General features: G+C 55.1%; 1 protein-coding gene across 5 annotated transcripts; it reads left to right on the forward strand.

The window, feature by feature from the left end:
• Positions 1-4816: 4816 nt before the first annotated feature.
• DUSP8 (dual specificity phosphatase 8) lies at positions 4817-47355 on the forward strand. 5 transcript variants are annotated; one of them, XM_076344206.1, is made up of 7 exons: positions 4817-4835; positions 19858-20264; positions 26725-26863; positions 42912-43078; positions 45344-45503; positions 45712-45835; positions 46223-47355. In XM_076344206.1, exons 2-7 carry the CDS (start codon positions 20034-20036, stop codon positions 47313-47315), a joined length of 1914 nt encoding a protein of 637 aa, XP_076200321.1. In that variant the 5' UTR covers positions 4817-4835; positions 19858-20033; the 3' UTR covers positions 47316-47355. The 5 variants fall into 5 exon arrangements, with proteins under 5 accessions (XP_076200321.1, XP_076200319.1, XP_076200322.1 ...); XM_076344204.1 differs by lacking the exon at positions 4817-4835 and adding an exon at positions 5243-5299; XM_076344207.1 differs by lacking the exon at positions 4817-4835 and adding an exon at positions 5443-5462.
• The last annotated feature ends 19447 nt before the right edge of the window (positions 47356-66802 follow it).

Raw genomic sequence — 66802 nt, forward strand, 5'->3', positions numbered from 1 at the left:
GGAGCCCTCAGCCTGGATACCCAAATTAACAGTCAGAGAGATGCAAATGGCACCCTCTATCCTGCGCAGTGTGGAAGCCACCAGCAAAACCCGACACTGAGCTGTAGCATCACAACCTTGCTTCCAGGCGCTCCGTGGGCCAGGAGGCAGAGTCACGGTGCCAGCAAGTAGTAGCTCTGGCCTCTCTTCCCAGCCATGTGCTGATGTCCTGAGTGACCTTAGCAAGTCCCTTCACCTCTATGTTTTCCCCTCCAACACTGTCTCATTGGTTGTTGGCTTCTCAGAGGAGGAACTGCAGCCTTGCTTAGTGCCACCAGGTCCTGGGCTTGCTTGGGACCTTGGCACTGTGGGAGTCCTGTGACTGGTGCAATTGCTGAAATGTATTGACAGATACAGGGGAAGAGCAGCGTGCTGATGGAGCTGCCTCTTCCCTCCTCTCCGTCCCTGGACACTGGCAGGCCTGCGCAGGATATGTGCGGCAGGTTGGACAGTGAAGAGCACTCGGCTCTGCAGGCAGACCGCGGTGGTGTGCAGCCCTGCCGGGGGGAGGAGGGGGAGGCACAGATGGCAGCAGATGCTCTCATCAGTGAAAATGATTGAAGCAAAACACAAAACAAAAAAACCCCTAGCAACTGGTGAGCAGCCTAGCAAAAAACAGCACAGGGGTAGAGAAAAAAGGCCTAGACCTGACGGACCCTTGCACAGAGCCTAACTCCATGCTGCCTTCTGGCCCAGGGTAATGTTTCTCCCATCCCCAATTCATATACACACACACACACACACTCAGAGGTGTGAATATGTCCCCAGACGGCTTCTAGGCATACCAAAGCCTACCCTCACTGCCCAGTGCAAACCCATGTGCATGCCAACATGGCATGGCGGTTCAGCACTGAGGGCGAAGGAGCAGGCATGCTTCCTGCACCTGAGGGATGTTACTGCAAAGCCTCCACACAGCTTAGCTGCTGCCACCAGCCTCAGCTCCTCCGGCGTGATCGCTTTTGTGCCAGTGCAAAGGTCCTGCTCCTCTGCCCCTCCCATCCCCTGACTTTGACCCATCATGCCAGTACTCAGCAACCATGCCCCACGTTTGGCACATCTCTACACTCCTGCCCAGCTTTTCTCAGACACGTCCAGGGCGGAGGGAATCAGAGGGAATTTATTCAACGTATGATTTTTTTTTCCTTTTTCCCTTTGGCAGGAGCACCTCGCAGCACAGTCGGAGCTGCAGAATGAATTCTTCTGCAGCATGCGCTGAGCTGAATGGCACAGCACACAGCCCTCCAGCCTGCTACTTCTGCAATTAATTGCATGGTAGCTGCTTTTGCAACGTGCACGCGCAGCTCCATGCCCTGCAAGTGCTGAGCCACACTGCGCACGGGCAGATATTTCTATCGGGTAAATGGAGACAGATCCGGGACAACCCCCTGTGTGAGATACAAGGCTGCCTGGTGATGCTGCAAGTGCCTTTTGCCTGCTCAAGCATGGCAGCTCTCTTCCCTAATGGAGTGACACCATTTTGGGCTTTGCAGGAGGAAGGCTGCATGCTGGGATCCACTGGGAATCTGCTGGGCTCCATCCCAGCCATGGAGTGGGAGAGCTGGAGACCCGGCTCCCCGGGAGCACGTGGGCAGGAGCCAAAGAGGGGAGTGATGCCCTTCCCATTGTGGGATGCACAGTTCACTGCAGTCAGTATATTTCTTTATGAAACTGGGTGGTACGGAGCCTGGCGCACTCCTTCATCCGGCACCTTGCTGGGACGCCGCGGCAAGGGTGACAGGCATGCGTGCAGTGGAAACCACCGCGCTTGGTAGAAGCAGAGGCATGTCAGCCCAAGGGTCGACTCTGGCTTGAGCCATCAGCACAGTTTCGAGATGCCGATACCCCTGCGGTGGGAATACAGCACCCCACACCACAGCCAGCGCTGCCAGCTCAAGGGCGACGGGAAGCTGGCTCGGCCAGTGGCGCAAGGAACTGCATGTGAACACCAGGCAAGGTTAAAAAAAAATCATTCAGCCATTTAAAGTAATTACAGTTTGAGAAAAAGTCTCTCCTTTTTGATGGATAAGAAAGTTGGTTTGGCAGCAATTTCTTTTTCCTAGTTTTAGTTTCCTTCATGGTCAGGTTCCGATTTTAATCCCTATAGGATGCAGGAGGCTCTGCTGCGCTCTTCTGCACTTGGCCTGCCATGACAATTAGGGAGCCTGGAAAACATTTTAGCAAGAACTATTACGTGTACAAGCATAACTCGAATTCGAAACATGTAGCTGGGATGCAATCCATCTTTGGATGCGCTTGAAATCTGGGGAAGAGGAAAAAACAGAGTGAGGCAAATTATTTTAAGTGCTTTACCTGAAATAAAGCACTTCCCTTTAGCAATAAGCAACTTGCTGCATAATTTTGCTCGGCTCATGATGGTTGTGATGGGGGGGGGATGCCGGCCCTGGGGCTGAGACAATAGATCCACATCTGGTAGATGGGAGCTTAGAGCGTGAGGCTGCTTTGTTCTGCCTGCCTGATCATAACAGCATTGCCCCCGCTGTCCCCACTTAATTTCCCCTGAGGAAAATAGGGATGCTGTTTGCCCAGTCAGTGTGCCCGAGCCACCCAGAGCTGACCAGGCGCGCTTGCAGTGCTGCCCTCACTCAGGCTGGCTGCCCTCTTCCATGTAGCCACGGGTCCGCACCCGAATGCCAGAATTTCAGGTTGAACGGGATTGGGATCTAAATGGGGTTAACTCCCGGCTTTGGGAGGCAGGTGAGGTTTTGCAAGCCTCCGTCGCCACCTGCTCCTGGTCCCTGTGATCCCAGGAGCAGTTTAACAGCAGTGAATCATTTGTTTTGGTTTCTCCCCACCAGGCGCTTGGCTGCAGCGCTTTGCGCAGAAGCAGTGGGCGTGGGAGAGGTGCACGGCTTGTGGGCTGGAGCCTCTCCCACCGGCTGTGAGAACCAGCGTCCCACTGGTCCTCGGCCCTGCCGGAGCATCTCCTCCTGCTTACTGCCATTAGGGATTTTGTATAGCTCAAAACTCCTGTGTCCCCATCACCCAGGGATGCACCAGGGGGTCCATGGGGTGGCTGAGGAGAGGTTGCCGGAGATGAAGGTTCAAGAGGGAGCTCAGCTCGGCCTCTTGCTGGAATGAACAGTCCAAGGCAGGTGTCTGGCAGTCCCTCGGGACACCCCATCCTCTGCCTCTTCTTCACCACCTCCCCATCTCCTGCTTACCACCAGCCCAGCATCCTTCTCCCATCTCCTTCCTCGCACTCCTCCCTTGCACCGTGCCACCGGCCGGCTGGGGAGTGATCTTCCTGACAGCCGATCTGGGATGCTCATCTGGCAGCGGCGTGCCAGGCCCACGGTTGGAAACATTGATTTTAACCGGGGTTTGGAAAGAAACTGTTGATATCCTCTTCCTTCAGCAGGCTTTGCAAGCTCATGGCTCTCTGCCTAGATAATAGCTTTTACGAGGAAGCTTTGGGATTTTCAAACTCATTCCTTTCCCCTTCTTTTTTTCTGTTTTGCCCCTGAAAAGGGGTGTTGGGCAGGGGAGGAAACAATCCTAAGCTGAAGCAAGAGAAGTCTTTCTCAGTTTTTCCCCGTCCGGGGCGCTCTGCACGGCTGCGAGGAGGGAGCTGGGCAGGAAAACCAGCAAGAAAGGCAGAATGGAAGAAAGACCCCAGCTTTGTTCCAGCCATGCCGGGCACACTTCTGCTCCTGCTCCCACCAGGACCAAGTGCTCCAGAGCCGCTAGAGGACTGAGTGCCTGTGCTACCCCAGCATCTTGCCACCAACTATGGTAAATGTGCCGAAATCCGTGCCGTTTAGGTAGAGTAGTCCTGGTTTTGCAAAAGTTTCCCTGCTGACAGCTTTGGGTGAGCTGATTTTCTGTGGTAGGAGAAGGGTATGAACTCAGCACTGCTTATGCAATGGGAGAGTGAGATTTTTTAGCATCTCAGGGTATTATACCTCTGATGCTCTATGAGAAATGACCTTTCTGGGAAAGATTTTGCTGCCAGTAACTGTGGGAGCTCGACACCCTTCTTGAGCAAGCTGCCGGCTGCGTGTCCGGAGAGATGAGAGTTAATTTTAAAACATCCGGCATCCGTATCGGCAGGGAGGAAGGTTCCCTTGATTTCCTAAGCGCCAGCAAAACCTAAGCTTCTAAACCCTAATCCTTCTCTAAGCTGGAGCTGCCAGGCCAGGGCCAAGGACAGAGAAAAACCCCTGCTGCGTTAGACAAACCAGCCGTGCAGCTCTCCAGTGCCACCACAGTGGGATGGAGGTGAGCCCACCCCGTCCAGCCAGGAGCTGACCCGTGGGCCAGGCTCCCCCTGAAACCCCCCCAACTTCTGGGCCACTCTTTGCCACGCCGTCCTCCGAGACCGCGCTGCCTTTACATCTGTCCTTCCCCAGCTTGGGCACTTCAGAGCGAGCGAGTCCTGCGGGGCCGTCCCGGCAGCCACCCGGCTGCTCCAACTTCAGCAACAGGGTGTTTGAGGTGGGCAGAGCCAGCACGTGAACTGCAGGCAGGGTGCACTGACAGGCAGGAGGGGTGGCCCTGCCTGCGGGAGAGCTCCAGGCTCAGCGTCGCCTGCATCAGGCCAGGAGGGTAGGGCGGGAACCATCTATTAATCAAAAATACATGAAAGCGCATTTTTTTGCCAGGAGCAGCGCGGCACTGGAGGTGTCCCCCGGGAACCTCAGCAGCCAGGAGGGTCACCCCCCAGAAAGCCCTTTGCTGCTCAGGCCACTCTCTCTGCGGGGTAACCCATCTCCATGCGAGAGGGCATCACCCAAAACCACCAGGCGTGGGAGACCCCCACGCAGCCCAGCAGCCGGGTAGGGCCGGGGCTGCCCGGGATGCGCGCAGGCAGCGCGGGCCCCGGGGGGGCGGCCAGCGACGCGGCGCCGGGGCCGCGCAAGTCCCGCGGAGCTCCGCACGGCCGGGCCGGGAGGGGAGGGGGGAGCAGCGCCCGCTCCCTCCGCGCCGCTCCGCGCCCGCGGGGCTGACGTCACCCTGGCTCTGCGCCGCCCGCGCTGATTGGCTGAGGGTGACGTCAACGCTGTCTTTTTTTTTCCCCCTTCTTTTTTTTTTTTTCCTCTCCCCCCCCCCCGTTCCCGAGGCATGACCTCATCGCCGGCGCATTCCCGGCGGCGCGCGGAGCGGCGCGGAGGAGCGCGGAGCAGCGCGGAGCGGGCCCTCCCCCCCGCCCGCCGCGGCATGCGGGCCCTGCGGCGCCGGCAACGGCCGCGCCAGCGGACAGCCCGCGGAGCGGCGCGGCCGTCTGCGCCCGCCGCGCCGGGTCAGTGCATCCCCCTATAGATGTCTATAAGTGTCGGGTCTGTGCGCCCCGCGGGGGGGGGGGCGGGCGGGGGTAGACGGCGGCGCGGCGCAGTGCGCCCGCATGTGCGGAGCGGGGCCGGCATCGCGCCTAGCGCCGGCGGACAGCGCGAAAGCATATATGTGTACGTGTATATACGTATATGTAGATATAGGGCTTTGGGTTTTTACGGGGGTGGTGGAATTATTCTGGTGCAAGGAAAAAAATGGGGGGGGGGGGACGCTGGGGCTGGGGAGGGAGCAGCCCTGCAGCGGGCTACGCCGCGGGGACGGGAGGGGGGGCTGGCGCTCCGCGGCCGCGCATGTCGGGGGCGCTGCGCTTGTTTTCGGGGGGGTGGGGGGGTGGTGTGAAAATCCCACCCTGCCTTCGCGGTGTGCGTTTCCCGGGCGGTGGTGGTGCAGGTGAGGAGGGGGTTTGGGAAGCTCGGGGGAATACCCTCTGCCCTGCCGGGCCGGGGGTCGCGTATGGAGGGGTTTTTCTCTTGGGGGCTGAGAGCTGGTGTTTGAGGAACCGGTGTTAACAGCGCGGTGGTTTTTCTGATGATGAAAGAGGTTGGAGTGTCGCCCTGTGTCCTTGGCGTTTAAACGAAGCCGGCATGTGTTCAGCAGCGGGGGTTTTCATGCAACACTTCACTGCTGCGGCTCCAAAGGCGCTGCTAGCGATTAACGAGTTAAGCTGCCCGTTTAAAATAATCCCCTCCACCTCCCCTAATGTGCATGGACCGATTAACACCCCCCCAATTATTATTTAGTGATAAGTGTTGCTTTCTGTGCTGAGTGTTGGTTGTTTTTAAAGATTCCTGGTTATTTCCCTTATTGATAAATAAGTTCCTTCTCCTTCCTGCCCCCCCCCCCCCCTTTCTCCTCCCCCAGAATTAAATTCCTGAGCAACAGCAAAAGCTGATGTCAGTGCTTCAGCTTGCATTGGGGGAGCTCTGTGCACAGGTCAGTAATTTGCGGTTTTGTTAGAAGGCAGGACGCGGTGCAGTGCTGTTCTGTTAAGGATATTTGGATTTTTCTGGGCACAGATGCGTTTATCCTTCGTATTGCGGTAGTTATCAACAGCTCCCTGGAGGGAGCTGGGCGCTGCATAAGCATGTGTGGAAGAGACCGTCCCCGTCCCAAGCAGCTAGCGATGACAAATGCATTGGGAATAGTTGCCGGAGGTTTCAGTCTCCCTCTAATTTGGCGTATAAAGACAGACACCCCCCCCTCAGAGGTGGTCAGGATGCCCAAGAAGCCCTGAACAGGTAGCACTGAGGATTGTGCCTGACAGTCCAGGGACCATGTTAACCTTGAAAGCAGCTTGCCCATGGAGCGGTGTTTAACGTTCGCGTGCATTGTCTCATCCTCCTCAGCTAAGGCGAAAGGCTCGGGGCACTGCTGCCTACGCGCCCAAATGCGGCTGCAGAGAGCTTTGTTTTCGGAAGGACTCAATGCATGGGAATTGGCGCTTATGGGTTTGGCCTTGCCTCTATCAGACGGGGTTTGCTCGCGCTGTCGGAGGGCATCCGTGCCGGGAGAACTCACTCTGCAGAAGAGGTTTGTTGGGGTTTTGGGTCTGGCTGGGGGTTTCTGCACTTGCTTTGGTTTTGCTTGTAACGGTTCCCAAAACAAAATAAGCTGCAGCACCGAGAAAACCCTCCTGGCCGTAGCTGGAGGTATTTGGGATTTTAAAATGCTTGCAAAGGCTTTGCAAGTGCCTTGTCCCCAGTTTTGCCTGGCACAGCCATGCTGGCAGAGCCTGGATGTGTAGGACTGTCCGAATGGCTGGGACCAGAGAGGACAGTTTGGCGCATGAGCAGCAGATGGACGCCCAAACACCTCTTTGCAATGGCAGTAGGCAGAAATTCCTGCCCTCAGCCCATCGGCAACACGCTTGAGCAGCACAAACGCGGGGCTGGAGGGTCTCTGAGCTGAGATGGCAGCATCTCGCACCAAAAGGCTTTTAACGCAACAGATTTGGCCCCCATGGCTTGCACTTGTCCCTGCCTTGACGCAAGGTAGGGAGCAGGGAAGGAAACCCTGGATCTAGCATTGCTGTTTAAAATCTAGCCTCAGCTATACTTGGGAGAGCTGAGCAAAGTGGCCAGAGTCCTTAGGAGCATTCACTGGGGGCTCTGCCTGGAGATTATTCTTGCAAATACTGCACCATGTTTGTCTGCGGAGCATATTTTTGCTGGGTGCCAGGCACCTTGCTGACAAAGCCACTGAGGTGCCTGCCTTTGGAGAGCTTAAATTCACCTAAAATTAAATGCAAGGCCACTATTACTACCGAAACAACCCCGAGGGCTGGGAAGGACTTCTCAGTAGTGTCTGTCCCATGGATCAAATTGGATCTTGGGAGGTGGGAGAAAACTAGCTTCTCCCCCTGCAGCCACGTCACCCCAAAAAGACCTCCCCAAAGACTGGAAACCTGTTGTGGCTCTGGATTTCTGAAATTACTTCTCTTGGCATGAATATGAGCGAGTACCCACTCCATCCCTACCCCTTACCTCTGCACCAGCTGCTTTAATCTATGTAAGAGATAGGGAGTGTGTTATAGGTGCTTTTCCTCTTTGGATTTGCTTCGTTGCCTTTAAGCGAGGCTGTTCTTAGGGATCAGAGGTTAGTTTCTCTGGTGTGCAGCTCGGCTCCCAAAGCCCTGGGCGCAGGCAGCTGCAGAGCATGTTAACACTGTCAGGGATGGAAGGCGGAAAAGGAGGTCCTCCAGTGCTTGGCAGCCTTGACTTATGGTGCAGGCGCACAGGACACTGCCATCATACTGAAACAGCTCCAGCAAACTGAGTCTTGTAGGGAAGGAGGTGATAAAGAGAAGGAGCTTGCGGATTTACTCCTCTCTGCCTGGTAGGACAGCTTGGAGGTTGAAGTAGGAGAGTTTGTAGACCTTTTTGCCCTCCGCCATGGGTTTAATGGCAGTGTTAAGGGGGAGATAGCTGCAGAAACACCCGGGTGCTCCCGGTCCTCCAAAGCGCAGCCACTGGGTCTCACCCCACTCTTTTTCTTGCTGCTATGCAGAGAAACTCCTGCAGCCAGAGCAGCAATGCCGTCATCCTGTGGGGAAAGCTTCAACGTGCTCCTCTGCATCCCCATGCCCTCTGGGTTTTAAAACCTGTTTTTCAAGCTTTACATTTCTTCTCTGAAGATACACCTGTCCCGCCTGATGCCGAGTGGGAAGGAGGCACCTGACATAATTATGGGCAGGCTTGGGGAAGGGAGGTGAGTGGCCTGGGAGCATTCATCAGATAAGAAGCTAAATGAGCTCTCTGCTCAAGATTTTCTCAGGCTTGCTCAGGAGATTTGGGTGTACTTAGTGTGCAGGGTTATAACACAGCCAGGGGAACATGAGGGGGGTAAAAACTGATCATGCCAAGATGCTCTGCACTAATGGTGTCAGGGACTGCCCTCAAAGCCAGGCAGAGCTTGCAGTGTCATTAGTGGCAGTGCAGGTTCCCGCAGGGACAGCTGGTGGTTTATTGCACCCTGGTGATGGCCTGATGGCTTTGCCTGCTCCTCTGATGGAGGGGGACACCATGGCATGTGGATGTGTCACATCCCCATGGGAGAGATGGTCTGCCAGAAGCAGGCCAGCAGCTGAGATCATGGTGCGACATACCAAGCTCTGGCCACAGCGGGCGCCTTGGTCGCCCCTTCTCTTTAGCGTGAGTTCATAGAAAGGAAAATAAGGTCTTATCTCTTCCTCTTCCAAGAACTGTTTGTAGACTTTCTACCCCAAGCCTTTGGGTCAATGATGTCCAAGAGGCTCCTTTGGCTCTCAACCATCTCCGCTTCGAGCAAGGAGAGTAAGATTAAGGGATGGCCATGTTGGGGGGCCATGCCCGGCACAGAGCCCTGCCCAGCATGTGCTGCAGACTGTCATGGCTCCTGTAGGGTGGCTTGCTCCATCTCTCTGCTATTTGGTTCTTCCTCTGAGGTTTTCTAGACCCAGCTGGACAAGGTAATCTAGGCTGGTGTACAGGGGGCTTCATCCTGTGCTTTGCCCAGAGCTTCTGTGAGTTTTTTGCTTCTCTGGACCTTTAGTTTCCAAAAGTGACAGGTAATGCTTGTTTGCATGTTGCCTTGAAAGGATCGGTATTTCAGAAGACAGGTGCAGTGGTAGCCCAGGCTGGCATCAGAGGAGAACCTGGAGATGCTCACTGGAAACTGGTCCAGCGCATGGAGAGTCTCCTAGTGCAAACAGGGAGCAATAACAGCACAGAAGTGCAGGCACTGCATTGCTTGAAAGTGAAATAAGTGATGCATTTTGCACTGACTTAACTTAGCATCCCAGCAACCTATCTGGGGCTGAAAATCCTCCCTTGATTCCCTCTTTTCTTCCCACTCCTCTTATGCCTTTTCCATGTTGTTTGCCTCATGGTTACTGTTTGCCCACCTCGATGTGTGCGTGCCTGACTTGTCTGCCTTCGTTGTGCCTTTTTTAAATCAAGTCTTCAGGTCTCTTGGGGCAGAGACCTCATGTTCTTCAAGAATTTCTCCAGAGCCCTTCAGGGTGCTCTTGCAATTTGCAAAAGAGGCTCTCCGTGTAGCATTTCTGCATGCTGAGTTATAGGGAGCATAATTTCTGAGCCTACTGATGACTGGGAGCAAGTCATTTGGTGACCAGAGGGACAAGACAACTTGTTCTGATGTTGACGTTAGCTCTCCTTTAAGGGACAGAGGGGTTGGACCAGATGAGCTCCTGAGGTCCCTTCCAACCTAAATTATTCCATGACTATTCCATAAATACCCACCATCCTGCTTCTCCCAGGCTTTGGTAAAATACCTGTTATTAGGCAGTGATGGTGAGGGGGCATGAGACAAGGTGGACCACTGCTTTGATTCTGTATGGAGATTCCAATGACAGCATGACCCTGGCATCCTCCCCTCCACAGCATGCGTCCTCCAGCCCTGCTAATGATGCAGTGCGTCTTTCCGGTTCATCTCTGCCTACCCGCATTACTCATCTGGCATGTAGGTGCGTGGTGTGCCCACATCCATGGCTTTTCATCTTGCCTTTTTTCTTCTTTTTAATAGGGGATTTAGTTCTTTGAGGAGCGCTGCTGTCTAAAGCTAGCACATGATAATTCAGCTGATGCAGCAGAAGCTCTGGTAGAAATTTCAGTCCATTTATTAAGTGATTGCAGGGTTTTTTCGTCAAGCAAGTCAAGCCCTTCCCACACATTAAACCTGCGTCTGCTTAAATCACACATCTCCCATTGAAATCCAGCCCCCCCTGGGTAATGCCAGGCAATCTTTGCTCCAGACAAAGAGGGTCCCTCAGTCTCTGGGGTGTGCTGTTGAAAAGAAGCAACCGAGAAGCATCTACGGCATCCAATTGTTTTTGTGTTGCCTCTAACGACCCTCATTTCCAAGCTTGCGATGGCAGCCTGGTCCTTCTTGAGCCGTAGCTTGAGTGGAGTTATTCATGCCATCTTCATCTGCCTTGGCCGGCAGCCCTGCGTGGGGAGCGGATGGTCGCAGCCTGAGCCTCGCTTGGCACTTGAGACTGTTGAGTAGAGGGCTGGTGCGGAGAGGGTGCCAGCACCGCTGACTTGTGAGCTAGCCTGTGAAAAAACACGTTAACCGCTTTGCTGCTGTCGGTGGACCTTGCAGAGATGTCTCCGGCAGCTTTGCTAGTTCAGCGGGGCTAAGACCCAGAAGCCAAGCGAACCTGGAATTCTCCTTTACACCTTATGTGCTGCTCACTGCAGGTTTGGCTCTTCTGGTGGAAAGTCAGAAGGACACAGGCAGGGCAGGAAGGTGACCGAGAGGGACGAGCCTCCAGCTGAAACTGAGCTGCGGCTCTCTGATTTATTCTGTGGGGTGGTGAAGGGACAAAACGCCTCCCATGCATCGAGCGAAGTTGACTGCTGCAAAAAACCCGAATGCAAATCTCTGACTGGGCAGAATCTCCCCAGACACATCCTTTTGTAAAGCACTTGCATTGTACCATTAAAAATAGATCGGCGCGTTCTCTGCTTGCTTGCTGAATGCTGATGCCTGTAATTCTGTGTCATCCTTGCAATCCCTTCTGCTTTGAGCTTGGCTGCCTCTTTGTCTGGCACCTGAGCAAGGTTCATTCAGCAGTAACTGATATAAAGATAAGTGTGAGCTCTGTTGGAGTCTAGCAGGGCGGGCAGGAAGGTGAGAAGGACCGAACTGATCTTACTTAGCTGGGGGTTCAACCATCAGCCTTAAAGGGGCAAGGCTTGGTGTGATCACCTATGCTTTCTGTTGCGTGATGCAGAAGCAGGGATGAGTGAGACCTGCTGGCGTGGAAACGATTTGGAGGATGTTGAAGCTCTGGGTGGATGTCATGATGTACCTCTGGGGTTTTTTTTGAAACTGGGGTTAAAAAAAGATACTTCAGTGTCTGCCTGGAGTTGGTGAGGGGAATATTGCTGCTTGTTTCCCCCAGTGAATGAGTTCATCTAGTTTGCCACCCACAATAGCAATGATAATACGGGTTAAGAGAGAAGGCCTATGTTACAAAACAATGCAATACCCAGCTCTCAGTGAGGAGGCTAGGCTGTAGGATTTCGTACACGAAGAGCTATGGCATCTGACCAGCAAGCCGTGGCTTGGTGTGGTCAGTGGGCATGTGCTTGTCCGGGATGGTGGGGATGGAGGAAGACGTGTAAAACACTTTATTTGATCCCTGTATCACCTCAGATTAACTGAACAAAACCACCTGGTAATGAATCACAGCCCCAAAGGGAAAAGGAGAGAGTGGGGCAGGAACATCACCTTGGACTTTGCCTGTCTTGTGTGTTTTTTCTAGATAAAGGTAACCCCTCGAAACCCGGAGTTGGTGCCTCCTCACGGCTGTGATCAGAGGTAGAGCCTGAGCTGACAAGTGCTAATTCATCCCAAACCTGTGAGCAATTTAGCTATTGTGTGCATATAGGAAACTTAGCAAGCCTTGACCCAGGTCAGAAAAGCCTTGCAAAGCCTATGTTACTGCCCTGGGGGATGTCTCATCCTGTGGAAAACCAGCATAGCCCCTCGCATTTGAGTTGAATTCTGGGTCTCCTAAGGAGAGCCAGAGTTTCAGCAGGCGTAGGGTGGCGTAACTGTGGACAGTGGCCTCTGCTGGCTGGAGACCTGTGCTGGGATCTGCACCTGCACCTCAGGTTGCACTGGTTATTGTCAGAAACTGCGTAAAACCTGCCAGGAGGCAGCGACATCGTTGTTCTTCAGTGAGGTCAGGGGTCCTGTTTGTCATTTAAGTATGGGGGACTAATGACACTGCAGTGGGCAGGTGCCAGCGGACTGCCCCTGTGTTTGCTAGGTGCTTGCTTCACCAGTCTTGGCCTCACCTGTGACTGTCCCTGGCGCTCTGCTGAGATGGACAAACTCATGTCGCTTGGGATTGTCCTTAAGTAAAATGCTGGTGTATTTATGTGCAGCCTTGAAGGACCACAGCTTAATCCTGTGCTTTCTTCCACTTAGCATGTAGGCATTGTGGGAAAATAGTAGGCAGGTCCTGGAGACCCTTTCTCCGGAAGACTGCAAATGCACCCAGCAGGTATGTATGGTGTCTGGTGTCCTAGGACGAGAGAGCCTAACCAGTCCTGCAGAAGTATCTAACTGCATACCTTTCTGGGCTGCCTCTGTCTGTTCTTGTTGCAAAAAGGCAAACAAGCTACTGGAGATCCCCAAGATAAGCCTGCTGGGCTCATGGGGTCATGCAGCAGATGATGGGGATATGAGGCAGTGGGCAGCAAGGGCCCTTGAAGCATTAGTAGGACTAGATTTCCCTTCTCCAGTGTGACATGTCCTCTGTGATGTGTGCCAAGCTGCTCAAAGCAAAAGGTGCTTTCAGCTCTGAGATGAGAGCCTGGCCAGCTCTTGGCTTGGCAGGGTGAGGATGGAAATGGGATAGCTTTGGTATTAGAAAGCAGCGTGCTTGGGAGCTCCACCCTCAGCGTGGGCAAAGGCAGTGATTAAATGGCTGGCTGGTTATGGATAACCTTTGGTCTTGGCTTTTGTAGGCTTTAAAATGAAAGCTTGTGTTTATACTAGAGAGGAAAACCATATAAATCGTGTTAAAAGCACAAGTCTAAGAGGAGGAGATACTGGCCTTGTCATCTAGACTCCAGCTAAATTCCCTTCCCTGCTGTCCCCGTTGGCTTTTCTTGACCAGATCTCCAGACTGACCACCATGGCTGCAGTCAGAAATTTTTCTGGGAATGGCCAGTCTGCAAATCCTTAAATGCACCTGGGTTGCTTTGGTGGGAGCAAGCTAGGAGGCAATTGCATTTGCAGTCATAGCCCATCCAAAGCTGCTGGCACAACATCAAGTGGTGGGAGGGGATGAGGGACCCCTTCGCTTGGCTCAACTGTGACCAGAAGAGCTGGTCTGCCTTGCGGGGTGAGGGGTGCATGGGAAAGACTCCCTTGCAGCTGGGTACAGCTTGTCCCCTTTCCTTTCATCCCTGTGTTCCTGTCTGCGGCTCGAGCGTGAGCAGCCCCTGAGCTGCCCCTTGCTGCCAGCCACATACCTGAGGCTGACCACCCCCATGCCAGTGCTGCCACATGCCTCCACGCCATGTCCCTTGTCCGGTGCAAACACACCATCTGGCACTTTGCTGAAGAGCATTCTGGTCCTTCAGCCACATCCTCTGGTGGAAAACATCTTCTGGACTGAGGGCTGCAGGTGCAGAGGAGAAATGGGAGGCACAGGGAGGTAAGCGGGTGCTGCTCGGGTACGTGCAGCTCCTTGCAGGGTTCCCCACCATGCTGCTTCCAGCCTACGGGAACTGAAAGGAGACTGCAGCGTAGAAAGGAGGAGGGAAAAAAAAAATTATAAAATCATGAGATAAGCAAGCAGCTGGGCCTGAAACACTGTCAAAGGTGCAGTGGCTGCCTCCCGGCAATGTGCTGTGGGAAGAAGGGGAGGCCGCCCCTTCCCAAAGCCCTCCCTGCATGGAGGGGTGCGCAGGGGCTCTTGTCCCGGGGGGAGGATGCCTGCAGTGTGTAAGGAGTCGAGATGGGGATGTGAGATCAGCATGGATGAGGCTGGGGGGGGGGGAGTTCTCTGTCTGCCTTGGGAAAACCCCCTGTGGGTCTCAGGGGGTTAGAGCAGGGCAGCAGACTGCATTGCCATCTCCCCTACATCTTCATGCTGCTGGGGCTTGGGAGATGTCGTTCCTCCCCATCCTTGAGATTCACTGGGGAAAAGTGGACAAGCAGACTTTGCATCTGGGTCAGTGGATGTGGTTAGTGGTGTTTCCCAGCCTTGTTTTAAGGAGCAAAAGAAAAAAAACCACTCCATTTTTCCATCGTCAAGCAGAGAAATCTTTTGTGCTGCCTTTTAAAGGGACCTTGAGTAGCTGCTAAGAAATCATCAGCAGTTACATCACCTCCAAAGCGGCTACTGCAGGCACCTGACAGCTTTGTCCCACTGCCACCCTGGGGGATCATTAGTGCTCCAAATTCCTTGCCCTTGGAGAAAGCCTGCATCTCTCGCTGGGAGGGAGAAGCCGCTACGCAGTTTATGATGCTGTGAGTGGCAGAACAGGATCAGTAGATGGGCTGAGGTTCACAGCAGATGGGACAGAGCAGGGGGACACATCCTGGAGTTTCCTAACCCCATCCCATTTGCTAAGCTGGTTCATCAGCCTGTGCAGGACCTGAACATCTTTCCGGGAGTGAGCCGAAGGCGCTGCAGTAGCATCACCTCGGGCCGGAGACACAGCCGTTGCCTGGCAGCTGCAGGTTTCCGGGGAAACCAGAGGTGCTAACTTGTTAATGAGCCCAGCGTCCCTGATTGATGCTGCAAAATAATAATAATTAGTAATAGGCCCATGATTTAGGAATCCCTCAAACAGCATGAGCCTGCCGAGGGGAGTTCGCTAAGTGCCGAAGCACTTGAAAGAAATGAGGGGATGGGGAGGAAAAAAAGGGTGGAGGGCTTGGCAAAAGTGCCACATTTTACATCTTAATAAGTGTCTGGAGAACTGGGGGGCGGTGGCATCCTTCCAGCATCCCAACAGTAAGCCTGGGGCTGGTGGCAAGGCTGACCTGGATGGATGGAGGAGCCCTGGCCAGGCAGCATCTCACTGCAGGGCTCAGAGGACACAGATATTTCCCCAGGTGGGCTGCAGGGGGAAAAGCCAGATCACTTAGCTCAGTGCTGCTGGGTCCCTGGTGGAGATGGCAGTTTTTCAGGAATGGCTGCTTTCATGGGTTACTGGGGACAAACGAGCAGGCGTTTCTCTGTGGTGTTCTTATCCCTTGGTAAACTCAAGGTGGAGATGCCACTAGAAGAACGTGCTCCTGGGATGACCATCACAGGGAGCGTGCTGTAGATCCAGTCTCACATGATGGAAATGTGTTCATGAGGTCAGAGCTGCTTCCTGCAGCAAAGCTGGCCTGCCCGAGGCAGCAAGGGGAGCATCTCCTAAACTGAACCGTGTGTGGAGGGTAGAGCTCTCCAGGACACAACTGCTAGCTTGGTGCAAAGAGTGGACATGCTGGTTAGTGAGGTTTATCATTGCTACAGAGACATGCTGGCCTTCCAGTTGATGTCTCCAGTACAAGAGAAACCAGATCTGCGCCCTTCCCATACTACGTCTCTCAGCTGGGGACCTTGTGCAAGATGAGAAATTGAGGGAAGTGGCCTCCACCTCGGTGACCTGTCTTGGGCCAGCATAGGGATGAGTTCCCATGGTCTGTCGTGCCACACAGATAGACTCAGGCTGGGGCGTGTTTCGGTTTTCTTGCTGTCTTGCCTGGCCTGACCAGAAGAGGGTCACAGCCAGGTTAATGCTTGCCCTTAGCCCGGCTTGCCACACACATCTCTGTCACGCTGGGGACTCGTGTGGCCAGCACCCCTCACCTGACATGCACGTGCATGGAGGTGATGCCGGGGACAGAGTCCCGATGAACGGGCAGTTGGCCCAGCCTGTGTGCTAAGCTCTGCCCGTCTTTCTGTCCCTCGGTTGCAGTGTGGCCTCTCCTGCTTGGCTGTCCCCATTCAGCTAAGCCATGTGCCCATCTCCTCATTACAGGCACTCCAGGGAGAGGTGGGATTAAAGGATTATGGTAATGTTCTTCAGGAACACTCAAGAAAATTAAGATGGCTTTAATAAACTGATAAGAGAGGGACACAGCTATGTTTCTGAAACCCTAATTTAGGTTCCAGGTTAACCTTTTCCCCTGGCCTCCTGTCACCATGGTGAGAAGATCTCTTACTTCAGCAGTGCTCCATGGCTATGCCTGTTCCTTCAATTTTCCTTTTGACCCACCTGAGCAGAAGCAGGAAGACATCTTCCTTCCTTCTCTGGTAGCCTTCCTGGGTACGAAGGTGTTAGAGCTCATTCTTCTCAGAGACCATCTCACTGTGAGGTGAGGTACTGTGAAGGTCTCATAGCCTCTGCTGGTACGTGAGGTACCTGATAGCTGGGGATGAACCCACCACCCCTCAGTCTGGCTTCAAAATTTCCTGTGGTTGCTGGCAGAGAAGTGGCTCGTCTAGCTTTGACCTGGCTGGACATACTCTTAGAGAAGTCCCTGTGTCTTGGGTCTAATGCCAAGGTTACAGCTCCCTATGACCGCACTCAGTCAGTCATCTCCATCCCCCATAAAGGCTCCCAGAAAGAGGGGCAGAATGGACCAACCTTGCCCTGCCTTCCTCCACGTCTTTCGGGTGGAGCTGGGAGTGGGACCTGGCTGACGTGTCACACAGGTCTGCCACCCAGTCCACCTGGGCGTGCTGGAGCAGACATTTATCCGGTTGTTCTGCAGGAGGGTGGCTATTAGCTGAGCTGGGAAACCTCCTGATCTGTCTTCTCCAATCTCTTCCACCCAAGGTCCCGGTCATCTGCCAGAACTTCATGCATGGAAGGCCTCTTCTGAACGTGTTTTTCTCAGGGCAGTTAGGCAATCAAGGACCTGTTATCTTTCCCAGACCCCTCTATTTGTGTCTGAGACCCCCAAAGTTTACCCCTTGCTCATTATCTGGAGAGCAGATACCATGTTATCTCCAGAGGTACTATGCAATGTCCCCTCCCCATGTTGGATCACTCCTTCCTCCCACTTCAGTCTTTCACTCTCATCCCTCTGCCGCGGTGTTATCCCCATCTTTTTTGTCTGTCGACTCTCTCCATTCCCTTTTTATTTCTTGGATGTAATTGGAAGAGCTGAGAAGAATTCGCAGCCTGGTGTCCTGATGGGGAAGGGAGGCAGAAAGTGATTTGGGGAGTGGGGTGTGAAAGGAAGACGAAGGGGAAAAGCTGGCTAATTTGCATCCTTTCTGAGTGCCCTGGCTCTATAGCCAAGGTACAGCAGGGGGTCCTCTGGCAAGGCGGTAGCGACGTAATGAGGTGTGTCATATCCCAGCAGGAGCCAGCCTCGCTCCTCCTCAGACCCCCTAATTAGAACTGTTTCAATTTTTAAGCCCCCCTGGAGGAGTGATGGAGAGAGGCGGGGGGACCGCCAGATGCCCGCTGAGGGGGCAGCTCTAATTGGAGTCACCACGAGGAGCTGCAGAACGATACAAGCTCACCGTGGGGCCAGGGACAGTGATGCCATAGTGCTGCGGGGCTGCCAAAATGCTTTGTGCCAGGAGGGTCCATCACTTGCAGCTTTTAGGGGGTTTCCCTGCACCCCGGTTTGAATTAATGTGTTGGCAGAGGCAGCAGGGGTGTGATACAGGGGCAGGGGAGGATTGCACATCCTATTGTAGCCTCGTACTGGGAGCTTGGATTCTGAGGCTGAAGCCTGGGACATCTACCTTCTGCTTTGGGAGGCAGGTCTGGTAGCCCAGGGAAGCTGGGGCTGTTAATGCTGGAGTCATGAACCGGAGCAAATGCTGGAACCCCTATCCTCAAATTCTGTGGCTTTCCATCCTTTTCCTGCGACCTGGCTGTGTCCTCCAGGTTTGGTGACTGGTAACTGAGGTGCCTGTCATTTCACCCAGTAGTATGTCCTATTCAAGCATCTCTTTTGTGTCTTGAGCTACCATTGCAGTAGGTGCCCGCACTGCAAGGGCTTCGGGTGTAGGAGCTTCCAAGAACTGCTGGCTTATTCGGATCAGGGTGACTCGTAAGCCTTCTCTAGTCCATGGACCAAATCGTGGCCCTGCAGATGTCAATGAAAATCTTTACGCTGGCCTTTTCAGGCATGGTATTCATAGTCCTCCTAATTCAGATGCATTAAAGCTTCCATGGAACAGCTTGTGGGTTCTCTCTAAAACACCGTCTGGCAGGAACAAGAGGAGCCTGGTAGTAGCTCAGGCTTATTTTCTGAATGACTGCAGTGGCATTAAAACCTAATGCCATTAAAACATGCCTACAATGACGTGTGCCATTAAAACCTAAGAAGACACCCTGAGCTGAATGCCTCCCAGCCTGCCTATTGCTCTTGCAGACCCCATGGGCTGGGCATGGAGAAAGCTTGTTCTTCCGGTAGCACTTCAGAGAGCACCAGGCTCGACTCTCCTCAGCTCCTAAGATGGAGCCCAGATATGTACCCCTGTATACGAACCCCCTTTCAAAATCTGTGCAAGTTAGATGCTGGAAAACAGTAGCCACTTTGGGGCCATCTCAGTCCAAGTACAGCTTCCCAGGGCCTCTGTCCTAATGCCTGGCCTGTTTCTTGAAGGCAGGAGTGAAGGTCAACTCGACTTCTTGGCTTCCAAGAGAGGTCATCTGCTCTTGACTTGCCAGGAGGCAAGCTGGCAAGATACCCATGAGCAGACTGTGATAAAAAAGCAGGTGAAATCCAGTGTGAAGTGATGGACGTGGGTGAGCAAACCTGATTTGGTGGTGTGTCTGATGGGCCCTGAACTAGCTATTACCATGCGGCAGCAAAACCTTAGAGCTGAGCTAAGCTGCTTCTGTGAAACCATTAGCTCTGTGCTTGGCAGAGGTCAGAAAAAGCAAATTGAGTGCGAGGAGCTGTTGGTCTGGGAACAGGGAAAGGAGGAGACATCTTGCCTCCTGCAGGTCCCTGGTGTGCCTGCCTCTTAAACACGGTGCATTGAGGCTGGCCGGGGTGGCAAAAGGCACCTGTGCAACAGGCGGCTCTGTAGATGCTCTGACCTGAAAGGCTCCTAAACAAGGTCTAAATGTGGTGAGAACCGTGGAGAAGGTGATTAGGGAATGGGCATGTGTGGCCTCTTCCAGTGCAAGTAGTAAGGGTCACCTGGAAGAGCCATCGGTTAGCAGATTTGGAGCAAACCAGGGGAAGGACTTCTTCATTGTAGCTGGCAAACCGTTCAGATCCCTGCCACTGGCCACTGTGCCTGTTAAAAGCTGACATGGCTTCAAAAAGCAATTAGACAAATTCATGGAAGAAAGCTCCGCTGAGGGCTATTAAATACAAAGAGAAAACCTCTGGCTTGGGCAGCTCTGGAGCCACAGATGCCCGCAGGCTGGGAGAACAATACCTAGAAAGTGTGGCTTGTTGCACTCTTACACTCTTCTGAAGGCCAAGCCCTTGGGGACTTGGCCCAAGGTGAGTGTCACATCCTGCCCAGCTGACCGGTCATCTTCTCCTTTCATCTCTTTCCAGGTTCAGCACAATGAGTTGGCATCCTGGGTGTTAGCAGCGTGAGGAGACCAGGACGGGTGCTGCCCTGCTCACCCCTTACCCCCTCGCTCATTCCCCTCAGGGAGACGGGTGCTGGCGTCCCTGCCCTGCCCTTCTGCCCCTTGCCCCCCACTCACCATAGAGGGGACGGGCCCGTTATGGCTGGGGACAGGCTCCCACGCAAGGTGATGGACCCGAAGAAGCTGGCCAGCCTCCTGAGGAACGGAGCGGAGGGTACCCTGGTCATTGACAGCCGCTCCTTCGTGGAGTACAACTCCTGGCACGTCCTCAGCTCCGTCAACATCTGCTGCTCCAAGCTCGTCAAGAGGAGGCTCCAGCAGGACAAGGTCTCCATCACGGAGCTCATCCAGCCTGCCTCCAAGATGAAGGTAGGGGATCTGGCCCTCACCTTTCCTGGTGGATGCTTGCACCCTCTTCCCCAGTAGAAAAGGGCAGGGTGGGGGTGGGATGCAGACTGGCCTAAGGGCCAGTCTATGCCTGGTATGTGCATCCTCCTCCTCCATCCCTTGACCCCAGTATCTGCCGCCATCTCTCTGGCACCCTTTGGAGAGCTGGAGCGTGAGCTCATGCGGCCACAGGGCTGTCCTTGAGGACCTGTTCGTTGCCCCCACCCCAGTGATGGGCTCCCTGCTTCAGGAGCCCTCCCTAGGCAAGTCTAACAGGTATATCAGCCTTAGGACTTGTCCTACACTGGCAAACAACCCCCCAAAGCCTTCCTGGAGCTGTAAGTTTAATCCCCTGCTAAAAACTCTTCCCCTCCCCTCTGTCATCTCCAGCTCCATTCAGGGACATGTAATCCTCCTCCCCTGTGACGCCAGAAGCTCTTATCCGGTGTCATGGCATATTATCTCTTGCAGGCTCCTCTCTCTATCGCTCCTGGTTAAATAATAGAGGTGGCTCTGAGCCACGGAGCTGGGCTGGAGACCCGGCCAGAACAGTGCCGGCTGCCCCCGCAGTGCCATAGGCCGGGTCCTGCCCTCCGCAGAGACGCTGCCGGCGGGCTGTGCCACTGGGTGCCGGGCTGCGGGACAAGCCGGGGGGTGGTTTGCCATTGCAGCCCGCCCTCCTGCCGGCTCGCTTTTACCGTTCCCCCCCTCCCGACTTGTAATTTTATGGCAAAGCGAGGGTAATTCAGGCGATTAATCAAATGCTGGGCCCAGCTGGAGCCATCTGCGGCGTGTCCCCCCCCCCTGCCGCCCCACGAAGCCACCGCTGTCCGCATTGGCTGCCGGTGACATCACCCCGCCGGGATCAAGGGGACTCACAGTGCGGGGGGGCCGGCCTCGCGCCAATCTGCTGCGGTGATGCTCTGGGCTGGGCGATTTGGAGGGGATTGCAGAGACTGATTCCTGAACGGCTTTAGCTGCTCTTAAATCCCTGGGAGAATAAAGCAGAATAATCAGTTTTTCGCAAGCTAGGAGGAGAGCGGCGCGGCCGCCCTCCTCCCGGCGAGGGTCACCTCTGCAGTGGCCGCCGTCACGTGGAGCGGCAGCAGCAGCAGCAAAAGCAATGCATAAGGGGGAAGAAGAAGAGGAGGATGATGGGGAAGGGGGAAGCATGGAAGCTGATGCCATCTGCCTGCAAACCTGCAGCTCGGCAGCCGCAGAGGAGCAGTGGCTCCCAGAGGGGTTGGCTGGTTCCTGCAGGTGGTCCCTGCTCTGTCCCCATAGAAGGAGCAATTGCCTCCTCCCCGCTCCTGGAACGTTGTGTAATGGTCCAGGTACTGGCTGGGGACATGATTATAACCAGGGATACTAGGGGGGCAGAGGAGAGGCGTTGCCACCATCTTCAGTTCACAGCTTTTTCCTTTTCTTTTCTTTTTTCTTTTCGGTACAGCTGAAATCTCTCCCAGCGCATCCGCGCGCAGGAGGCAGCATGCCCCTGCTGCTGCTCTGCACAGCCCCTGCCATGCTCGCTGCTTGCACGCTGGCTCTCCCAGTGCACACAGCCCGGGAATTAATTAAGCTTCAGGGCACCCTTGTGAGGTTAAGCCACTTGCCCTGGGAAGCTGGAGGGGGAGACCAGGAGGGTCACAGTCGTATCCTCATCTGGCATAAAGCACAGGTGGTGGCCGTGGCTCGGGGTGTCCAAGCCTTTTCATGCACGCACCTGCGAGTTTGTATTTTGGGATGATGAACTCCTCTCCCCCTTTCTCCTTCCCCCACGCCTCTGATTTCAGCCACTTGGGTCGTGGACGTATTTTGGGACTCCCAGAAATCAATATGATCTGCTGCCTCGAGGTGCACAGACCCTCAGAGGGGGATGCTGAAAGCTGGTTTAGACCTCTGTTACCCCTGTATTGTTTCCCTGCCTCCACCTGCCATCACTGGCCAACCCCCCCCCCCCCCCCCGGCCCTGCTCTGCCCCTGGCTCCCTGCACCGGGGCTGGGGGAGGTGGTGGGACGAAGTGGGGCGAGGGGGGGGGGTGGGACGGGGGGGGGCACGGCTGGTGTTGGGAGCAGATGGCAGGAAGGGTGACATCAGTGGCGCAATTGTCCAGCCCCATTATTCCTCCTGACGGGCCTCCCGCCCTCCTCCCGTTTCCTGCTCCCGGCCGGCTGGGGCTGCCGAGACAAAGGCGGCCAGCAGCAACGAGTGGCTTCCCGGGCAGGGAAAGGGCAGCCCTGAGCCCCCACCTTGTCCTGCTCCTCCTCGCCTGCCCAGTGCAAAGAGAGCTCGACCTGTGCATCCCAGCTCAGCAATGCCCCAGGCTGCGATTGCCTTTTGGGGAAGGATGCAGGGGGTGATACAGAGCAAAGCTTTTAGGCAACCCTGCCTGGCTCTCCCCTCTGCTCCTTCTGCATGCGCGCAGGCAGGGGGGATGAGAGCATTTGTCTAATTTGCTTTTCCCAGTGCTTGCACCCCTCTTTTCCATACCACTGTTAAGGAAGGGTACCATTAACAGTGCTTCTGCGTGCTGTGGTTTGGAGCAATGCTGTGTGATAGCAGCAACCCCTGGCTTTTTTGGTGCAAGGAAAGGAAAGAACCATTTGGTGGGAAAGAAGAAATGGGAAAAATAAAAATCCCTTTGTTTTTTCTATGAAATGTGCCTACAATCATGGGCATAGCTAAGCCACCGCTACCCGAGCCCCATTGTGCACCGTATCCCGCTGGGCGCGTGCATCTTCCCATGGTGCCCGGCTGGGAAACTGCAGCAGCAATTCATTTCCCAGTTAGCAATAGTCTCTCTCTGCACAAAAATGGTACCAATGTACTGCTCTGGTTTTGTTTTTGAACCCTTCTCCCAATACTAACAATAATAAATTCTCCCAATAATAAATTCCAATAACAACTGGAATAATTCAGCTCCTTGGTGCAGTTTTGGGGGCAGAGGTTATGGGAAATTCCTGCTTGGGGTTTTTACTAGCATTTCTTGAGGGAAATGTTGAAAATTTCAGTTCTTCAAGATCCCCCTGGAAAGTCTTTCAACCTCTTGACCTCTTCTCGCTTCCTGAAATGTAGCTATCTCCAGAACAGCTACAGCCATGGTTTGAAGCATGACAAGGGTCTCTTCCGGCGATGGGAATATTTATTTATTTGCGTTAGGAGCATGGCTCTGCAAGCAACTATTTTGCTTGAGGGAAAGCTGGGGCTTATTTTTGAGCCTTGTGCCTGGCTGCTCTTTATGTTGATGGAAGCCCTGTTATTTCAGTGGGGTGATTCGCTGTGTTTTGAAATAATATGTGACTGAGATGTCGGTAGTAATTGGGATAATAAGAATAGCTTGCTCTTACCTTAGCCTGGATCACCTGTAGAGCATCATCATCCCTGCTTGGCAGCCGGGGAGAGGCACAGCAGGGACCCAGACTGTGTTGAACCACCCAGTGCCTGGGACCAAATGTCCATAAGGGAGTTACCTCCAGCCAGAGCTTGGGAGAGTGATGGGGAGCACTGGGCTTGGCGCGAAGGCAATGGGTGGTCTCAGCTGGGGTTTGGTTGGAGCTGTTGGCTGGGTGGTCCCTGCTCCAGGCTGGCCATCCCCCCCAGCCGAGCTGCTGGCAGGGAGGAGGTTTGTCCCTGGGGAGGTGCCCTGTGGCACCTCCGGCGCTGGAGTGGGCCAGCAGCTTTTCAAAGGCATGCACGGGTTTGCAAGCCCCACTCAGCATCTACTTGGGGCCAAAAGACTTGCTGTGCCTTGGCCCTGCTGTCCCTTGCTGGCTGGATTTGGGGACCCTTTCTGGAGGGTGATGCCTGGGGGTTTGGTTACTTCAGCAGTCTTGGGGTGATAGGCAACCCCCATGGGAGAGCTCCCACCATGGAGGTGCTGCTCCTCGGAGGGACTCCTGTGTTGTCAGCCATGCCACTGCCCTATGCCAGCCCCTGGCAGAGGCAGGAATCTGGCCCTGAGCACCTCTTCAGCTTTACCCTCCTCCTCTGCCCCACTTAGCTCTTAACCTCCGTATGTTTAAGGCCAGAGATGGAGCTGTGCCTTCCTCTGCATGTCAGGAGTGCATGAGGTTAATGGGAGACCCGCGGTCCTGATTAAACATCTCCCTCTCATTTCCCTTTGTGGCGAGGAACCGGGATGCTGATACGGGCTCCTTATGCACTCCACGAGGGCTCCTCAGGACCATCCTGCAGGCATCCTCACCCCAGCAAGTGGGGTATTTATTTTCTGCAGCCAGGCCATGCAAGGCCAGCACTTGTTTGGCATTTACATTGAGTGAAACCTTATAACTTTAATAAGATGTAAACCGTGTCGCACATCTCTGCCGTCGCTCAGCAACCCTGCAGTAGTGGCCCAAACAAAGCCTCCCCGTGCGGAGGGAACACTAAATCCTATTGTGGGATAATTCTGCTCAGCCAGAGCTGGTATCTCCCCTGCAGCCACCCTGGCTGGGACTGCGCAGCCAGGACGAGCCCCTGCCCCACCGCAGCTTGGTCCCCACCTCACCATGCAACAGCATGGGAGATGCTTTCACTGGCATGGGGCTTCAGGCTGAGGAGTGGGTTTTCGGGATGTGCTAAGGGTGTGCTAGGGGGGCTTGAAGCGATAGTGGCCCTGCTAAGGACTGGCAGGCTCCCAGCTCCGAGCTGGCTCAGCAGCCACCGTATTTCCCTCCAGCTGCGCTTGGGATGGCCTCCTGCGAAAGTCCTGCTTCAGGGATGGCCGATGAAGAGATGCTGGGGTAGATCCTCAGCTGGCTTACCCCCAGGTGGCTTCGGTCATTTTTCAGTGTCTTTATTTTAAAATTCCCACATCCTTTTCTCTTCCTTCTCATCCTGCCACTGCCTTTTCATCCCTCCTGTCATCCCACTGACTGCAGGGCCAGTTTTGCTCTCCAGTGCCCGGTGCCGGGCTGGGGACAGGCGGCTCCTTTGAGCTCCCCCCTTCCTATTGCAGAGCCGCGTGCTGTGCCCCAGCGGGGATTTCTGTTGGTGCGGGGCCGTCCTTCCACTGCGGCGAGGAGACATGATGAGCTCAGCTAAACTGGTGCACCCTGCAGTTTTATTTGGATGGTGCTCACGTTGCCAAGCAGGGAAGCACCTGCAGCAGGGTGTGAAAGCAGCATTAATATCAACAGCAACCCCGAGCGAATCTGCTCAAGTGGTAAGATAGGGCATGGCAGTGAGACAGCAAAAGGAGGCAGGTGTCCATGAGTGGTTCCTAGTTCAAGTGGTCTCCTAAAGAGATTTCGGAGAGGGATGGGCAGGGGGTGCGCAATGGGCAGCTCCAACACAAGCCGGAGGAGAAAGCGGCTCGGGAGCGCAGACCCTCCCTCCCTGCCTGCCGCTGCCCCCTCCTCCTCCCACGGCGTGATGGATGTGCCTTGCCCCGCTGGCTGGGAGGGCAGGCACCCACAAGGCAGGCATATGCCATCCACCCAGCTATTCAGCAGGTGTGCTGAGCCATGCCTCTGCGAAGATTTTTATCTTCTTTTAATGCTTGGACCTTCAGGTAGGTGTAGGAAAGGCCGGCTGCGCCTTGAGTGCTCTCACTGCAATCCAACCATCACCAGGTGTGGGAGGACTCCTGCCTGCAGACAGCTGCCTGCCTGTGGGGTACCCCACCATCTCACCCACCCTGGAGACCCTGCAGCAGCGGCAGGGCTGGGTGCTGTTTGTGGCACGTAAAGTCACGTGAGAGCAGCCCAGGAGCTCCTTTCCCTCTCCCCAGCACATCTCTGTAGTGTGCAAGCTCCACCACGCATTACAAAAGGAAGAAAGAGCATCCCCCTGAACATCCACCAAGATAAAGAAAAGATTTTCCCTCTCCTTCAGCCCTCAGGGGTGATCTGCGGGAGGTTTGCATTGAGCTTCCAGAGGGGTAGTGCCTACAGAGGTGTTACTGTGCTGGGTATGGTGTTTCCAGGCCGAGCCCTGAAGAGCTGTCACTCCAGCCCTGCTCATTCCGGCCGCAAGCCAGGGGCTGTGCTGGGAGCATCCCTGCCTGCAGAACCACCCCCAAATCCCCGTGACACCAGCCAGGCTGCAGAGGAGTATCTGAGGGCAAAGGCTGGGTGGGGAGGAGGTGGTGGAAGAAGTCGCAGTGACTTCTGGGACACGGTTAAGTAATGGCAAGCGAGGGTGGGCGATGGGGAGGAGTGACCCTATTTTGGGTAGGATTCTCAAAAGCGCTCGCAGTTGGTGGGGCTGCTCTGACGGGCGTCTGTGCCGACATACTTGCTTGTAGCCGTGGAGCAGAGTCCCAGCCTGGCTGGACCCTTCATTTGGTGAGCGAAGCCAACTCGTGGGGACAGCATGGAGCTGGGTCTCCTGCTTGTGTGACTGCTAAATTCAGCTTTGCTTCCCACGGTGGTGTGGGCAACAGCATCCTCAGCGCTCAGCCTATTTCTCTGACGGCCAGTTTTTGCCATTCCCCTGCAGGTGGAGGCGGAGGAGCACCAGGACGTGGTGGTCTACGACCAGAGCACGCGGGACGTGACCGGCTTGGCTGCCGACAGCTTCCTCTCCATCCTCCTGGGCAAACTGGACAGCTGTTTCCACAGTGTCTCCATCCTCACAGGTAGGAGGTTACTGCTTCCCTTGGTGCTCGTGCCTTTAGTTTGGAGTTACAGGGCTGTGGCCACACATGTCCATCTGCACCCGCTTTCCCAGCCACCAGTGGCTGTGGCATGGGAGGGCAGCCCCGCATGCGGACTGAGGAGACTCAACCCACACTAGCATTGCTGGGTCCCCCAGCGCATTCATTCCTCGCACTGTCCAGCTCCCCGCCACTGCACCTACCAGCCAGGGTGAATGAGAGGGGAGGGTATGGAGGGGTCATGGTGTCACAGATCCGGCCACCCAAAAGCTGCCCTTCATTCCCCCATCCTGGTGCTGCTTCGTCCCCAGTGAATGTGCCAAGGGCTGGACCTGGTTCAGGCACTCTGCTCCCTCTCGCTGCTGTTAAAGGGAGGGCAGGAGAGGACACCCATGGATGTGCTGGGAAGAAGAAGGAGAAGGAGGGCAAGGGCAGAGGGTCATCCCTGGGTAAGTCAAGGTCTGCTGGAGATGATGCTCTCCAGGCGCGAGTGCGCAGGCAGGAGGAGGCACGTGCTGCCCTAATTGCAGCCCTTCTGCAGAGCAAAATGGGAGGCAGGCGACCGATGAATGAAATGCTCCAACCCAGCAGAGAGAAGGAGAAAGAGGCAGCGAGCTGCCGAAGGGAGAGTTAAAGCTGCCTTTAATTCCCCATAGCTGGGGGGGGCTGGGCGTCTGCCTGGCTGGCTGCCCACCTCCAAGCTTTCTTCCTGCGGAGGGGTGAGCAGGCACTGCCCCACTCAGCCCCTCGATCCCGCTGAGCTTAGCCAGGCTCCTAGATAGTGCCAAAAGCACAGAGATGGGGATCATCTCTGTTCCCCAAGCCTGTCCTCCTCCTGCAGCGATTAGGTACTGCTTTAGGGCTGAGGCAGAGGGTACCGACCTCTGTGTCCCCGGGGCATCGCAGGGATGGAGGGAGTGGCTGTCCCCACAAACTTGGCAGCATGACAAACCCTGGGAAGGAGTAGCTGTGATGGGGAAGGTGGCACAAGCAAGTGGCATTCAGGGAGCCTTGCTCATGCATGGCATGGGTAAGGTACTGTTGAATCAGAGCAGCTGTGTTGGGATGGGGAGAACAGAGCAGAGAAATAGCAGGAATAAACCCCCCAGTTTGAGGGTTTCAAAAGCAAGCAGGGATTACATGAAATCACATTAAAGCTAATTAGCGTGGCCCAGGTTGCAGGAGCTCTGCCGAGGCCAGTGCTGGAGGATGCCGCCGCAAGCTTGCTATGGCAGTCCCCAGCCTGCCCCAGCGGCCACGCCGTTAGCTCCAAGGTCGTCACGGCATAAACAAGGGCACGGCTTGGCACACGGTGCAGGAGAAGGAGAAGGCAGATTCAGTTGCATCTGGGAAGGAACCTGCTTAGTCACTGGGATGGGTCAGGAAACAGCCTTCATAGCGTGACCCCGGCACCCCTCAACCCGTTGCCACTTTCCCAGGACCAGGCGAGGGGCAGCGCTATGCACTGGCTGCAAACCCCCCGCCTCAAGTCCTCCTGGAGCAGGGACAGGGCTGGGTGAGGTGGCCCTGAAAGCCCTGGAGCCTTCTCCTCCCTGGGAAAGTGAGGGGAGGCTTGGGGGACCCCCATAGTACTGGTGCACCCCAGCCGCATGCATGGCATGCCCCATGGTGGGTGAGCGCTGGTGGCGTGCCACCCCCCCAGCCATGACCATCGCCACCACTGCCCCCCCATGAGCAAACCGGCACCCCGCTTGGGCACATGCATCCTCCATCTTCAGGGCAGCAATTTCCATCTCCCTGGGCTGCAGGAGCCCAGACCCCCAAGCAGGGGTGTGGCTGTGCTAGGTGCCAAGCAAAGCTTAAACCTCCCTAATTAAAAGTGCTGCAGGGCCGCAGCCTGATGGGGAATGCGGGCCGCCAGCAGGTGGAAAAAACGGGAACCGAAATTTAGAACATTGGGTCATGGTGGCAGCATTTTACATGGAAATCGTGATTGGAAGCGGCTGCGGACAGCGTCTGAGGGAGGCTGGGCACATTTGCCGACACATGCAGCTTCCTCCTGCCTGCGGTGTGGGCAGCAGCCGGGTTGTTTTAGAGGCAGCTCTTGGGAGGTCTGAGGGGGGATGTGCAGGCTGGGCCTGATTCTGACCCCTCGCCCTGGTGGGTTTTAACCCCTCGGTCTGTCCGCTCCGGGCTCAGGCACCTCATCCTGCCCCAGCCCATCCTGTGTCCCAGAAGAGGTGCATGGGTCCTCCCTGGAGGTGGCTTGTGACCCCAGCGGAGAGTTGGGCTGGCAAGGGCTTTCAAAATCTCAGGGTCCTGCCCTGAAATCTCAGCCTGTCCCTAAGTGGATGCCAGCACCCCGTCCTGAGGGTCCCCAAAGCCATGTGCCAGCCCTATGCAGCCCCAGAACCTCCCGAGCACCTCCATGCTCCCCAGCTGTCCTCAGCCGCAGCAGATGTTTCTCCAGAGGTGACACATATCCATGCCTCAGTGTCCCCATCTCATGCAAATGCTGTGCTTGGCCATTCTTGCTCACCTCCAAGCCATCGTCCTTCAGACCCTTGAAGTAGCTGGTGGAGGCTGATGGGTGAGGACAGGGGAGCTGGGGGTGGCAAGAGCGGCGGTGGGGACCGCTCAAGGGTTAACAGCCCAGAAGCAGTGATTCCAGCAGGCTGGGAAGGCGGAATCTGAGTCAATTATTCCCAGTCTTGGAAATCATGGGCTTCTCTTCTTTTTTCCCTTTTTTTTTTTTTAATTGTGTAAGTATAAATAGTGCTGCTTGCTGCCCTCCATCCATGGGAGCAGAAAGCCTGTTGATTTATATGGTTTTCCTGACATCACATGAAGTGGTGGAAAACTGAATGGAGCCAACATTTTTCCTGCATTACGTAATGCCCCCTCCCTCCCGGCCCAGCTCTGCTATTCCTGCAGGAGCCTGACTGTTCTTTAACCTTTGTTTACTTCAGCACAAACCCTTGCTTTTTTGCCTTTTTTTTGGCTATTTTTTGCTTTTTTTTTGCTTTTTTTTTTCACTTTGCTTTTTTCCCCCCTTCTTCTTCCCCTTTGCAAACTCCCGCTTGGTTTTTATTAACAGCCATTATCTGTTTATGAAGCAGCAGCAGTGGTCTGGCTCCATCGCTCCCTGATGGCTCCCATGTGCCAGCTCTTGTATTGGAGCCTGGCCTGAGCTGTAGTGTAGTGCTGAGCTCCTGGGTGCTGAGCTTCACGAGCTCCTCTCCGTTTGTCCAGCTGCAGCGGAGGGTGGGGAGATCTTCCTTTTCTCCCATTCAGCAGCTAAAAGCGATAGCCGAGGGCTTGGGATGTTTGTCCAGATGATGCTCAGGCACCCATCCTGTCCCTACGCCTGGCGCTCGCTGAGCACCAGGCTCCTGTCTCCTGCGCCTGAAGCCGTATGCCAGCCGGAGGCGAAACTGGGGTGGCAGTGTGTGGCCAGCAGCGGTGGTCCCTGCAGCTCGGACTGCTGGGGCTGGGACCCCCTTGCACAGCAGAGGCTCTTTTCATTGCAGTTTCATGTGCCGGGGGAGCTTTATCGTTGTGATACTGTGCTCCGACCTGAAACAGGCCCCTCGCTTGCTTTCTGAACTTGAGTCATGAGCTTTTCATCTGGCTCGGGAGCGCGCGTGAGATCATCTTCAGCCCCCCCCCCCCCCTCTTTTGTACCAATTCTTCAAGGAATGTTTAAATTTTCCAGTCCTGTTCTTTCTAAATTTGGAGCATCTGTTTACTCCCAGGATTCGGAAAGAATGTAACAATATCATCAGCAAGAAATCCCTCCCAGCCCTCCGCTCGCCATCTTCCTCCTTGGCAAGCGGGCTGGCCTCGGCAGTGCTGGCTGTGACCCAGGTCCTCTCCAGCCTGGCAGTGCCGCGACCAGCCAGCACGTCCAGGGAGAGTTGTAATTGCGCAGTGGCAGTGATCCGGAGGGGGCTGAGATTTGGGGGATTTTGGGGGAATCTACCAAAGGCAGGTGACTTCGGAGCAGACAAAATGAAGTAGTGAAAAAGGAAAGGGGATTTCCATTGCAGGAGCTGACTTGAGCTGCCCAGATGGGAGTGGGTTCAGTACTGGCTGGAATTATTTCAGAAACAAGGACTCAGGGACAGATTATTTTAATTAAAAAAAAGAAAATAAAATAATTTTTAAAATTAAAATTAATTTAAAATAATTAATTAATTAATTAAAAATACTTTTTAATTTTAAAAAAAGTTATCTAGTTGAAGATGTCCCTGCCCACAGCAGGGGGGTTGGACTAGATGACCTTTAGAGGTCCCTTCCAACCCAAACTATTCTATGATTCTATGAAAAAGCACTTTTTTTTTTTTTTTTTTTTTGCTGCACAGGGACAGTCCTAAAAGGAGGTTAAACATCAGGGCAGCCGAGTGTGACTTTGTGCATCCTTGGCTGAAAATACCGTGATGCTTTTGTGTGCTGTGTTGGTGTGAAGTCACATGCCAGCACCACATCTCCCTTGCTGCCTGCTCCTCTTGAAACACATCAGGCTGGGGCTGTTTTAGAGGAAAAGAGAAGATGCATGAAAAAAGCTGAGCTAGGCAGGTGCAAAAGCGGCGCATGGGCAGGGCAGAGCAGAGGGGGCTTGCTTTTAGTCAGAGTCCCAGGAGCTGGAGACAGCATGTGCATCCGAAAGGCAGCAAAAATACAAATTAATCTGCAAAACTTGTCATGGCTGACACTGAAGCTAAAAGCTTAGCAGGATCCAGAACCAGGGTCAAGGCATCTTTACAAACCTAATGTAAGAAAAAAATAATCTAAAACCTAAGAAAGAAAAAGCCATCTGGGACCACATTGGCCAGGGCAGGACCATGTTTTCTCGCCCTCCAGCCCCCATCCAGCTGGTGCTGGCATCCAGCCCCAGCCACCCAGCCCAGCGGTGGCCCTAGGGACTGCTCCCGGTCTCCGCAGCCCAAGGCATGGTGGCAGGGTAAGGTACACCCTTCCCACCCTCCACCAGCCCAGGAGATGCCTGGGAGGGTTTCGGCCCCAGCAGGACCGGTGGCTGCATCTCTGTGAGGGGTTAAGCCAGGTCACGTATGTGCAAGCTGATTGTATTCCAGACCTATGCTCTAAACCTCCCTGTTTAGCAACGCTGTCGTCAGACAACTTGTTTTCCCGATTCTATAATTACCCGAGGAGCTTCCCCTCCCCCTCCAGCCGTGTTTTTAACCATTGGACCCAGAAAAGGCGAGTGAAAGGCCGAAGGCAGAGAGGGACGGAGGAGTAGGGGCTTACAGAAGAGCAGCCCTCTGGTTGCCAAGACTTACAAAACCGCCGTGTTATTTCGTTTCTCATTTCTGGAAAGCCAACGGGAGGAAGGCAACTTCCCCAGTAAGAGATCCTAATGGGCAGGAGCCGCTTGCCCAGTTATGGTTTCCTTCCTTTTGAGGAACCTGCCTCCCCTCATCTGCCTCCCCCTTTCCCCGGGCCCCTGACGCACGCTTGCGAAAGGTCAGCGCTGGCAATTATTACAAGGTCCCGGCACGGGGTGGAGAGAGGAACCGCTGGCTGCTGCCCAGCTGGGCTTGTGCCAGGCTATAGGTACCGCTGCAGTGGGTATGTAGGTGCTGAACAGGGGCTTTCTGCTCCCTGCTCTTGTAGGCAGGTTGCATGCTTCTCTCCAACCCATTGCAGCAGGTTTTTTGCTGGTGAGCGCTGTGGCGATGAGAGCGAAGCAGGGCTGGTGAGGCTGGGCATCGCTCCCCAGGTGATGCACCTCTGTCTCCTAAATAGGGGCTGGAGGCAGGATGGGTGACAGCCTGGCCAGGAGGAGCACCTGGGGAAAGGGGCCGAGGGGCAGCAGGCAATACGTGGGATATGTCTCTGTGCTACAGATGTTGCCTTTCATTTCTACTTGCCAGTGCCCCCCAGCATCAGCTCCCAACCCCTACCCTGGTCCTGGCAAAGGGGTGAAGAAGGTGGGGAGGAGGACGCTGCCTGGGGAATGGTGGCTGCGGGTAGCATCTCCATGTGGCTGGACCTCACACTGATGGAGGAAGGGGGTTGCTCGCTTGTCTTTTGCTGAGGGTCAGAGGGACACAGGACACCAGTGAGCCTCCTGCATCAGGGACTGCATGGTGCTGTCGTGCCCGGCTCCCTAGCTGCAGCCCTGAGACGAAAACTAGGTCCAAATGCATCCTGAAGGAACCTGCCAGTACCAAAATAACTTGTACTGAGGGCTCTCACAAGCCTGAGGGAGTCAGGCAACCGGAGGGCAGCAAGGGAAGGCAAATTCATGTATGTGGACCGCTGGGTTGGGGACAGGTTGATGATTGCACTCCCTAATTCACCACGTGCTTCCTGCAACTTCCCCCCTGCTGGTACACAGCAGCCGGCCGGCTGCTGCCCGTGCATGACCTGGTGATGGTTTCCACCCAGCAGAGCCCCAAGCGCAGCCGACAGAGCAGGTTGCAGCCAAATCGCCCGCCAGCGTGGGTAGAGCACCGCTGGCGCAGCAGCAGTGGAGATGGAGGCATCTCCATTACTGGGAGCAATTGGCACTGGCCACCAGCATCATGTGCCCTCCCTCGTAGGGATGGAGGTGGCAAATGTTGGGGACCATGGACCCCCTGGGGAGCTGCTGTGGGAGCCGCTTCCGGAGCGCAGCTCTTGGGGGAAGGCTGCTCCTCTCTTCCAGCCTAGTTGGAGCATGCTTTGAATTTTATCCAACCTCTGACCCACATCTGATAATAATCAAACCATATTTGTTACAACAACAAGGCTCGTTAGGAGGCTGGCTCCACTCAGGGTGGGGGGGAGGGGATAGCACTTAGTTAATGCCAATGACCTCATCTCATGTGATGTCATTCAAAGGAAAAACACTGAAGTCACTCACATATGGCTCAGCCTGGGGTTTTTCAGCCCATAAAGCTTCAGATTTTCAAAGGCACAATACATGCCCCCCCCCTCGCTCCTCCGCTTGCTATAATCCTGAATGACTTTCTGGAGGCCTGGGCTCAGACCAATAAACTCGTAAGGAGCTGTGTGGAGACGTATTAAGGAGTCCCGCGGGTGGGAAGGGGGGGACAAGTAATTCTCTTCCCCAGGACAAATACAAGGAAGAAAATGCATCAACCCCCAACCTGCTTCAGAAGCCATCACTGATGGATAGACCCCAGCGGGACCAGGAAAGCCCTTTCCTACATACCCCCTCTTGCTGGACATTTGCACATGAGAAGGCTTTGGCGGAGGGTGCAGCTCCTCCAGACCACAGTCCTTCTCCACTGGGACTGGGCAGATAACTCCATCGCAGGTGTGAGCAGCCCAGCGCCGGCACCTTTCCCCACCAGCTGTTGGGACTCGTTTGCTTCCAGCTGTTTGAAACCACTCCAGGATGAGCATCCCTCCTGGGTGATGTGACGCTCTCAGTGGAGACATCAAGAGGAAAGATGAGCTGGTGGTTAGGGACCTGCTGTCTGGTCCCCAGCTCTGCCCTGCAGCAGAGAACCCTGGAGAAGTTACTTAATATTTTGTACCTCAGTTTCCCCCTTAGGAAATGGAGATCATGGCATCGCCCTTCCTGGCGCTGGGGTTCAGAGTTAAACATACCCCAGGGGACGCACGTTGGTCCTGCCAGGAGCAGCTGTGGGGAGGGGGCAGGATGGGGCACAGCCATGGGGTGCCTGTCACTGGATGGGGGGCAGCAGGGAGCAGGGATGGAGAGCGGTGCCACATCCCCCTTCGGCATGGGGGTTTGATCACACACCACCCTGGCTGGTGCTGAAATGAGGTGTGGGCATTAGCTTCCTCCCTCCAAGTCCCTGTCCCCAAACTAACTCCGCGGGGCCAAATCCGGCATGGTGCAGCAGTCCATCTCCTGCCGCAGCCACTCACTGTGGGGGACTTTGGGCGGGCGAGAAAATCGCGGTTGTGCCTTTAAGCAGCAAGTGAAGCATATGTCAGGCCCGGCGTTCTCCTGCGTGTCTGTGTGCTGAGTAAGGAATGCGGTTGCATGCCTGACCCGTTAGCTATGAGCGCGCTATGAGCGCGCTATGAGCGCGGCGGTGGATGGATCAGCAGGGCTGTTGCTCATGGGCTGAGCTCATTCAGGCTGGAGTGGGAGCCGCGCACGCAGGGAGTGAGAGGCGAGGAGGAGGGCGGCCGGGGAAAGGGGACTACACCGGGCCCCCCTACCCGGCTCGATTTTTTTATGCTTTTTATTCTTTCAGCCTGAAGGCTGGAGCCGGCGGAGGCTGGCGGTACTCTGCTGCTGCGGGACTTTTTTGTTTTTTTTAGTATTTTGTTTGCCCTCCAGCTGTTGTTTTGCTAAGGCAAGAGGTGCCCCTGCGAGCCGCAGCCCAGCTGCCTGGATGCCTGTGGATGTAATGATTGCTCCCTCCGAGGACCAGTTCTGGACAGACATGCGCGAGGGGCAGATGAAGCTGAAAATAAGGGTGCGGAGGATGAAGGAGAGCAGGGACATGAGAGGTTTGTCAGCCAGCCGGCTCCTTTCCTTCCGATGGGGATGGAGGGGGAAGAGGGGGCTGCTCAGAGCCCTGCTTTGCTCGGGGGACGGAGATTGCCTTTGCTGAGTGGCCGACGGGGAGCGGAGTGCGATGGCTGGTGATACAAAGAGCGCAGGCAGCTCGCGAGCGGGGAGATGGAGGCGAGCGGAGAGCATGCGGAGGGGGAGCCACGGGCAATGTGCGGAAGCGCTTGCGGAGGCAGCTAGCCTGGTCCTGCAGGCAGCAGCAGGAAAGGAGCTGCACGGAGCGGGCAGCTCCTTCAGGCAGGTGAGAGGCTGCTGCAGCGGGCAGGGGCATCTGCAGTGGTCCCCGACATTAGGCAGCTTTCCCATCTGGTGCAGGGTCCGGTGAGGCTGCCTGGCCAGGGGGGACCACTCTGGGGTCCCCTGAACACTTCTCCATCCAGGCAAGCTTGGCAAGGGCGTGGACGGAGCAGAGGAGGAGGAGGAGGGAAGGAGGAAGGCTGCGGGAGCCAGGGCAGGCTCTGCCGCCAGCAACTCTGCTCCCTCGGGTGCTGGTTTGGAGGGGTCACTGAGGCTGTGGGCGTCCGCGCCCCGGGCAAAGGGGAGTGCGTGGTGAGGAAAGGACAAGCGAGGGTGGCGAGGTGTGCAAGGAGCAATCGGCTGAAAGAGCGCTGCGCTGCTGCCCACGCGCACGCAGCTGCCCGACGGAGCCATTTCGCTTTGCTAGCACGGTTGCTGCCTGCCCATCTTCAGGGGGATTTCTTTCAGAAAGGGGGTTTGCAGTGTTTCCACCCCCCAGTGCCAGGGTGAAGGGCAAGCAGAAGAAGGGGATATTAACTGAAGCAGCTTAAAAATATGCCGAGCCTGGAATGACCTAGATTACCAAAGGGTTGAATCAAGAAACTTACCGTCCATCACCACTTAAAATGGGAGCCTGCTAAAAGTGCTTGACAGGTTTTTGTGGCATGAAGCACATAACCCAGTGATGATGTCATTAGTAATAAGTCACTCCTGGAAATGACACATTTTTCTTTACGAAACGAGAACGAGTAAGGCTGGTCCAAAGCAGGCACAGTCACCAGAGGAAAATCAAGTGCAGCAGCTCAGGGAGTGTGTCCCTGGCTGTGTGGGTGGAGGGCTTCCTTTCTGCCGCTTTTCCTTTTTATTAAGGATGTTTTCCGCTCATTTGGGAGAATGGGAGGGGAGGCCGGGGGGGCTGGCACAGGTTGGGAGGCAGCAGGGTGATGTAGCAGCAGATGGACAGAGGTTGTTTGGGGTGACCGTTGGGGAAACGGGGAATTCACATGAATCCATAATAGGGCTGATTCATCAGCTTTCTCATCCCCACTGCTTGGAAAAAAAAAAGGAGCCAGCAGTGGGGTGATGAAATTTGGTGCTGAGTGAAGGGAGGGTGAAACCCGGGCTGGGGGAGAGCACGGGAGCTAGGCAGGGGAACGCAGTGGGGACAGGGGACGTTTCTCTCCAATGCACTGAGATGTGTGGAAGTAAAGGAGCATCAGCCAGGAGAGGGCGAGTTGGCCAGGCTGTGGAGCACCAGGATTTCACCCAGGCCGGTGGAAAGGGCATGCAAGCAAGCAGGCTGCCCACATCGGGCATCGCTGGCAAGGCTGCCTGCACTGGGCATTGTTGGCAGGGCTGGGGAAAAGCAACAGGGGCTGCAGAGCTGAGAGGGAAACAGCAAGGATGGAGGCAGGGGAAAACTCAGAAACATCCCAGGCAGCGGGAAGCACTGACAAAGCCCCGGAGCTTTCCAGAGTGCAGTGAGTAAAGGTGACAGTAAGCAGTGTTTCATCACGCCATCCGGCTTAGCTGCTGGCACCAACAGGCTCCCACCCAGCACGAGAGCGAAGGAGACAGCATTTTGCAAAGAGGGATTTTCCCAGCGGCTCGGGGGGTTGACGTGCAGTGTGCCTGGCCCCTCCGCTTTCCTTCCTTCAATTCAACCTGCCGCAGAGATGCTTGGCCAAACACTCGGGCTCACTGCCCTGCCAAGGCTGAGCACGATGCAGGCGAGGGCTGGGGTTTTGCAGGTCCCCTCAGCTCTCATCATCTCATGCCATGCCTCAATTCAGCAAGGTGGTTTAACACCTGGGGACAGATGTGTCAGGGCACTGGGAGCAGCATGTCCCCAGGGGGCTGGGTGATGGGGAGGGGGCATCCAGGTACCATCCTGGCCATCGAGCTGGCACAGCAGTCAGGGAGCCATGGCGTGGCGGCTGCTCCAGCAGCAGCCGAGGCGCGTGCTCACTTGCATGCCCCGCTGCCCCTCGCCACGTGCCGCCCTGGCAGCGGCTCTCAGCCACCGCAGGCATTTTAATGAGAGCTGGGCAGAGCCCAGCGTCTCTCAGCCCCCTCGGCTGCCGGGAGCTTTAGGGGGGCAGAGGGTCTTCAGCACGAGCACAGGCGCAAAGCCCACTGGTGGGGCCATGGGCTGCCGCAAAAGCTCCAGCACCTGCACGGGGAACTGGTCTCTGAGCAGCTCTGGCAGCTGCTTTTTAACACTCATAGGAGCAATGAGGGTGGGCTATAAACCACCTCTTTAATACGCCCCCCAGGTCTCCTTCCAGTTCCTGGTGTGAGAGCTGGGGGTGAGGAGGTGGGGTGCAGCACAGCAGCTGCTGGCTCAGGGAAGGTTTGCAGCTCTGGCTGTGCCTGTTCCCCTCCTCCTTGTTGCCACAGGCTGACAGCACAGCGGGGTGACATGTCACTTCTTCTTCCCTGTTTCCTGCTGGGGGGCTTTGCGTTGGATGTGCTCCATCGTGCACATGGGAGGCTGGCGAACAGGACATGTCCCTGCTGCTTGGTGTATGCCTCTGGGGAGGCATTTAGGAGACTCATGGGGCTGGGGGTGTTCAAGAGACACATGGCTCTCCTGAAGAGCGGTTTTGGGGTGAGGCAGGTGTCCTGGGCAGCCCTTTCAGTGGGGCGCAGCATCGAGGCCAGAGCTGTTGGGTTGTTTCAAGGGACTCTGAAGGAGGTGAGTCGATGGGGCCAGAGATGAATGGGCAGTCTGCAGCTGTCAGCGAGACATGAGAGAGTGTTCAAGGCCCGTCGTTTCCCTGTCTCCACTTTATGCCTCCAGCCTAAGACAACGGCCTTGGTGCAGGGAGGGACGCAGGGAGCAGCAGGGAGCTGGGATAGCTCTGCTTAATGTGCCCCACACCTCCAGCAGCATCTCCCCTAACGTCCCGTGCAGCTCAACGGATTGTAAATCCCCAAAACTGGGGCTTACCACCAGGAGGAAAACGATGCCACACCACGTCCCTGTCCCTAGCCAGGACTTTGTCACCTTCTGTGTCACCCTCCCTGCACCACCACTGCTGCCCTGCCTTGGCAGAGAGGGGAGCAGGGCAACTTGCAAGTGATAGGTGATGTCTGAGATGTTGTCAGTGTCCCAACCATGAGCTGGATGCCCCCAGAGACCAACTGAAGGTGACAGCCAAGGCAACGGAGGGGTCCCCAGGTGCAGCAGGGTCCCAGGTCAGCAGTCCAACACCTCTCTCCTTCCACCTTCTGATCTCCTTCCATGCCTGTCAGCCCAGCACCAGCACTGGGGCTTTTTGTTCATTTTGGTTATAGCCATCTCATGGTCTTACGCAGCCACTGGTGCAAAGAGAGACTGACAAAGGGGCCCCTCACTGTGCAGTTTGTTGCTCAGGGGGAAAAGTCGCAGGGCTCCCCAAGAGTTGCAGCAGTGCTGGTTCCACAGGGTCTTATTCAAAGGTGCTACTGGCATTTCCCCCCAGGCTGATGGATGGGCTCCAGAAGGATTCCCGGGCTGGCCACCTTCCCTCTGTGGCGTCTGTTCTCCCAACAAATCCAGTTTGACTGGAAGGTTGTCATAGATGTTCAGCTGGAAAATGTGCAGAGGGAAGGGCCTGGCAAAGATGGGGGTAGGGGAGTTGTGGGGGTTTTTTCCCTTCCTCTGTTTGCCGCCAGGGCCATGCAGAGCAGGGCTGGGGGCTAGCCCGGAGGGGTCTATGCAGGGCAGAGCCGGAGGTGGAAGGGAGGGTCAGCACCATGTGAGCGAAGCCCAGGATGGGGGAAGAAATGAGATTTCAGTTGTTGCACTCTTCTGGCACTAAGTGTCTCAGTTTCCCTCTTTCCTCTGGGGGGGGTGACAGCACTCCCCTCCCTCCCGAAAGCTGCCTTTCTCTTCAGCCCCACCTTGAGCTGGACACCGCTAAGGGCTTTTATGTCTCTGGGGGCATTGCTGAATGAACCCCCCAAAGTTGGGGGGTGATTTTCACCCTAGCCCTCCCAGAGACCTGCCTGATGCTGGTTCTTCGCTTCTCCTTCCTCCATCTTCAGCAGGAGCAGTGAAGGCGTGAACCACTTCTGGCCTGGTTCCCTGTGCCCAAACATCCCCCCTCTCCTCCTGGGCCCCACCTCTGCCTCAGGTAATTGCAGGAGGCAGAAAGACACTGTGTTTTCCAAGGAATGGTTTTCAGAGCCCTCAGGAGCACTGGAGCGATGAGCAGCGCACCGGGCCATGTCGCACAGGGATGCTGCCCAGCAAGCCCTCCCCAGGCTCGAGGGGAGCATCAAGAAGAAACCAGAGATCCCCAAGCACCTGCTCCATGTCATACACAAATCCTTCCTGAGCTTAATTCCCCACGTGCCAAAAGAAACAGCGCTCCCAGCACCAGCACTGTGAATAAAAGAGGAAAGACTAGAAAGACCCAGTGCTGCCCTGGCTCCTCACCCCATGGGGCTCTGCTGCTCTCTCCCAGCAAAAGTTGGGATCCGTGGCCCGGGGTATGGAAGGGGGAAAGCCCAGGTATCGGTTGGAGCCCAGCCAGGGACATTCACTGCCTTTGGGATTGTTTTGAAGAGCTGCTTTGCTTTCTAAAAATGAAAGGCATGCTAGAGCAGCCAGCATGGGGTGGGGTGAGCGTCGCTTCAAGGTTGGGATGGCGTTGGGTACCCGGACCCATCTCTAGGGTTTTCCTCAAGCCCGGGCTGCCCTTAGCAGCTGCAAGCACGGGGGAAATGAGGACAGGCGGGATGGGAGCATGCCCAGGCTCCCAGACACAGGGTTGAGGCTTTGCTTGGGACAAGTGGGGTGAGCTGTGGGCATCATTTCAGGTGCCAGCATCCTCCGGTTGCTGGCAGTGTGCCAGGGTAGGCACAGCAGCTGAGCATGCTGCTGCCACTCTCTGCAAACATCCCCACCTGCTTCACAGCCCCCTCTGCCCCTGCCTGGACTTCCCCAGGCAGGGCTGGCAGAGGATCTACTGCCGGGCAAGTGCTGGCAGAGGCAGGCAAGGGGGAGAGAGCGGCGTGCCCTGACCTGCTTTAACTATGAGATCACTCCACGCTCCTGGCTTTTAAAGAGTGATACAAAGCTGTACACAGCCCTGGGCGGCTCTTGACAGGTACGAGTGAGTGTGGAAGGCTGGGGACCTGGGGACCAGAGCACACACTGATCCCCAGGGCTGCGCTTGCATGCACATTGCTCCCCAAAAATGTGCCGGGTTCCTTCGGAAAAATTCCCAAGTTGTTTTGCACAAGTCCAGGGGTCAAATCTGCGCCCCACTGAACCCCATGTGCTGCAGGCTTCCCTGGGGGCAGCTGAAGGAAACCCTTCTCGCAGGGTTTCTGCTTGAGCATCCCCCAGGCATGAGCGGTGTGTGCTCAAGCGCAGGGCAAAGCAGGGAGTTCGCACATGTCCATGCAAGGCTCTGGCTGGTGATTTACGCTCCTTGGCAATGGGGACGCAGCACAGGGATGAGCAGTAACTGGAGCTGCGCTGCACCTGCGCTGGGCCTCCTGCTTTCGCTCTGATTTAATGTCCCAGTTGTGAGGTGATGTCATTTCAGAAGGAGCCAGAGAAAAGGAAGTGCTAGAGAAGATAAGGTGCTTTAACTCTACCCCTCCCGGCTTGGCCAGGTTTTGAAGCTGGGAGCTGTTAGCTGCCAGCCAGGAAAACACAAGAGGTTGGTTGGAGGACACCTTCCTCTTGGGGCAGTGGGAGCTGACACCAGGAGCTGCTGAGCTGGAGGGTGATGGACGACCTTGGATGTCAGGTGGTGTGAGCATGATTTTGTGCGCTGCTCTGCCTTCTCCATCACCTTCATCTCCCAAACGCGTGGGGTGGGTTGTCTGCAGCACCAGTCATGCCCCGCCAGAGCCTGGTGCCACACCAGCAGCCAAGGAGGTGCTCCAGGAGGGTCAGCAGAAATGCTGGCAAGGTGCTGGAGAAGGTAAATTGAGAATGTGCCAAAGCTGCCCTGCTTCCGAAGGGGAGAGAGACTGAATGGAAAAGTCGTTACTAAAGGCTCATTAAAAGGTCTTGTTTAGCTGTGGAGATGGGCCAGGGATTCCCGTGGTGCTGAGTCCAGAGACTTGGACTTTCAGAAGGATGTCATGGGGGCATCCTGGTCCCTCTGACAGTCAGAGGCGGTCAAGCCCCAAAGTCTTCTCTGCCCTTTGGGTGATGTCAAGCTGCATCTGCTCATTCACATGACTAGGGAAACCTCAAGGGAGACTGGTTGCGCTGATAGGACTCAAGGTCCTCTCTGTTGCACCAAGCTGCCGCCCAGATGTCTTCAGCTGGAGGGGAGTGAGGTTGGGCCACCACTAGCCAGACCCGGCTCTATCCCAGAGAACGGGATCGGTGAGCAAGAGCAAATCAGGATCACCAGTGGCCTTACGCAATCGCACAGGACATGCAACAGCACTGGAGGTTTTCCAGCTCCCTGAGCTGCCCACCATGCAGGCAGGGCAACGCTTGCTGCCCTACTCAAGTCAGTGCTCTCACTGCTTGAGCTGGGGACTGGCTTTCAGGCAGGCTTATTCACATTTAGACCATGCTTTTGACCGTGCCAGACACCATGGCGATAGCTCTGGCTGTGAGATGCCACCTACCGCAGCCCCAGCTGGGGGTTTTCTCTCAATATTGGGCTTCGAGATGCTCAAGCTGTGTATGACTGCCCAGCAGCTTGGTGCAGTAAATTGGGCGCTGCTTGCTGTCACATTCAATAAGGTCAGAGCATGAAAAACAGCAATGGCCTGCAGGTACTGATGTGGCGGTCCAGTCCGATGTGGCGGAAATCATGGGCTGGGTGGGGCTGGGCAGAGGGGACATCTCTCAGAAACCACAATGTGTAAGTGTAGCTGTTGCGGCCAGGTTTGGGCTGACCTCCCCAGCCCAGGGAGCTTTGCACCTCGGTGGGCTTGCTTGTCGTCATCCTGCCCTGGCGGGTTTTGCTATCAGAAAGTGACCCTGGTTGTCCTCAGAGTAGTAGGCAGCCAAGAAAAGGACTTTCTCTTCCTGTCATTTGTTTGAATGAAGTTGCGAAGAGCAGACGGGGGTGCAGGATGCCTCACGTATGCGTTAATATCCAGCTGCGGCAGGAAAAATCAGAGCTGGGTCTCCATTCCTTTCTCCATGTGTGTGGCACAGTCATCACAACGTGTCTGCCCTGGTTAGCGATGGCTGGTGGCTTTTTCCTCCTCAAGGCTCTGTTCTCAGCGTTGCAGGTTTATCACCGCTTTGTCCCCAGCCCGGGCCTCAGGGTGCCAGGTGCTGATGGTTTCAGCCTCACTGCTACAAGCTCAATGTCCCCATTTTCTCCGCAGGAGGCTTTGCCACCTTCTCTTCCTGCTTCCCGGGGCTCTGCGAGGGGAAGCCAGCTGCCATCCTGCCAATGAGCATCTCCCAGCCATGCTTGCCCGTGGCCAACGTCGGCCCCACGCGCATCCTGCCGCATCTCTACCTGGGCTCCCAGAAAGACGTCCTAAACAAGGTACGGCCCTGTCAAGGGGACACGTCCACCCTGTCCCATCTGGGACCCCAGCCGTGCAGAGGGGTGAGGGCATTAAGGACTCTTCTCCTGCCCAGTGGGAGGACCACACATGGTCAGTCTGACCCTACCAGGACGCTCAAGGCAGGGAGTGCATAGGCAGAGCCTGGCAGAACTGGGGAGGGTGGTCGCAGGATGAGTCGTCTTATATTGATGAGCTTTGGGGTGGTCAAACTCTTCCCAAGTGCCCGTAGCAAACTCAGGGACAGGAGGAGCATGGCCGGGAAAACACCTGGGTTTGGAGGGGGAGTTACCACAGCTGGAGGGAGACATGGAACAGGAGCCAGCTTTGCACCCACCTGCCTAGCCAGCCAGGCTGCCAGATAACACCAATTTCAGCAATGCTGCGATCCCCTTGGGAGCCAGAGAGAGTGGGAACAAGCTGGGGTATTCAGCCACGACAGCACGAGGACAGGCAGCTCTGGCCAGGAGCAGGGGCTTGTTCAGGAGGCCCAAACATGAGCAAAGTTTTGCTTTGGGGAGAGAGGAGAAAAGAGGGACAGTGCCCTTTTAAAGGTGCTGGAAGGGCTGTGCTATGATGTCATGCCAGGGAAGGAATTTTGTTTAAAGGAAAAATAACTGCGAGAAGAAAGAAAGAGGAATTGCAGTTAAAATGCCACTGGGCGCCTGCCTATCACGGGCAGGAGGGAGCCAGCCAGGCGTCCTCGCCCAGGGCAAGCGAGTGGGGAGAGGGACCACAACACCGGAGGTGGGTTGGAGACAGAAAGGAGGGGGAGAGAAATTATATAGAGGGAATAGAAGGAAATGAAAGAGAAAAATGCCAAGAATGTGAGCCCAGGAGCTGGGCTGGCTCCACTGAGCTGAGGCCAGGCTCTGCAGAGCCTGCTGGGGCTGGGGTGGGCAGGAACTGGCCACTGGAGAGCCAGGGCCGAAATCCTGGTGCGGTCTCCTGAGGAGCCAATGTCAGGCAGCGAAATTGATGGTTCCCTTCCCTCCCCGCCTCCTCAGAGGGTTTTGTTCATCTTTTGGAGCTGTGTTTTCTGCCATCCCCACGATGTGGCCAGAAGATGCTCTATTCATAAGCAGCAGAGCAGGGTCATGGGCGATGCTTCTCTTTTCTAGCACATTGCAAAGGAGAGATCCCACATGGCAGCTCCCTACACACTCTGATGTGTGGAAGGACTCTTTTATCTCCATGTTTTCTCCTCCCATTTAATTCTGGGTCTTCTCTGGAATAGTGCAGACCAGGCACTGAGACCCAGCAGCTGGCACAGATGTTCCCCCATTTTTTATAAGCAACCTGCCCCCAGTTGTACAGGTGATACCTAATCTGATGGGACGGGGAAAGAGACGGGGGTCAGATGAGCCATACATTTGGTGTCAGCACTGCATATAGGTGAAGCTGGCTGTGGCCCTGGGAGGGAAGGAATGGAGGTTGGTGTGGATGCAGCAGTACGCACCCAGCAAGCCAGTTCCCTGGTGGATGGCCCGTGGGTCAAACCTCACGCCCTCATTGCAGTTTTTCATCTGACCCTATTTACCTAAAGTTTCCCTTGTGCCACTGCATTTTATTGAGTCAGAAATATGGGCAGTGATGGTGGCCGTTGAATGGCCAAAGCAGAAAAGTCACAGAAAACAAGTCCAGGTTCACTCCGGTGTCAGAAAGAGGGAAGAGATGGTTCCCCTCACCACCTGTCTATGTCCCAACACAAGAGTGTATGTTCACAGTGAAGAACTGTGAACAACTAACAAGTCTGTGAGAACTCCCAATGTGTTTCTGAGGGATGTGGGAGCAAAGACATGGGTTGACATTGGTTAACACAGGGTGCTACCAATGACTTGCCCCACTCTATTGGTGAGATGCCTCCTCTCTCCCTCAGCTGATACTTTCAAAGCTTTCAGCCAGAGTTTTCACTGATTTTCTTTCTTGTATTTTCCTATTCCTCTCATACTGGGGTTCTTGGGTTTTCCCCTCTGGGACCCCCTTCCAGGTGTCTTTGGTCTTGCTGACTTTTACTTGGACCAAAGTAAAGATCTTCTGAGGTTTAAACCTGTGTCATCTAAATTGACAAAACCTTCTCAGCTGGTCTCTGCTGTCCTACCATCAACTAGGCCAAGGCAGCAGTGGGAGACCCACAGGAGAATATATTGGGATGGGAAACGGCAGGGAGTGCATGGCAAGGCAGATCTTCAGCACTCGGTGCTGGCTGAACTCAGCCAATCATTCGATCACTTCTTTCCCACCAGGACTTGATGACGCAGAACGGGATAAGCTATGTCCTCAATGCCAGCAACTCCTGTCCCAAGCCAGACTTCATCTGTGATAGTCACTTCATGCGCATTCCTGTCAATGACAACTACTGTGAGAAGCTGCTTCCCTGGCTGGACAAGTCCATTGAATTCATTGGTGAGCTTTTGTTAGAATAGTTGCAGACCCTCCAGTTCTCAGCCTTCAAAACCTGAACTCTTCTTCTGTCCTCCATGGTCTTACTCCCAGCAACCCTTGTTCTTTGACACAAAGGGGTTGAAGGTTGGGGAGGGAGGCTAGAGTAATTTTGCTCACCATCTCTGACCGCATCGATGCTTTTCTCTCTGTTTCCTCTACCGTACATCAGACAAGGCCAAGGTGTCCAGCTGCCAAGTGATTGTGCACTGCTTGGCCGGGATCTCCCGGTCGGCCACCATCGCCATCGCCTACATCATGAAGACCATGGGTATGTCGTCAGATGATGCTTACAGGTGAGTTTTCCCCGGAGGGCAGGGAGGAGTTACGCCGGTATGGTTCACTCCAGGGAAGGAAAGCAGGCTGAGCCCAGAAGGAGGGGGTGGGAGCTCCCTTGAAGCTCTGTCTTACCTTGGCTAAGTCCTGGTCAAACCAAACCAAACCAAACCTCCCTTCATAAAGTGCATGCAATGAGGAACGGTTGGGAGCGGTAAAATGGAGAGGGGAGGCAGTCCCAGCTCTACCCCTGGGGCATCCCGAGGCCCCATGGTTTCCCAAGACTCCTTTCTTTGGAGGGTCAGAAGGTCCTGGACGATGCCTCTTCTCCCCAGAGAGGCTGAGAAAGTAGGGGTGACCTGCTGAAGGACCAAGCACCAACTGGGACTGTCTGTGCCTCTCGACAGGTTCGTTAAGGACCGTCGCCCGTCCATCTCACCCAACTTCAACTTCCTGGGCCAGCTCCTGGAGTACGAGAGGAGCCTGAAGCTCCTCAAGGCCCTGAAGTCAAAGGGCGACCGGGGTGAGGTGGATGCCCAGCAGGACCCAGCAGAGACAGCTGACGGTGGCCGGCACCCCCCACCACCTACCTCAGAGAAGACCGAGGAGGTGCCGAGAGGCGCTGGCTTGGCATCCCCGCATGGTGACCCCGAGCGGCAAGGCGTGACCCCAAAGGTCCTGTCGCCCACCACCCTGCAGCAGGGGCTCAACGGCTTGCACCTCTCCTCTGAGCGCATCCAGGACACCAACCGCCTGAAACGCTCCTTCTCCCTGGACATCAAGTCTGCCTACTCCCCCGGCCTACGGCAGGACCCCCCTGGACCCCCTGGACCCGGGGACGCCCCCAAACTCTGCAAGCTAGACAGCCCCTCGGGCCCTGGCGGCCTTGGCCCCTTCTCCCCGGGGGCGGACAGCCCCGACCGGCCAAACGGGCCCGACCTCCTTCTGGAGGCTAAGGTGAGGCAGCGGCGGAAGCACCGGCACCCGGCAGGCTCACCGGCCCATGGGCTCAGCCTCAACGTTGGCGGAGCCTGTGCCACACGCAAGAGCCCCGGCGCCGAGGACGGGCTGCCGCCACGGCTCAGCCAGCCAGCCACCGCTCCTGGCACCACCACCACCACTGCCTGGAGTGGGGTGCACCTGGAATCCCCTGGCACCCCCTCCGGCGAGGCTGGCTGGTACTTTGGCATGGACTCCGGCAGCGCCAGCGGTAGCGGCGGGAGCCTCTTTGCCAGCACCGGCCCATATCCACCACCGTTTGGCTGCAGTGGGGTGGCGGGCGGCTGTGAGATCAGACTGAGGGACAAGGCGCGGGCCGAGCCGCGGGATGGGCGGCACAGCTGGCATGAGGAGGCCGGCGCCGAGAAGCAGTTCAAGCGGAGGAGCTGCCAGATGGAGTTTGAGGAGACCATGTCCGAGAGCAGGACCCGGGAAGAGCTGGGCAAAATCGGCAAACAGTCCAGCTTTTCGGGCAGTATGGAGATCATCGAGGTGTCCTGACACCCCCCCGGGGCACCTGGAGAGCGGGAACAGGGACAGGGCGGGGGGATATTTAAGCTGGGGGGAGAGGGGAGGGGGACGGAAGGGTTGGGGGTTTGTATTTATACCCGCGTGTGCATTTTCGGGAGCGCACGCGCTGAAACTGAAGTGAAGGCAGATGAGTCTTTCCAGAGTCGGGAAACATAACGGCGGATGCTTAGTGTCCCTCCTGCACCCGCCCCGGTCCTTCTCCCCCATCCCCAGGGGGTCCCAGCCTGTAAAATTTGAGTGGGAAGGGGCAGGGGTTGCAATTTTGCCCATGGAGATGGGGCACAGCGCCTGTGGGGGGGACCACAGCCGCCCCTTCCCTGCATCCCGGTGCACTAAGCATGCTCCCCCATGTTTCTCTGGCTAAGTAGCCTAAAAATGCTGCACTGGAGCAGCCCTATACATATATAAATATATATTATATATAATATAAAGAAAAAAAAACCCGAAAACACACACAAAGGAAAAGGTAAATGGTTTTACTGCAATTTTTATTGAGACGTAAATAATATTTCAATTTTTTTGTTTTGTTTTTAATTTATTGAAGCTGTTCATTCTGGCAATGATTTGCAGACAATGTGGGGCGGTACTTTCAGCTCTATTTTTACTGTGTATGGTATTTAAATCTGAAATACGAGTTTCTAAGCAATATCTGAGGCCTGTGGCTCCTTCTATAGCTCATGTCAATGACAAAAGATTTTCCCCCTTTCCCTCTGGGCACAGCAACAAGGGGACAGGAGACTCTTCTGGGCACTTTTTCTAGAAATGAACAAGCGAACGAGCAAACCATAAAACCTTCTTACAACACAAACTGAGCCAGAAAACTCTCTTCTGGAAGCTGCTGCCGCTTCTTCACCCCTTGGTCTCTGTTTGCTTCCCCTCATCCCCATCCCAGCCATCACCCCCATCCCGGCCATCATTCCATCCCAGCCATCGTCCCCACCCCGGCCGTGCCCCCCTCCCCTCCCCTGGGCTGCCCATCCTTGCTGGAGGGGGCAAGGAGGGAGTGACCTGAAGCAGAGGGAAGGGTGCCGGATGTCACCTCCAGCTACGTGGGGAAGGCATTGGAGGCTGCCGCAGTGGAGGCAGGGAGAGGAGGCTGGCGGTAGTTGGGATTTCTTGTCAGGAGGTGTCTTGCCTGCCTGTCCCAGCCCGTCTGCTCCCTCTGGCCTCAGCCACCTTGCTTGGGAGGTATGGGCACCATTTTCCTTTTGAGGGCGGTGGTTTTTCAGGCTTCCCCCATCCTTTGCTTCACATCCAAGAAACTCACGGGGAGCGTGTTTGCAGGTGCCAGGACTCACCTGGCCCTGTTCCCCTCCGGGCTGGCTCCCCTCCTTCCAGCAGGTGATAAGCTGGCCGGACACGAAGCTCTGCAAGCACACAGGGGGCACAACCAACTCATTTTCAGAGGCGTTTGGCTGCTTCCCCCCGTCCCAGTGGGGAGCCAAGCTCTTGCCCCCAAACCCTAACATCAGGCTTGCTGAGAAGCTGCTTTCTGGAGCTGTAGGCACTGAACTGCCTCCGCTGCAAAGCACATCTCTCCCTGCGGCTGTCTTTGCTTTCTCCCTTGTCTTGCGCTAGTTTGCAAAGCTAATACCTCAGGGGTCTCTGTTTGTGCATGTCTGTGTCCTGTGTCATCCTTGGAGTGGTGTTTTTTTCTTTTCTGGGTCCACATGGTTTCTCTCCCTTTCCCTTGGTCCTCCTCTCATCATTCGTTTCTATCTTTAAATCAAACTACATGTGACAAAACCAAATGATCTCAGGTTTAAAACTGAACACAAAGTAGAGGCGTGAGGAGCTGCAGTCGTGCGAGGCGGGGCTGCTCGCTTCAGCTGGTTGCTTCCCCAACCACCTCTGTGTCTGCAGTCAAGGCGAGTGTCCCCAGAGGCTCCTCGCTCTCTTCAGGCTGGCTTTAGTTATTCTGGTTTTCCATGGGGCCATTTGGTGAGATGCTGGGGACCCCCGTGTGCTCCTGCCTGGTTCCCCAAGGTGTGGCGGGGAGGGACGAGGGTGGCTGGAGAGCCAGGGACCACCTGCCTCTCTCCCCACATCGCTTTTGATGAGGGCGAGAGATCTCGTAGTCATCCCTTGAAAGCCCACTGCCACCCATTATTGCCTCCAGCAACCACCTCAAACCATCTCAGTGTTGCCAACCTGAACATTTCTCTCTTCTGGCCGTGAAAGGACAATGACACTATTTTCTAAGCTCCCTTTTTAGATTGCAATAAGCATTTGGGTCCATCCCATGAGCCAGGCAGCTATTCAGGTGCTGCACTCGCAGCAGGGTCTCCTAAGTGGGCATTGATGTCAAGTCCAAGGAGGGAGGGGAAAAGGCTTTGTCCTCCCACCGGTAAGGCCCCCGAGCCCAGGGTTAGTGTCGCCTGCCTCCTGCCCAAGCAGCACTGCTGGTCCCCCTTCCTCTCCTGCTGCCCTCGGCAGTGGCATCTCTTCCCAAGTATGCCAGGGGTCATCGCCTGCTGATCTCTGCTCCGTATCGCTCAGTTCCTGCCCATCCCGTAGTCCTCCAGGGCTGGTGCCAGCACGGATCAACTGAGCTCAGGTCAGGCAAGTTGCTGGCAGGAGCTGGTTAGGTGTAGCTTTGGGCAATGGAAAAGGGGCTAGATGACTTCCCAAGGGGTTTAATAAAAAGAGGACAACAGGTCGGCACAGCCAGGTGAGGAAATGAGACAAGGCACTAGTGAGCTCTCATGTAACTCATCCCGTTAGCTGACACGGTGCATTATGAGCGCAAAAAAGCAGCTGGAGTAAGTCAGGAAGGAGTGGGCATGTGTTGTAAATGAGACTCTGAATGCCTGCAAAGAGGCACATACGTGGTTTGCTTTTTGTCATCTCCACTCTGCCATCCCCTGGATGCTCCTCAGCCATGTTTGAGGCTTTAAGCACTACGGACTCCCCTCTCCTCTGAAACCAGAGCAAAGAGAAGTAGATTTTAAGATTCGTAGATCATAACTGCTAACAGACATCCCCAACAACGACCCACCTCTGCAGCCTTATTTTGATGTACTTTGCGTTCATCCTTCCCCTTTATGTTGGGCATGTGCACTAGAAGCCCTCTCGTGCAATATTTTAAGGCTATATCCAGAAATATGCCTTGATGGAGCAGCCCTGCCTGAGTGTCTCCTGCCAGTGCTGACCCAAAGCCATCAGGGTCACTGAGTTGGCTTGCAATTAACTTAAATGATTTTTTAAAATCAGACTCTGTCAAATAGGCCACTTTGTTCGTGAATCAGAGAGCTGTGAGTTATCACGAGGATGGATGTGCCGGCTGGTAGCCCTCACCACCATCTGTCAGCCAAGTCTTTTTATGGGCTCTCACAGCCAGATGACCCAAACCAAAGCCTCACTGGAACCAAAAATTGTCTTTCCATACCGATCTGATGAGGGTGCATTTACTCGTAGGGACACACAGTGGCAGAAGTGTGAGCAGAGGAGAGGAAAGGTCTCTCCTTTCAAGGGAGGAACCAACAAAGCCGTTGAGTGCCCGACAGTCGTGGCAGCAGCAATGGCTGAGCTCCCCACCACATGAAGGACAGAGCAAATCACAGCTTTCCTTCAGGCTAGAAGAACATTTTGCCCTTCCCTCCAGCCCCTGCCTGTCCCCAGGGCTGAGCTTCCCAGCCACCTCCTTCCCGGCCGCCTTTCGGGGGGCTGAGCGAAGCCAGAAGGAGGGCAGCAATCAGGTCGGCAACACTGAGCCAGAGGCTTGGGTCGGAGCAGGCTCGTCCCCAGCCTTGGCAGCAGTGTCTCCAGCCCCTGCTGCCTTCCCGGCCCTTCTCTTTGTCTGCTTGTTTCTTTGGACATCCATCCCCATTACATCTGCCCCTTAGGAGACGATGCCCCCTAGAACCCCCTCCTGTTGTCCCCTTCCCCCTCCCATCCTTAATACTAATGATAATAAGCTATCAGTGTTGTCATTGCAATCTATGAATGATAGATTTGAGTATTTATTATTATTATTACAATTATTATGGTTATGATTCTGTACTTCTTTGCTTCTTACTCTTTGTATGTTGCTCTTTGTTTCTCTGTTGTGAATAAACGCAAGGCCCCATCACACCTTCTCTCTGCTCCCCGCAGCCCGGCTGGGGCTGCACTCAGCACAGCTCCCAGCTGTCCCAAGCCCCAGGAGGCAAACCCAGCCCAGCAAACCCTTGCCAGAGGAGCTGAAGGGTGGTGCTTCCTAAGGGTATAAAGACACCCAAAGCCAGGGCAGATCCATTCTCTTAACTCTTCCCTTCCCTTCCTGCGGCTCCTCTCCCTGGTACAGGTGCCTGCTCATGTTTGCAAGAGGCAGGAACTCACTGGCACCAAGAATAGAGGATTAAATGGCAAAAGCTTAAAGCTTTTGTAACAGCTTTAAGGAGCGTTGCCCAGGCATCCAACTCATGGAGTCAGCTCCCTCCAGGTTGTGGTCCTCTCACCTTCTTCTGCTGGCTGCGCCTACAGGCTGCATTGTCACCTGCAGGGGCTTCTTGCTCTGCCATCGCAGCTGGTTTGCAAAGCTTACCCCGCTCAGCTGAGCCCATGCACTGGTGCCCCGTTTTAGCCACATGCCCTGGACTTTCTTGGCTTGAGTGTCCTCCTTGTGCCAGTGAGCTCCCCCTGCCTGGGGACAGCACAGCCTGGGGAGGACACGTGGCCAGTGTTAGAGCAAGCTCAGTGGCAGAGCAACAAGGAGGGATGTGAGCAGCCTCCAGTACCTGGAGGGATTCAGAAAGGGGCTAGGAATGGCTCCTGACATGGGACTGGATACAGCCTTTATCCAACACATAAATCGGGGTGTCGTAAGCGGACAGAGTCCAGTGCTTGTTTTTCACACCCGTCGCCTGGGCTCCTTGTACAACCTGGAGGTTTCCAGTTGGCTATAAGGTGAAGGAGGAGACATTAGGGGAAGGGAAGAGGAACCCTGTCTGCACCGTGGTACGAAACACTCTCCGTACTGCGCCAGCCCCATGAAGAGTCATTTTAATTTGCAGGGTTTAACACCGCCCTTCTCCAAGTGGCCTGGGCACGGTCTCTTGCCTCTGTCGTGACTTTGCTTCACCGTGGATTGGGGTCCTTCTCATCAAGCTGTGCTGAACTCATTTCCAAGGTTGCTCTGAGACTGCACCGGAGAGCAGAGCTCAAGTCTCGCCCCTTTCTCGGGGGACCCTGGCAGACCCCCGTTGGGGTCCCAGTCCAGCATCACCCTTCCTACCTCACCTGCCTTTGGGGCAGCCGTGGATGGGGAGGGAACAGGCAGGTCCCAACCGCGCTGGGGCTGAGCCTCCTCAGCTCCCGCCCCCATCCCTGCAAGATCAGGCCCTTCCTCAGCAAGCACAACACGAGGAGGGGGTCTGCGCCCACCCTGGTATACCTGGGGACTCCCGAGCAGGGAAGAGAGGCTCTGGACACCAGCCCCACCACACTCCCTTCCTCGCTGCCTGTTTGGCCAGCGCCGGCGTCGGACCCGGGGAGACACCCTGCCCCTGCCTCGTCTTTATTTATTTATTACCGGAGGCTGTAAACGGCAGTGCTTTTCTACCCTTTACTTTCTTTTCCTTTCTTTTGTATTTTGGAACAACGTGTTGTAATAAATACCCGAATAGGTGTTTTAACAGCTGGTGTCAGCCTTGGTTTTTGAGGGCCAGACCTTCTCAGGGTGGGACTGGAGGGTCCTTTTTGGGGATTTGGGGAGGGCAATGGATCTTTGGCTGCATCGATGGGGGCCAGAGCCAGTGGAGAGCTGGACACACAGCCATACTTGGACACACAGCCAGACCCATGTCTATGTATAGTGCCCTGCGGCTGGAAGCTACAGCTGGACTAATTCAAAGCAGAAATAAGACTCATGGCTGAGGGAGTAGGGGGATAAAAATTAATTGGGGCATTCATGGGCCCACGGACTGCAAACAACCACTCTAGGGGTTTCGGATGGTCTGGTGTGTGGTTCGCGGCTCTGAAGCTATAGGTAGGCACCTGAGCAGCCCCTTTCTAATGGAAAGGACTGGCCAGGTCCTGCTCCCCCCTACAAGTGTAGGGGATGGTACAGATTGCTGAGCTAAAGAGCACAAAGGCATGGAGTGTTTGCATTTAAATACATTATGATGATGATGATGATGATGATGATTATTATTATTATTATTATTATTATTATTATTATTATTACTTTTTTTTTGCCTCCCAGCTATGCTCTGCTCCCACCTTCCTCCTGGCGTGGCAGCAGTGTGTAGCCGCACGCTCGCTGCGCACTACAGCTAAACCCTATAAACATCCGCTGGTCCCTCCATGGCCGACTGAGCTGTCACCTCTTTCCCACAGCAGCAGTTGTGCTGTGCACGGGGGGCAGCTGGCAGGCGCCAACCAGCAGCCCCTTTCAGCTGGGCTGTGCTCAAGCAGAGGCTAGTGGAAGCATTTCCCCGCTCCCCCCTGCAGCAGGTTTGCTTTGGAGGAAGGAGAAGGCATGAGCAGGCTCCCTGCAGCTCTGGCTCCAGAAAGCCGCAGCGCTTATTGACTTAAATGCAGAAGGGACATTCATCCCCACAGCTGTTTTCCTCAGGCCGGGCTAAATCCTCTGGTCTTTTATAAATCCACTCCTCTCATCCAGCTGCAATTGCTGAGTCTTTTGTAAAGCCTCTTGAAACTACTGCCATCATCTGCTGCTGGGGTAGAAATTGCACTGCCCGGTGTGAAGCTTCAGCCTCCTGCTCGGCTGACCCCACTAGCGACTTCAGAGGGGCTGCTTGCATGCCCTCCTCCCTCAACCACTCATTGCCATGCGTGACATGGAAAGGGAAAATTATTTAATACAGAAACGTGAGCATTGCTCCCATGTCCCTCCCCATTTACCTGCTCCTGGCTTCATTCTTCCAAACCCGCTGCCCTGGAGATGACACTGCAGCAGAGTCCCCAGGGCTGACATCTCATGTCACTGCTCCTGCGGGCACAGCTAAATCCCCTCATGTTTTAGAGATAAGTTCCCTCTAGGCCAGGGGACCGCTGGGCCATTGGGTCACCAGCAGCAGCGCCCATGAGGGAGGGGACCCAGGTGATGCTGTGGGGTGTCTGCTCTTAGCTGGGGATACAAGTATGCAGAAGCACTGTCCCCTGGCAGAGGCACCCATAGGTGTGCACCCAGCACAGCTTCCTCCCCCTGCCCTGGTGCTGAGGCTGCCTCTCCTCTCGCTCCTCATGGTTTGCATGGCAGAAACCATTAGTGCAATGAGAAACCCAGGAACGTCCTTTTTCCAGCTCTCGGGCTTTTATTGACTCAGAATGGCTGCCAAGCCTATAAATAAATGTTCCTTGAGCTAAATATAGCAGCCACTGAAATAGGCTGCCGGCTATTTATTTAGCTTGTGGCCTCTTTGAAAGCTTGCCAGTCTGTACTGCCTCTACCTTCACGCCATCCCACCCCGGGCCACGGCCACCCACCACGGGGGCACGGCTGAGTCAGCGCGGGGAGAAGGGGTCACAAAAAGTCAGCCCTGTCTCTGCAGTGCTGGAGAGCCAGGGTGGCAGGGTCTGACAGCTGGAGGAGCTGCAGCCCCCTGTACCCCTGCCCAGAGAGCTGGGGGGTCACTGGGAGGGACATTTGCTGGAGCGGTCAGGCAGGGGCTGAGCCAGCCACAAGCCAGTTTCCTCTCCTGGGAGGACTCGGGGCCTTTTTCCAGCACTGGAGCCTGGAAAAGAGAATTTATCCTCTCCCACAGGCTTTCCAGCATTAGGTGATGTGCATTGCTTTTCCACACTTCACAGGAGTGTAAATACTCGTGGTGCACAGAGATGCTGTGTGTCAGGACCCTGAGGGCACCCAGGGGCATGAACTGACCCCCATCCATGCACCCCTGCTCGAGTCAGGACACACAAACCTGTGCCCCAAGCCATGCCACGGCTGTGACCTGGTCTCCGGCCCTGACTGCCGGGTGGACCTCAGGCAATGCTGCAGCCATGTCCCCTGCTGCTCCTGGTGGGACCCCCTGGCTCAACCCCTCTTCATTGCATGTCTGGCAGATGCCATTTGCCACGTCGGTGAGATGAGCCTTTATTAGGGCACCGCACTCTGAGACCCTCTGTGGGATGCATGTTCCTCCAGAGCCCTGTTGGTTGTGCATCGGTGCAAGAAGAGATGGGCTTCATCCCTCCAACACCGATGGAAAGTGAGGTGAGGACTGCTCTTGTGCTGCAGACACTGCCCTACACCCTGAGCCTAACAGAAATAGGATGCTGCTTACCTTGGGCTGTGACGACTTCGTTGCAGCTCCATGCCAGTGAGGGAAAAACCCCGTCACTCCCTGGAAAGCCACATTCGCTCCTGGAGCAATCCAAGACATTAATAACACTTAGCACTTACAGGGAGTTTTGCTAAACATGAGTTAATCCTTACAGCACCCATGGGAAGGAGAAAAGTAATTATTGTTATTGGGCTTGATTTTTCTTTTCCCATGTACCCCTGCAGATAAGGATCAGCTCTACCAAATCCAGAGAGCTGTGGAAGTCAGAGGAGAATCCCACTCACTCCAGCTTGTACAACTAGGAAACCTGGAGCAAAGATGACGGGTTATTTGCCAAAGGCCACCCAGGAAGGCACAGTTGAAGCTGAACTAGTGCGTGCGGGAAATCCTGGCCCCCAGTCCTGCTCCTACACCACCAGGCTCTAAGTCCCCAGTTGATAGGGCAATTCTGGTCCCCTTGCGGGTCCTCATCTGTGGGATGCCAGAGGGATGCAGATGCTTTGTATCACTGCTTACCTTCCTCTCCACAATGTCACTTCACAAGATGGTGAGATACCCTGCTCTCAGTGGCAGTAGATGCAGACAAGGATTGTGAGTATATTGGTTTGGAGTACTACTGTGGTGAGTCCCAAAATTCCCACCCATGACCCCCCTTCTGGAATCACAGCCCCGGACCTGCCGCCACATGTGGTTGACCCCACCAGCCCCCAGCCTTTGGGCGAGCAGCCCCCGTCACTGTGGTCAGTGCAGTGCTGGCAGCACAGGGGGAAAGGAGCCAATGGGCCAGTCCTTGGACTTGTCCCAGCCACGCGGTGTTGGAGCGAGACTGGCTTAGAGAGCTGAGATGCTGCTGGGGTCCCTCCTGAGGCGCATGGTCCCTCTTGGGGCACAGAGGGGCTGGGTTGGGATGCCCTGGCTGAGAGCAGAGATGAAAATGCAGGTCAACTGCCTGCCCATGTCTTTTGCAGGGAGAAAGGGCAGTTTTAGGGGGTTCCCTAAAACCAGCAATGCTCCCTGGCCACACTCTTCAGCTGAAACCCATGCACTTAGTTTCTGAGCGGAAATACCGTCTGTCAGCAGTACGCAGATGATGTCATTTAGTTTTCCAGGCTTCTGGGCTGAGCCAGCAGCTCAAGCCAGTATGACTGGAGATGCTTTATTTAGAAGGAGACCAAGTACAACTGAGCCCAGGCCTTCGCAGTACCCCTCTGCCACCTCCCTTCCCTGCTGATGCAACCCTGGCTGCAGCAGGGACATCAGGCTGCCTCGGAGGAGGTTGCTCTTGGGAAGCTCAAAGTGGGACCCTGCGGGGCGAGTGGGAAGGGGGGGATGCTTCAGGGGGCAGGTGAGGGCGATGCTTGGTCTCTGCTGCCTGCTGTCCCTGGGACTGGGGAGCCTCCAGGTCCCTCCGGCGATGCACATGGCCAAGGAGCACCCGTCTCCCCAGGTGCCTTTTCCCTCCCTCCAGCTCCCTGAGAAACTTGGCCTGAGCTCCCCGGTGCGGCAGCAGCCAGCCTCCTCATCCTCACACTTGCCATCTCCAGGCTGGGTTACTGCAACTGAGCCTCAGGCTGGCTCTGGGGGCTTTTTAGTTGGAAAGCAAATGTTTTCCCCTACTGACACCCCTTAACCTGCCTCCTCTCCCTCGGCAGCATCTCCTGACGGGCAAGCGGCTAAGAATAGCCCTGCTGCTGGCTCCAGGCTGGTGCTGTTTGCTCAGTGACTCAGAGCTGGCCTGGCCGGGCAGGCACTTACTCAAAGGGCCCCATTACTCATCCGTCTGCATTGCCCCAAGGATGGGGTTTGTGTCTCTCGCTCGCCTCTCCTTTAAAGATGCTTTATTTATTTCTTTTTAATAAAGCCACCATCCACAAAGAGAGGTAATTATCCTGCTGTGGATTTACCACTAAATATGTGTGCCCCGACCCAAAATGCTGCAACTCCCATCAATCACGCTGGCAGCCCCTTGGTATTGCTCCTGCTCACTGCCCTGCCAGGAGGAAGCTGTGTGGGCAGGAGCAGGCAAGAGAAAATGACTCCCAAAATCACATTTCATGGCACCAGGGTAAGCATGCAAACAAAAATCCTCTCCTCCAGAAACCATCCATGTTGAATGCCAGCGTGGATCTGGCTGTGCCCAAATCCAGCTGGCCTCTCAGATGCCCACGGCATGACCTGGCTGCTCCCATCTCACCCACAGCCCACACTAATTGCAGCCCTCCTTCCTCTCCGCAGTGTCTCATTGCCCAGTGGATGCTGCGGTGTCTGCAAAACACCTTGGTGAATTAAAACAGGCCTCCATGTTAAAAAGTGGTTCCATTTCCAAACAACAAAAAGGCACCATCTTCCCCATCTGGTTTGCTCTCCCGAGGCACTCTCTGAGTCACAGCTAGTCATGCTGGGAACAGAGCTGCATCCTGACGGGTGCGCATCTGTGTCTGCAAGTCACTGCCGTGCCAGCACTGCCACTGCCAAGGGAGGACATGGCTCCTCTGCCTGCCCTGCCACCACGGGCACAGTCGCTTGGGATGCAGCAAGCATGGCGCTGGCAGCAGAGCTGGAGGAGGTGCATTGGGATGGCGTTTTCTTCTCCTGCTTCTGCTTCAGCCCATAGTCCCCCTCTTTTGCTGTTCTTCAGGCTCCTCCAGCTCTTCCAACACTGCTGCTTCACAGCATCACTCTTCAACCCTCCTGTCATCAGGGGGCCCATTACTCCAGCCCAGGATGCTTCATGAAGCCTTGGCAGCACCAAGAGGGCTTACCTGAGAGCAGACACAGCCCCCATGCAGGGGCACACCTGGGGTACCCCAAGCCAGGTCTGGTTTGTGTCTTGCAGAGACGCACGTAGGGTGCAAATAGATCCACCCTGCATGGAAGCGGGCAGCTGGTCTGGATTTGGGCTATGGCTGTGGCACTTCTCCTCACCACCCTGCCCTGGGCCTCTAAATAACAGATGCTAAGGGCCTGATCCTGCACCACTAATGTGGGAGGAGCCTTTCCATCCATCCAGGATGAGCAGGCTCCCAGTGTCTCTCCACAAAGCCCTGCACAGGAGAGCCGGGGGCTCACACCTTGGAGGAGATGGTGTCGCCAGCTCCACAGCACTGAGCTCAGCCAAGGCCGATGGCAGCCAGGGACGCAGGACAGAGGGAAGTGGGAGCCTGGACATCCACCTGCAGACTGGAAATGAAGCCCCTGCATGCCCTGGTAAACACATATTTGTGTGCTCTCTCCACCCCAGTGATGTCCCCTCAATGTGAACCCGTGGGGCCATCTGGCTGCCATCTCTCCTATGGGAGAGCAGGACCAACCTGCCAGGCTTTCTCCCATCTCGCAGACCCCACTGCCACCCCACGGCATCCATCACACTGCCAAGGGCTGCCAAGCAGCTGGTGGCAACCCCAGGAACTGCGGGCACAGCAAAGCCAGGCTGTGCCGGAGGAAGCAATGGGGCATTGGTGGCTCAAACCAGAGCTTTGTGGGACACCTTTCCCTGGTACCTGCTTCAAAGCCCGGCTCTGAGCAGGGCTGGAGGGAAGTCCTTGAGCTGTGTCTTGAGCAAAAGCCGTGCTCTGGCCCTGCAGCGCCCTGCAGCCCTGGCAGCACCCAGCCTGCAGCAAGGCATGCGAGCAACCTCTAGTGGCAGCTCCCGACGGCTTGGGAGCTCTAAACCACCAAAATTTTGTCTGTGCAACACTAGGCAATGGGAAAGGAAGTTTGCCCTCATTTCATGTCCTTCGGGAGCACTCGGAGCAATGCTTGGTGCCAGAGGAACCCCATTTTGCAAGCGTGCTGAAGCACTGCTGCAGGCATTTGGGAGGAGGAGGAGGAGGAGGAGGAGGAGGAGGAGGAGGAGGAGGAGGGAGGAGGAATAAAGGCCAATGGCTGCTCACACGCCTTGTCGGATAGATGCAAGACAGAAGTCCGGAGGGCAAAGCTGTCTGCAAGGTGATAGCCCATGGTGGGACAGGAGCCCCTGGCCTGGCTCCAGCTCCACCAAGCTGTGTGACATGACGAAGGGCAGATGCCCACCTCTGTGCTTCAGCTTTGAAATCTTTTGCACCCTACAGGTGCAAATTACTGCATAAGAGCAAGGCCATACTGGCTCAGTGTCTCTGCAAGCAACCTGCCCTCCTGCAGCCCAGCTGGGAGGGACATGTCAGCTCTGGTATCCACGGTGTCCAGCTCCCATCTTATCTCCAGCATAGCAGCCATGTATGGTACCGACGAAGGGAAGGGCTCCATGTGCTCCTAAGAGCCACATCTGTCCTGCTTCATTCACTTGAACTATGTGGTTCAAGTCTTTCACACCTTTAAAGCCACTGGGGGCCTGGGTTTGGGTTGGGGCATTGGCAAACTCGAGGCACAAGTGTTGGGCTGCTAACAGGTTACTGTACAAGATGCTACAGTCCTCTCCACTTCTAGAAGACCCTGCTCTGCACCCCAAAACTCCCTTAGTGGCATCTGAGCCTGTCCCCTTCATCAGCACGAGAGGTCAGTGACAGGTCCCCACTGCCTTCCAGATTGTGTGTCCCATCTGTGACTCATGTGTGTGGTCCCCAACACTGGGAGCTGAGAGAAGCTCAGCAGTGATCCTCTCTGGCTCAGCCCATCATTTCAGGGCGTGCAGGAATGCTGCTTCCTTCAGCCTGGCTTCAAGGCTTGGCTTCAGCTTTGCCCCGGCATCCCCTGGGCACAGCACAGTGACGAAGCGTCTGCATTCAGGCCGTGGGAGCCTCCTCACAGCCACTGCTCAGCAGACTTGGTGGTGCCCCGAGCAAGGGCCAGACTGCCTCGTCTCCAGCCAGGGAGCATTAACCTTCCCTCACCAGAGACATTCCTCAGACCTTGCTGATGCCACGCAAAAGTACATCATAAAGTCAAAGCACTCTCAGGGCTGCCTCTCCCTGCCCTGCTTTCCCCATTAATTGCTGCACAGGCCATCCATTAGGGACAATGGCCAGGACGTGCAGGAGATGCTCCCCGCAAGCACCTGGCACGTCTGCCTCTCACTCACTACAAACCTCTGGGACAGACTGTTGCAGATGACCAGGATATTTTGTTCATGCATTTCTCCCCTGAGAAAATGCCCAGGTACCTGGGACTTTGGGCTGCTTACCCCTGCTGCAGGGTGAGCCCAGAAAGCTGTGGGTTGAGCCATGGGCACCACACTGAGAGCGGGGCACAGAGTGTACAGACAAGTCAGAGATGGAAGAAGAGCAATTTCAATCAGGGTGAAGGCACTGGCTGATTAAGCGGTGCCCGTGGGGACTGCAGGTGAGGCCGTAATGTTACTGGGCCAGCACAGTGGGATGCATTTGGATAACTCTGAACTTTCTGCCCTCCCCTCTCCCCCCTTGGCCCCATAATTAGTCCTCTGGGTCATGCAGGGTTCCTGAAATGCTTTCAGCTCTGATGAGTTTGCTTAGTTGTGGGAACCTGAGAAAAAAAAGGAAAATTCAGTATTCCTCTGCAAATCCTATTCGCCATGCTCCCCCAGTTCCCCACGCTGCAGCACTGGGTGCAAGGCTCGCACAGGGGAGGCAAACCCCACCAGGCAAAGCAGGAGCAGGCAGCAAACAGCAATAGCTGAGGCTTAGGTGCCTCCTGCATCAGACCCTGATGGTAGTTGGTTTCACCTCAGTCCCACGAGCATGCCCCTTGCACCCCTCCAAAGCCAGGCAATCAATCAGGTGCCCAGCAGAGCAGCAGCGATACGGAGATCTCTTAGGAAGAGGAATAACCTCCTTGGGCAGGGGAATCATCCTTCTTTGGGGTATTTTTCTATCACAGTGGATTAAAGGGGACGCAGCCAGCAAGATAACCTGGATCACTGCAAGGAGTCATCTAGCTCAGATAACCTCTGTGGTTTTGCCAGCTCCACTGTGCATTTGATAGCACCCAACCAAAGACCAAGCCTTGATTCCCCCCCTCAACAAAAAAACAGTCCATGCACAGAGAAGTAATGAACCAGGATCCTCCTGCTGCTTCCTGCACCAGGCAGCGCTGCCAACAGAGCTGCAGAGATGGTATCAAGCCTTTCTCCAACACGGACAGGCTGCCCTTGGCTCTCGCACCCACCAAAGCTATTAACAATGAGCTCACCCCTCTATTATCGCTGATCAAGGGAGTCTGGAGGCTCTCAGAAGCACGGCTATCGATCCACACCTCTTACACGTCCCCCTCGGGGCTTTGGTTTCAGGAAACCTCTTTGCCTCTCCTATCCTTGTCTCTTCTCCACAGCCTCCAGGAATGCTTTTCCGAGGGACCTTGGAACTGGGAGTTAAGGGAAAAGCAACCAGGACTGCAGTGAGAAGGACAGGGATTTAGCCTGGCCAGCACCACTTGTTCGCTTTGGCTGACTGTGTGCTTTATTCATCCTCTCTATCTTCCTCAGTGGAGAAAGGGGGAGGACTTTTTCCCCCAGGTTAAGGTTGCAGGTTAAGGGAGGGAAAGCCTGGTGCCTTGCATGGGAACCCACCCTACATGGTCTCTGCTTATCCGGGCATGGACTTTCTGAAGGGGCTGTGCCCACAGCAGTGTCCTTTCCTCCCTCTCCCATGCTTTCAAAGCTGTCAGCATTACTTGTGCCAACTGCTAAACAGGCGACTGCGTCTCTGTGCAAACTCACCCCAGCGGCACAAGCAGATAAGCCTGTTAGTCTGCCAGGGAGCACACAGTTATGGTCATGATCAACTCAGCAGCATCCTGCCACCCCGCCAAAGGACAATCCTGCACCCCTCGGGCCACTTCTCCCATCCATTCAGGTCCACCTTGCCCCTTGCCCAAGCAACCAGGTGGTAGGGTGAGGAACCATGCTGGGCAGCTGGGGCGTCAAAAAAGACTGGTGGAGCTACAGCCATAAACCACATCATCTGCTCTGGGCTCCTTTCCTAGGTATGAAGCAAACAACTTGCTGCCCGGCCCCTTATAAAATGGGCTCCCTCACTCCCCCCACATCCCCAGGAAGACTTTCAGGTGCCTGGGTGTACTTCATAAATGACTAATGAGCCATCACAAACATTAGTGCTAGTGCCAGCTGCCAGAAGCAGACTGAGATCAAGCCCTCCCTTGCATCTATGAGCTCCACCCAGGAAGCAGACTTGCCTTTGACAACAGCCAGATTAAGAAACAGGCAGACAACCAACCACCCAGTGCCCTGACCAGGCAAGCTCTGAGGCTGGCAGCCCACAGGAAGGAGTGACCATCGGAAGAGGGAGGAAAACTCATGTCTTGCTACAGCCACCTTCACAGAGCTCCTCCAGAGAGGGGAATTGGTGGTGGCTGTGGTTTTCCCTGGAGGTGGGTTAGGGCTAACGGGGAGAAGTCTCTCATTTTGGGGTGGGTTTGTGGACAACAGAGCCTTGGAGCCTGTGGATGCCCTGAGGAAACTCAACACTCAGCCAGAGCCCCAGTGTGCCCAGCACAGGGGTTTTCATCTCTTCCTTTAAAAACCGCTCATGCAGCCCCGGTTTGCAGATGGAACCTTGGAGCAGAGGCCTCATCTCATGAAAGGACCAACAGGTTCACTTCTGTACCCCCATGAAGATAAACTCCAAGTTCGTTCAGCTGGTTTCATGTACACGAATGATGGTCCTATGGTAACAACTGGTGGTATTTGTTGTACGTGATGACTCAGTCATGGCACCATTGGATCCCCACACATCTGAAGAAATTGCCCAGGGCAAAGCTTTCTTACCCTTAACTTACCCTCCTGGATTTCACGTAGTAGCACATTACCATGCGCAGAGGCCAGAATTTAGCTGACTCCTTGCACTTACTGCCCTTGTGGTTGTCAGAGTCAGAGGGGAAAGAGGACAGGTTGCATCCCATTGTTAACACTGCAAAGTAGATATGGAATAAACCTGACCTTTGTTTATAGCGTTTGCTGGAGAAATCAACACTTCCTATACATAGAAAAAATCAATGAAATGCCACTTACCAAAAGAATCCCCATTGGTCTGAACCACCTGCATCAACAGAGCCTCACGTGGCCACCCATTCACCCCAAATCTTCTTCAGCAGCCCCAGCAGGAGCTCAGCTTTCCCTTCTCCAGGCTGTTTTGGCAGGGTTTTTTTTGTTTCTACCAGCACACCAGTTCTGGCACTGTGCACCCTGCCCTGAGCTGGTTTTGAAGAGCCTCAGCAGCACACTACATTTTTCCCAGTTGCACCCTGCAAGTTGGCTGTTGCTCACCTGCCTTTCCCATGTACCTGCTCCAGAGGTGCTCCAGGAGCCAAGTGAGGAAGGGGAGAGAGTTCCCACCACGCAGGTCAAACCAGCCCACCTCTCAACATTCCTGAACCCCTCCCAAAGGCTCCTTTTCTCTCCAGCAAGACCACTACCCCATCTGTGCCTAGCTAGAAACAGTATTACTGGTTGGGAATAGCTTTCACATGAACTTTCCCCCCTACTCCATCTCCAGGAGCAGCTTTTACTGCTTGCTTTTCTTATGGCCATCAGATGGTGCCATTGAGTCTCCTTGGGATGTGAAACCCCCAGGACAGCACACTGGCGTCTTGCTCCATCTCACAGGCAGGCAATAGAGCCTTATTGCCCAGTTCCAAGTACGGCAAAATAAAGAGATTTTTCTAGTATAGGTGTTGGAAAAGTGAAGCAAATGTGGGGTTTCTGCTGTTCCCAAATACGTTAACAAGCATCTGTGTCACTGTTTTTTTCTGGGTTTTTTTGCACAAGTCTTGCAAGACTGGCTATCTTCTTGCAGCTGGACTCCAGTGATATCAGTGTAGGAGCAAGTGATAGCAGCACAGGAGCACTTCAGCCTCAATTCACACCCCCCACCCCCCATAAAAAAAAAGGTGTGTCCACTGCTGGAAAGATTTAGAGAAGATGAACTGAGTTCACGCATTAGGGCCAGAAATGAAAGAGAGCAGCAGCATGAGCGAAAGCTCCCTTTCCCTCCACGACAGCAATGTGGGACACAGGACTTGCCCTCCTCGGACAGTCCTAGAGAGCAGGCAGCCTGACGCTCAGGGGTGACCATGTCCCCTGCACATCGCCCTGCCTCTTCCCCCTTTTTTTTATTACAGAGTGCACTGTACAGAGAAGAGGCTTGTGCATCAAAGCACGCTGTTTGCTCATCACATTTGACATCTCCCCTCCAGATGTGGGGCCAGGACTTCCAGGGCTTTGGTATTAATAATTCTCTTTGTGTTTTTTTGCAATGACCAGAGCCTGGCACAGGCAGCCCTGCTGTCCAGCTGAGGCCTCTACCTGGCATTGCAAGTATGCATGAATAATAACTGATTAGTGCTTTTCCTAGGTTGGTTTTAGGTTTTAATTGTGCAAGATGAAAGAGGAGAAAAATGCTAGCAAGGTGAGGAAGGAGGGAGAGGAGAAATAATTACAATTGCATTTAGTCAGTGATAAGAATGGCTGCTGAGCTGGGCTGGGTGGTTTCCAAGCACGATGAGAGCCAGCTTCAATTTCATAGCATAATCTTTCCTGTGCCCTTAAAATAACTTCTCCCTGCCCCCAGGGTGTCACAGGAGCTGAAGAGCAATGTGTTCCCCTTCCACCACGCTGCTCGGTGCTCGGTTATGATCCAGGGGCTGTTACGAGAACAGTGGTGTCACACGTGTCACACCAAGGCACTGAGTCCCAGCCAAGAGGGCTGGAGCAGAAAGGAGGGGATGCTTTGCAGACCCAGACCTGTGGTCTCTCTGGGAGGTGGCAGGCTGCGGAGAGCTAGCTGTTTGAGCTCCTCCTTGGTGCCCGGTGAAAGAGCAGCTTCCCTGAACCGCTCAGCAGAGATGGGACCTCTTTATTGTCAGGGCTAATTGCTCATGTGAGATGTATTTACAGAAGCAACTGTTTGTGCAGAGTGTGGCAGACAAACAGACTCCTGTTCTGCCAGGCACCCTTTGTAATCGGTGGGGGCTGGGAACACTTCAATGCAGCCATCGGAGGCCTCATTTGTACTGCAGGCACCAACCCTGTGCTGGGCTGGACGGCCCCTGCGGGATGCTGAGCCCCTGTCCCACTCCCCGATCTCAGCAGGAGTGGAGGCGCAGAGCGGCTGGCCAGATCCAGCTCACTGCTTGCTCTCACCCACGTTATGTGAGAAGGCTGAGGGCACACAGTTTGCTCAGAGCTGGGCGCACAGGACCCGCAAAGCAAATCCTTGGGTGTGATCCTGGCACATGAGTCTCACAGTCATCCCTGTGGCTTGCAAATCCAGGGTTGCTTCCATTTGGGCATACGACTGCAGAGAGCAAACTCTGCCCTGCATGAGAAGCGCCCTGTGCATGTGCAGGTGGGCTGCCCATCTCCTTGCTCTGCAGGAGACATGACACAGGCTCTGAGGTCACTTCAGAGGTTACGTGGTGAACTGCTTTACGTGTAGTTGTACCAGAGGGAAAGACATGCCAGAAAGTTGTTCTTTACCTTTGCAAATAATGTCAAGGACTGGTTAAAAGCATCCAGGACTCTGAAAAACAGACTTACAAGCTTTTTTTCAAGGTGGAGGCCTAGAGAGAGTTTTGCCATCTGGGAGAGAGATGCAGCATTAGGGAAGTAATGCAAACAATTTCCGGCACTGTCTCCATCTTCCTGCAAAACCAGTGGGGATTGGCAAGCCCTGGCTTCCAGTTACGTGCAACACCTTTGCTTGCAGGTAGCCTGCAACCCAACCACACTGAGTGGACATCCCTCTCCAAACTTAAAAATATATGTCCTGTTTCTCACCCTGTGCCCCTTTCTCCACCCTGACACAGGCAGTAGGTTAAGATACACTCAGGGAAGAGCTTATCAGTAAGGAAAAGCAGCACCAACTACAACAGAGCTGGTGTGTGTCTCCTGCTTCCCCTTTCCAACAGGCCGTTCAAATTGGCTAGTGTTGGTCAGGCAAAATGAGAGCGTGGGTTTTGTTATAGCCTGTCCACAATGACGCAGTATCGCCAGCACTGAGACAAAAGGAAACCCACACTCATCCAGCTTACAGAGCTCTCCAACACACGCAGGTCAGCCCAGGCATACTGACCCCATGGGTGGCCATCAGCATTTCCTAAGCTTCCTAGCTGAAACTAAAACTCTCTTGGCAACTATTCAATTCACTTTGGCATAATTTTTGTATTCCCTGCTTGGAAGAACAGAGAAATCCACCTAATTTTGAGCACCCCTAAGCAATGAAGGTTTCTGAGCATTTACACATCGTATCTCATAAGACTTTTGATGCAGAGGAAATGTTTCTTTCATTTTCCGGA

Source organism: Aptenodytes patagonicus, chromosome 7, assembly GCF_965638725.1.
Source record: "Aptenodytes patagonicus chromosome 7, bAptPat1.pri.cur, whole genome shotgun sequence".
Taxonomy (NCBI): Eukaryota; Metazoa; Chordata; class Aves; order Sphenisciformes; family Spheniscidae; genus Aptenodytes; species Aptenodytes patagonicus.

What these genes read in the sequence shown, in the direction of transcription:
- DUSP8 (XM_076344206.1), top strand. Translation starts at nt 20,034, where the DNA reads ATGGCTGGGGACAGGCTCCCACGCAAGGTGATGGACCCGAAGAAGCTG. An exon ending in AGCCTGCCTCCAAGATGAAG is followed by an intron (nt 20,265 to 26,724) that starts GTAGGGGATCTG and finishes ATTCCCCTGCAG; the next exon opens with GTGGAGGCGGAGGAGCACCA. An exon ending in AGAAAGACGTCCTAAACAAG is followed by an intron (nt 43,079 to 45,343) that starts GTACGGCCCTGT and finishes CTTTCCCACCAG; the next exon opens with GACTTGATGACGCAGAACGG.